Source organism: Lynx canadensis, chromosome B3 (assembly GCF_007474595.2).
Source record: "Lynx canadensis isolate LIC74 chromosome B3, mLynCan4.pri.v2, whole genome shotgun sequence".
Lineage (NCBI taxonomy): Eukaryota > Metazoa > Chordata > Mammalia > Carnivora > Felidae > Lynx > Lynx canadensis.
Window position 1 is genome coordinate 171499 of NC_044308.2, and position 71514 is coordinate 243012.

Consider the following 71514-nt stretch of genomic DNA (forward strand, 5'->3'; position numbering starts at 1 on the left):
CAGGCCCTGTGCTGACAGCTCAGAGCCTGGAGCCTGCTTCAGATTCTGTGTCTCCCTCTCTCTCTCTGCCCCTCCCTCACTTGTGCTCTCTATCTTAAAAAAAAAAAAAAAAAAAATCAAAACTAAACAAAAATTCTTAAAATAAGATAAAACCGCAAATCTTACCTCCAGTGTCTTATCCAATTTGCCAGCTAGCCTTCCAATTTCATACAGTAGCTGGGGGCTGATGGGGATCTCAGCTATAGGCCTTCCTGGGAGGTAAGTCAGGAGCCTCACCAAGTAGCTTGCGATTTCGGAGCCACTATCTAGATGGATGGAAGGTTATATCCTGTCAATTATTCTCCAGAAAATGGACTTTCTGGCTTTGTAATTATTATCATAGAGAATAACAGAAATCACAGAAGAAGAGAAATGCATGAGCTAACCTAAAACCAGCCAGCAGGATTTATGAAGCAGGACTGAGCAGATCGGCGCAGACAGAACAGACAAACCTCACAGCCCCGGAACCAGGCACTTACACACCAGCAGTGCTCCAGCCCCAGCTTTGCCGGCCTTAGCACTAAACATAAATTGCCTGGTCTGGCAAATGGACCTAAAACACGTTTTCATAAGTTTATAATTGAGGAAAGTGTGATATAGAGAAATGACAGTTTCAGAGGCTTCTTCAGGGGCAAACGGGGGGGAAAGCCTGTGTGTTGGGGCCTGGATGGGGCCTCACTTGTTTGGAGCCATGCAGATTATGACAGAATGGGTGATCGTATAAGAGGGAAATAATGGTCAAGATTTAACCTTTAACAAATTCCAGGGCTGAGCTGATTTCAGGCTGCTGCTTAGAGAACTCTACAGGTTCAGCTTAGAATTTTGGCAAAATTAGAGGGAAATGGGCCAGAGTCTCACAGACGAGGACTCCAGTCTTAGGAATATGAAGCAGTGGGTCCCAGGTTACCATACACAGAAATGACAGAGCTGGGATCTAAAACCCCTGATTTCTAGTCCTGTGTTCTTTCTTCCACACCACAGCACCAAGATACACAGCCGGTCTGATGAATAAAAATGTTCATTATTTTCTGTTAAAAAAAATTTCCCCTAACTCCACGTGTCCTTAGTGCCTCATCCATCAAGACCTTCCTAAGGGGAGGAGTTACACCAGATCCCAGCTCTAACCACTTCGGAATCAGAGCCCCTGATCTGCACTTGGGTGATGCTGTGGCCTCCCCCAGCCACTGAACAAATAACCACATCCACGCTGGGAGCTATAAACCTGTTCTTGATATTCCCACCTGTAGCCAAAATGCAGTAATGTACATGCACAGGCGATGACGAGTGACGTGGTAATTTCTTACCTGTGGACACAAGAGAGGTTAGGTTGTCTCCTTTAGTGCGACACACAGAGGCTGTTGGGAACCCAGCGGCTCTCAGAAACATGATGATGTGACTCTGAACTTCAATCAGCTCTGGAGTTTTGCTCGACTCAGTGTTGCTTATTTTGAGGACATACTCAGTCGGGCCATCTGTAATGTCTTTGGTTCTTGAAATGCATACGTGAAAGTTTTGGTCATCGTAGCTAGGAAGTGGCTGGATCTTGGAAACTTTTAACCCAAATACCGATTCCACTAATGCAGAGGCTTGGGTTTCACTGAAAGCGGGCTTGGTGAGAGCCTGTGACTGAAGATCATCTCCACGTGACATTATGTCTAGAGAAAACAAAAAAACTAGAAAGAGACATATAATGAATATATTTAATGAAGTGATGTTTCTTAAGACAGACCAATAATGTTGCTCAATATTGATTCTATAGTTCTTACTATTTAAAAAATTTTATTTTGATGTTTATTTATTTTTGAGAGAGAGAGAAACAGAGTGTGAGCAGGGGAGGGGCAGAGAGACAGGGAGACACAGAATCCGAAGCAGGCTCCAGGCTCCGAGCTGTCAGCACAGAGCCCGACGCGGGGCTTGAACCCACAAACCGTGAGATCATGACCTGAGCCAAAGTCGGACGCTTAACCGACTGAGCCACCCAGGCGCCCCAATATAGTTCTTATTATTAATTTTCACTCATAAAGTTAAAAAATCACATCAGCAAATGAGATAAACAAGTGGGTGTTTTGGCAGGTGAGTAAATTTCCTTGCACCACAAATTACTTTTAAACTCACCTTGCAAATAGAAGGTATGTTTCCAGAGACAGAATACAGATGAGGAAAGCGCCTGGTATCACCTCATCCAATTCCTGCTCTGCTCCCCGCTTTATTTATGGGCAGATTTGGGTCCTGGGAGGTGAGAGGCCTCACCCAAAGTGACATACGATGTAACAGTAAGGACTCGGCTCTTGACACTCCTAAGCCAGGGTTTGGTCCCTTTGACTACGTTACCATCAGTTCGGGGCTAAAATATAAACTGAAACACGGTGGTCTTACTCTCCTAGCCCCACTTGGAATTCTAAGGCTCACCCTCCAGCTTACCACGCATGCTCCCGGTACGCCAGTGTGGGCTGGCGCGCAGAGCATCATGGGAGGCACAGGTGGCGATGTGAAAGCGCGCCTAGCGGGCTCTGTAACCCCAGAAAAGTTAACTCTGGCTTACAAATATCCGAACAATAAAAAACTTAAGAGCTATTCAAAACAACAAGTCATAAGGCAGTAAGTAATAAACGAAGGGTGCCAAAGAAACCCTGGGTTAAGTACAAACCTGACGTGTCTGAATTAACACTGAATGACTCCATTTACCTTAACTCGTAAAGAATACATTTTCTCCGGCTAAGAGGAATAAGGGCTTGAAATAAAAATGTTACGTGGGGCACCCGGCTGGCTCTGTCAGTGGTGCGTGTGATTCTTGATCTCGGGGTTATAGGTTTGAGCCCCACGTTGAGGGGGGAGGTGAGTAGAGACCACTTAAAAAAAATCTAGAGTGGGGGCGCCTGGGTGGCTCAGTAGGTTAAGCGTCTGACTTCAGCTCAGGTCGTGCGTGATCTCACGGCTGGTGGTTTTGAGCCCCGCGTCGGGCTCTGTGCTGACAGCTCAGAGCCTGGAGCCTGTTTCGGATTCTGTGTCTCCCCTCTCTCTGTGACCCTCCCCCGTTCATGCTCTGTCTCTCTGTCTCAAAAATCAATAAACGTTAAAAAAAATTTTTTTTAAAAATAATAAAAAAAAAAAGAATCTCATGAACAGTTAGCTCTTATTGATAGAAATAAGAAGGTGTTGCTTCTGGCAGGGAGGTGGCAGGAGAAAACTTTCGGGAGGAAAATGTCTATATTTTTACTGTGCTTTGGTTACATAGGTGTATACATTTGTCAAAACTTAGCTTAAAACTTAAGTGAGCGTAAGATCTGTGAATCTCACCAAATGTAAATTTACATTTAAAAAAAAAAAAGCCTGTGTGAGAAACTGGCTAGGAAGAGGGTTGAAGGGGCGTCTAAGAGCTTTCTCAGAGTCCCCAAATCACCATATGCCTGTTAGTGTGCAATCACTTCAGATCTATGAAACCCAAAGCCCAGCCCACCGCGGTGAGGACAGCGAGGTAAAATTCAGGGAGGCACACACAGGATGTGACCCCTTCCTGCCTCAGCCCAACACTGTTGCCTGATGACTCCAGCGATAACAGGAATATTCGTCTAACCACGCCATTCCCCTCCGCGTCCCCGCCTTCCTCGACGCTCTTTCCCGCACTGATTTCTCCCACCTCCAAGCCTGCCCCAGCTGCTCAGTTTCCACCACCTGTTATAGTTCCTACGGTCTTGCTAATCACTTCTCATGTTTACTTTCTGACCAGAATATTTGCTTTCAGATTGTGTTCACTAAAGATGTTGTAAAAACGCCTGAATGGGGTTTCGAAACTTAATCTTTGCACCTGAAACCTCCGGGCACCAATATATCCTACCACACTGCGTTTGAGCTTTAAAACTACATGAGATTTTGAAATTCCGGACGAAACAGGGGAGTTATTCTGCATTTTCCCTCCTCTCCAGACGTTACCCCAGCGCGCCCTGCACACACCCCCTCCGATTCCTTCTGCGCTGTCCTCGCGCCAGGCCCCGTGCAGGTCTGCACCCCAGCACCCAGCCCAGCCCCACAGCGCGCCGCCGGGGATTCCGGTGGTCTTCCCGCTGCGGCAGGGGACTGGTGGGGGTCGCCGGGGCCGCGGAGGGGACGAGGAGGAGGGGGCTGCAGCCCCGGACCCCGCCCCTCCGCCAGGGGGCCCCCGGAGCCCCCAGTGCACCCCCAGGCCGGTGCCTCGGCCCAGACCCCTGCTCTCCCCGGTCGGCTCACCCGCAGCGACCCGGGTCCCGAGAGGACACAGCTGACCCGCACCCCGCGGTCCTGAGGCGGCCCTGGCCAGCGCGAGCCTGCAAGCCCCAACTTCTGATTGGCGCCTCGCCACCCCTCCGCCAGTCAGTACACAGTGCTGGGGGGCGGGTCCGCCACGCCCCGGCCCGCGAGATCCGGCTTCTGATTGGCCCCTCGCGATCCCCCTCCGCCAGTCAGCGCAGAGTGCTGGGGGGCGAGGCTCGGCCGCCGTCCGCACCGCCCCGGCCCGCGAGATTCGGCTTCTGGATTGGCTCTCCGCAGCTCTGTCCCGCCTTCCCTCGGTGGTGACCCCACTCAGAATCCGTCTACCTCTCACAGAACGGCATCTCTTGTTTCTGATTGGCTTTTGTGGGTTCTGCCCCGCCCCCTTTCTGCGCCGGAAGAGCACCTCGCAGTTGGGTCGAGTCCCTCCACGGCTCAGAGCGCCGTTTCCACCAGACTTCGGGGTAGTCTGCTTTCCCTTGCCTCGGCCTCCGTCCAGCTGCCGCCGGAGTCCGTTCCCGCGCGGCCCGAAGTTACCTCCCTAGTGCCGCGGGCCCACGCGCCCCTCCGCCGCGCGCCGACCCCACCACCGGCTGGACTCGGGCCGCGGCTCCAACTTGCACTCGCTCCCAGGCCCGCGGGCCGAGCAGCAGATGGAGGGGGCGAGAGGGCGGCCCCCGGCTTCCCGCGGCTGGGCCCAGGTCGGGCCTGAAAACCCTGCAGGAAACCGCCGTGTGCCCGCGGAGTGGGGATCCCGGTGGTCGGGGGCGCCAGGCAGGACTTCTCGGTGGGTCGGAGCTCTGGCCTGCTGCGCGGCCTCGGTGGTTCTATGCCCCCTCTTGCCCCCTGCGGGTACCGCACCCCTCTCCGTGCGGGTACAGCATCATCCCCCCTCCCCCGTGTAGGTACTGCACCCCCACTTTGGGTACAGCACCCCTCCTCTGTGCGCCTACAGCATCCCCCGTGCAGGTAATGCACCGCTCCCCTGTGCGGGTACAGCACCCCGCCCCCACCCCGTGTGGGATGAGGGATGGGGATGACTGAACCGCCAGAAAATGGGGACAGATGAAGAGTCAGGGCTGCTAGCTCCACAGTGGCCTCCTTTCCACCCACAGTGTCTTCTTTAGAAACACTGTATTTTGTCATTTGCCCTTTCATTTTGGGGCTTGAACTCACAACCCCAGGATCAAAAGTTGCATGCTCTAGGGACTGAGCCAGGCAGGTGCCCCCGCCCTTTCATTTTAAATGAGCATCTTGTCTTTAATAAATCCTCATACATAAATGTTTGTGCATTTCCATTTATGTCCTTAAAATACCCTGCTCGGTCCTATCATTGGGTCTAAGAGAATGAACATTTCTAAGGCTTTTCATATGTGCTGCCAAGTCATGTTTGTCCTCAAAATGCCAGTACTGGGTATCATAATGTAAAAATCTCCACCAGTCTAATAAATGCCATGTCAATATTGGATGAACAATGTTTTTCGTCTCCACCTGGCCACCTGGGACACTTAAGTAGTGGCTCTTGGAGTTCAGTGATCAAAACTTGGAAGGAACAGAATGAACAATCTGTAGGCTGAGATTGCAGGCACGATTTTGTATCATAAGATGTCCTGTCACACATAATAGCCGTTTATGAAACTTTCTTTACAGTATATTGCAGGTTGTTAAAAATGTTCAAACTCTGTGACCACACAATCGTCACCACACAGTCACATTTTGTGGGGATTACGTAATACAGCTGCTTTTGCAATACATGTTCCAATTTTGAAGTACACTGAACACAAGCCTAACGGTTTGGTATTTTGAAAAATTATCAAACAACTCACATGAAACCAAAACAAATAGGCTGGAGCTACACTAATTTATCATTTAAAACTTGGACTGGCACCAAGTGGAAACTGGCAACAGAGGCACGTTGTGAGACTCCCTTTGTGCTCTAGTATCCAAACCACCAGCCTGTGCCTGTGTGGGATGAGCCTTTGTAATGCAAACTTCACAGAACGCTGAAATGGAATCTTCAGAACATCTCCAATCGTGCCAATCTTGGTTCCTGAATACCAGATCTTAATAAACTTGACTCACTCACTTGGGTTGCTATTAAGAGTGGTAGCAAGGGCAGGTATTTTTATTTTTATTTTTTTTCATTTTTTAAAATTTACATCCAAATTAGTTAGCATCTAGTGCAGCAATGATTTCAGGAGTAGATTCCTTAATGCCCCTTCACCATTTAGTCCATCCCCCCTCCCACCACCCCTCCAGCAACCCTGAGTTTATTCTCCATATTTGAGTCTCTTCTGTTTTGTCCCCCTCCCTGTTTTTAATTATTTTTGCTTCCCTTCCCTTATGTTCATCTGTTCTGTCTTAAAGTCCTCATATGAGTGAAGTCATATTTGTCTTTCTCCGACTAATTGCTTAGCACAATACCCTCCAGTTCCATCCCGTGGTTGCAAATAGCAAGATTTCATTCTTTTGACTGCCGAGAGTAATCCATGGTATATTATATATACCACATCTTCTTTATCCGTTCATCCCTCGATGGATATTTGGGCTCTTTCCATACTTCGGCTATTGTCGATAGTGTTGCTATAAACATGGGGGTGTTGGGGCGCCTGGGTGGCGCAGTCGGTTGGGCGTCCGACTTCAACCAGGTCGCGATCTTGCGGTCCGTGGGTTCGAGCCCCGCGTCGGGCTCTGGGCTGATGGCTCGGAGCCTGGAGCCTGTTTCCGATTCTGTGTCTCCCTCTCTCTCTGCCCCTCCCCCGTTCATGCTCTGTCCTCTCTGTCCCAAAAATAAATAAACGTTGGAAAAAAAAAAATTTAAAAAAAAAAACAAACAAAAAAACAAACCATGGGGGTGCATGTGTAAGGGCAGGTATTTTTAGACCAGTGGGCAGCTGACCATATTTACAAAACATCGCTCCGGGACAGAGGCCCACGGCCCTGGCTCCCAGCTCTGGATGACCTGATTCACGGGTCAACGAGTGGCCAGCAGAGAAGGAAGAGGTGTCTCACTGTCGTGACCCTAACATAGAAGCCGATGCATCAAGAGAAAGCCTGCATCAAGAGAAAGCCATTTCTGGGGCACCTGGGTGGTTCAGTCTGTTAAGGGCCTGACTTTGGCTCAGGTCACGATCTCACAGTTCGTGGGTTTGAGCCCCGCGGCGGGCTCTGTGCTGACAGCTCAGAGCCTGGAACCTGCTTCAGATTCTCTGTCCCCCTTCCTCTCTGCCCCTGCCCTGCTTGCACTCTCTGAAAAATAAACATTCAAAAAAAAAAAGCCATTTCTTCCTATAATAGTTTATAGCATGAGACCACCAATTCAGTCCTAAGCATTCACTTTAACATAAAATACCTCCATAATGAAAGATGTATAGCATGAAAGTTATGTGCTCAGGTCCGACTCCTTCACTACTATGTATTTAATGTTTACTTTATACATAAAGTGCTTTACGAGGCATAGACGAATCAGGGAGAACCAGAATCGGTAGGTGTAAGTTACATTTTCAGCTTGATATCAAGACTCAGTCAACAGGACAGGGTTGCTTAGCACAGCGGACAGTCTCCACCTCATGAATGTTCAAGAACAGGTTGCCCAGCTGGCTGTCACTTGTAGAAGGGATCCTGCTGCCACTCAGTGCAGGCTTCTCAAGTATAAAATGTGATTCCATGAACTTGTGTACCTGTTGAACAACCCCCAGATCGAGGTCAACTTCACCGATTGTTCCCACTGGCGGGCTATGCCCACCGCACACTGTCACCTTTTCATTCTCCTTGGCCCCGGACTAGAAAGGAAGGCTGGACAGAGGGACGAGGACGACCGTGGCTCACGCTCTGGCAGCCACACTGGGAATGACCAACATTTAGGGAACATCCTCAAAGAGGAATTTCTGGATGCCATCCTATTTAAGTTACGGTGTTTTAGTTCTAATCCCCACAAAACATTTTATAACAAGAGATGTGATAATACAATTTTCTTTATTAAAATAATTTACAGCATCAATAACATATACACAATTGTCATCAACTGAACTTTGCCTCCAAATATTTTTATACAATACTTAACATTATTGAACTTAAAACTGTTACACTGTTTTGTTGGCTTTAAATAATAGACAATGATTTATAGTTACTTGAGATACGTGGTTTCATAGCCATATATGTAAAATTGATAGAAACATCGGCACTATCACACTTCAGGGGAAAAAGCCACTAACGGAGCCTAAATCTCTCCCCCTCTTTTTTACTCCAAGTCAAACTAAGACAGAGTCAACACCCAGGATCTCAGTACCTTCTCCTAAACCTAAAGGCAAAAGACAGGTGTCTTTTAAAACCACAGTAAGACGTCAGGTCCTAGCGTCGCGTCATCCTGTCACCCACCACCGGGAAGGCGGATGCACGCGACACGGTCACCATGTGCCGGCACCCTCTGCTCTGGCTTCCTCTTAGCTACGTGCACTCTGCCTTTGGAGCCAGGAGGTCAGCTGCCCAGCAAACACTGAGTCGCCAAGGCGACTGGCATCCCTCTCATTCAAGTGTCAGCCTAGAGGCAAAAGAGGTAACAGCAACCACCGTCACCTTGGAACCTTTCCAGCTGTGATAATGGCCAACTCCATGGCTGGACGGGAACCCCCACACACTTTGCTGCACAGGAACAACGACCCCTGAAGGCAGGAAGTATGGCAATGGCAGGTGGCGTCATTTTTTTAAAGATGAAAACAATGCTGCTATTGGCAATACCTTTGACAACTGTACTTTAACTTACAACACTAATTTGCTGCTCTCGTGTGCCTATTATACTTCCTTTCCACAACACTGTGCATTTTTTTTAACAAAATTACTTAGAGATAGTCAACAAAGGAGGTAAATGAAACAACAAAAGCCAATAGATGTCACATCTTCGCCAACAGAGGATGCGGCCAGAGGCAGGACACGGGGCGCACAGCCGGACTCTGCGCCGAGGGTGGCCGCACTCCAGAGCCTTCTGCCCGCCGCACGCTGGCGCGGGGCTGAGAGCCCGGACAAGGCGGGCTGGAAAGTGAGCGCTCGGTTCACAGTGACCACCTGTGTCATCGTGACCTTGTGTCTCGGCTGCCGCCGATGACATCCAGGCCTCTGCCCACAGCTACGTGATACGTGTATGTGTACGTGATACACAGCACGGCTGAAAAATGACACAGAGGTGTCTCCACGGTCTGGAGTCACCACTTCGTCCAAGCATGTAACAGGTACTTTAACATTCGATGTGTAAACCCTCCCTTCCTAATTCATGTTTTCAGGTAAATTAAAAACACATGCACCGACAGATACACAGGCATAATAAAATATCACGAACACAGTATGAAAGTACCAAAGAAAAAGTTATAAAAATTTAAATAAAGAAGAAAAATCATTCTGTCGGACTCCAGTCCATGTAATTGTCTACAGACAATCTGCAGAATATTTTGAAAAGATTACGACTGTGTGATTGTTCGTGTGCAAAACTCTCCACGGTCACACCCGGCCTGGCGGTTTCGGCCCCTATTGACACGGCTCCTCCCGTGTGACAGGAGCCGCCCCGAGCCCCAGCGGCCACACTGGGTCAGAAGAAGAGCCCCATGTAAAAAAACACCTCTACAATTAAACTTTCGCCTGCTAGGTTCAGTTTCTTAATTTAAAAAAAGGCATAGGACTTTCTAGAATTAATTACCCAACCTTTTTCTGAAAAGTGGCCAAATGTCTTGTTGACAGAACACTTGCTGTGGCGAACAGACACGTACAGAGAGAAAACGGGATATTCAGACAGCAACAATTTAAGTGTTTTATCCTGATAGTCAGCTTTGGTTAAAACAAAAACATAATTAATAGAATCATGCATCCCAGATAAAATAAGGATTCAAAAAGACATAAAACCAATTTAAATAATTAAGAAATAACCAACATTTAAAATATTCTTAAGAGTTGAGCAACCATATAATTTAGGGTGGATAATTTAAAAGTCTAGAGGAAATAATTTCAGCATTTAACGATTAAGTAAAGTTCTCTTTAACAACTACAAGAGTGTGGAATTTTGGTTAATGATACCTAAAATAATAGGTTATAGGAAGTAACAGTATCACATAAAGTGAGCAAAACAATCTAATCCAATTAATATAATACCATCTGAGGCCGGCCAGAGGGTCACAGGAGCAAATTACTGAACGGTATGTGATCTGAATTTTCGCCGGTAACACGTGATGCTATACAACCAGCTCCGTCTTCGGGCCTGGAGGAACCCTTGGTAACACCGGACAGGGTGATCTGGTCAGGGACAGGTTCTGTCCCTTGTGGTTTGACTGGGACTAGGATAACCCTGGCTTATAGTACAAACATGAATGCCAACTATGTCCAGTTCAATTCTGAAAAGGAATTAATGTATCTGAAAGTCCATTTATGATCAGATTCCAATTTCCACAATTTTAGAGTCTAATCTGGCTTCTTACATTTCAACCCGCTGGTCTTAAACCAACAAACAGTAGTACACAGTTTTGTAGGTGCAAAACTAAACAAACAACTTCAGGAAGGTTATTCATATAAGAATCTCCAACACAAATTCAAATTCTGCCTTTATTTACAAAATGGTCTGATAAAATACCCCCGTACTTACAGCCTCTCCCACAGCACACCTCACACGTTGATTTTAGCAATGTTAATAGCACCATTCGTATATTATTTAAAATCAGAAAGATTTCATTTCAGTCACTATGTTGATTCATAATCATTTACACCCACGGTGAGATCGGGGAGCGCACGGGACCGTCTGCGGCTCCACACCAGGATTCCTGGATCCAGCACAAAAGGCTTTTTGTATTTGCAGTTACCAGTTCGGAAAGGTATCTGTGTTGAGTAGATACTATGAGAATTTTCGTGCCACAAAGTTTAATAATCCTCCATGTTTGTATAATGTTACTTCCACATCATTTCAAACGAAGCAATCACGCCGAATACTTTTCCAGTGCTTGTCTTTAAACAAACAGAAACATCTCGTATGAGCGGTGAAACCTTCCACGTGTCCCTCAGACCAGCTGTCCTCACATTCAATGACTATACCTGCCAGACTCTGTCTGAGAAACCTCCTGCCTGGGAAAGACCTGACATATCTAGCCACGGGCTTCATGGCCAAGTAGAAAATCAGGTCATCTTACCCATATTTCTAAATGACAGTTACCGTATCATCCAGAACACCCAAATGACATAGATTTTGACTTATAACTCGAGAAATGTTACTGTTTATTTTATTTTTGAGAGAGAGACAGAAACAGAATGTGAGCAGGGGAGGGGCAGAGAGAGAGGGAGACACAGAACCCGAAGCAGGCTCCAGGCTCCGAGCTGTCAGCACAGAGCCCGACGTGGGGCTCGAACTCACGAACCTCGAGATCGTGACTTGAGTGGCCACTTAACTGACTGAGCCCCCCAGGTGCCCCATTCATCGACATTTTATATTAATATTCGTTGCATGTTACATGGGCCACTTTTCTTTTTTTCTTACTTGTAAGGTCTGTGTTTCTCTAACCCTGAACACTCAACTCTGGCTTCTCCTGCAGCCACGTATAAGCCTGGATTAAAAGCAGATCAGGACAGGGGCGCCTGGGTGGCTCAGTTAAGCGTCTGACTCTTGACTTTGGCTCAGGTCATGATCTCACGGTTCATGAGTTCAAGCCCCGTGTCAGGCTCTGCTCTGAGGAGCCTGCTTGGGATTCTCTTTCCTTCTCTCTCTGCCCATCCCCATTCACACACTCTCTCTCAAAATAAATAAATAAACTTGAAAACAATTAAAAAAACAGATCCGGACAGAAAGAGCGGACAACCAAGAAAAGGGAGCGGGCACATATAACTGGAAGCCCATGTGTCTCCTTTTTTTCTGGACCGTCTAGGGCTTTCTACTTTCCTCATAGAATATCAACTACATTAACGTGGGTCTGAATAAACAGGAAACAGTCATCTTAAGCTACAATTTACGCTGACATTAGTATTCAATACACAATGATTGTTTTATTCAATTTACAACCATCTAGTTAGGTATACACCATGTAATCACGTACTTGAGGATCTTAGAGATACCTTTATATTTAACGTAACTCCAGGAGATAGTTCTTCAGGAAACGTTAAAGAAAATGTTTCTCTGCCAGAGAGGCCCAAGGAATCTGCATTTTCTCCCGGAAGGAACTGAAGCGGAGCTATGCCAACTCCAATCAAGTGGTCTTTGTGAATTTTTTCATAACTTTCAGCCAAAACAGCTTTCACCCTGTAACAAATGTGCTTTTATTTCTTCCAATCATCTCTTGAACATTGCCTTCTTGGAGCATTTTAAAGGGAAAAAAATTCTACCTGTAGCCTATGAAACTTTTTTAACTGAACACTGCATACTAAAGGCCAGTAACGTATGAAAGTATTTACAGATTTTATGTATCTTTAAGTAGCTCCTTAACTTCTACCCACCCCTCTGCCTTTCCAGGGCTGAGCTCGGCCAGCATTGACCAGAGCGAGAGCCCTGCAGTGGGGCGGCTGCTGGGACTCCGACAGGGCTCAGGAGGGTCTGTTTGATCCTGGCAGACCCCACGTGCACTCTCCCCAGCACTGGCTCTTAAACGGCCCCTAGAACACAGGGGTACACAAGGACGTCCCCACAGCAACAAGGAAACGGGGTGCGTGAATTCTGAACATGCTTAGAAGTTACAGGTAAGTGACTCGTTGAAACCACAGAAATCATCAAGTGTAACATTTAGAGAGTGACACTGATAAGGCTCAAGTCCATTCTCAACAACTAAAAACCTATTCTCTGGAGAAAATAAGCCGGAGAGGCTCTAGCTCCAAGTTGCCCAACTTTTCCACCGCTGTCCTCCTAAGGAGCTCCTCACGGACGCCCACCCCCAGCCATGACCTCCTCCTCGCCGCCCTTCCCAAACTTGAATGCCACAATCACAGCCCGTGGATCCGTTTAAGAACCATATGTACACCGGGGCTTTCCACACAGGAGGAGTACAGTTCCCACCCCTCTGTGGCTGCTGTCACCCTGTGGAGAACAGGTGTCCTGGACTGAGGGGCACCGGGCACCGGGGCGGGGGTGAGAACAGCATCAGAAACGGGAATTAGCTGGAAGTCTGTGCCCGGAGTGCTGCTACTTCTTCGGGAAAACTGGCCTCAGAGAGAACACCTGCAGGCACGGACATACGGGGCTCTCCCAAGGAATCCAACCATCTATGCCAAGGCCCGACAACTGACAACACCCAGCCCGCGCCCCCAGCTTGTAATCGGTGTTTCAATGTCTGACCGAAGAGACAGCCTAGGATCAAATACGAGGAAAGCCTCCAACAAAGAAAACGATGACAAAAGACTTCTGAAAAAAGGGAACCTGTACTTATAATTAATATTTATTAGTTATAATTAGTATCTCAGAAAGATAAGACAATTGGGCTCATTCCTACAACTATGAGTATTCACATTTTTAGGGGGGAAATTAAAGATTCAAGAAGAATGAAGTGCGTGTGACCATGACAGCTATGAGGGCTGTCCTGACCGCCTCTGTGCATGAGAGCCGGGCAGAAAGCACCTGTCCGGACCATCCTCTCCAGCGGACCCCCATCTGTGCTTCGGCAAAGACACAGGTGCACGAGAAATGGCCTCCTGGCAGGCAGCCAGGTGCCATCATCTCCTACTAGTAAAACCGGGCCGCTTGGCCCACTGTCTGAGTCTGTAAATGGAAAGGGGGCCCGTAAACTAGCAGTGGGCACACGTAATCCGTTACAGAGCACCCACCAGTTTCAGACCGGATCCTTTCCCTCAGACCGGATCTCCTTTCCCTCTACCACAACGACTTCTTCAGGAAGCTTGATACAGGAGTATGACAATGCACCCAGGTTGAGTACAAAATGATTACTTAAAAAACCCCACGAATATGAGATCCAAATAAGCATGAGAAATCCAAATGAGCAAAATATACTTTGATAGTATGTTGCTGATAAAAGGGAACATCTGAAACTCAAGTTTAAGAAAATAAAACTTAAGGGGCGCCTGGGTGGCTCAGTCGGTCAAGCGTCCAACTTCAGCGCAGGTCATGATCTCACGGTTCGTTCGTTCGAGCCCCGCATCAGGCTCTGTGCTGACAGCTCAGAGCCTGCTTGGGATTCTCCCACCCTCCGTCCCTCCCCCGCTTGCACTCGGTCTTCAAAAAAAATAAATAAACTTAAAAAGAAAAAAAAGAAAAGTTAAGAATCAATACCAGCAAATATGGTCCTTTGGCAGCCCAGTCTCTTGAATTTCCTGAACCATATTTCTTTCCTGCTAAAATAATCAGCGGGACACCTTCTTTCTGGTACAGCTCTGCCGCCTCAAACACATCTAGCTGTTTAGAACAAACACAAAAATCTGTAACACAAATTCGGATCTAGTAGCAAGCAGTTGCCTAAATGCTTTGTAAACGTCCTTACCGTCTGTCCCGATGGAAAATGAACTGTTTTGGGAGCCGGTTTCCCAATGAACTTATTGAACAGCTTGATGTTTGCAAAAGTGCCTCTCGTCATGACCGCGTCATTGCCCCTCCGGGCTCCATAGGAGTTGAACTCACGAGGAGTAAGGCTACAAGAGAGTCGTGAAGTGGGTTTCATTCCGGATGGGAAATAATCACGTTACTGATTTTTAAAACTTACTCAAAAACACTTCTTTTATGATGGAAAATTTCTTTTTTTTTTTTTAATTTTTTTTTTCAACGTTTATTTTTTTTGGGACAGAGAGAGACAGAGCATTTACGGGGGAGGGGCAGAGAGAGAGGGAGACACAGAATCGGAAACAGGCTCCAGGCTCTGAGCCATCAGCCCAGAGCCCGACGCGGGGCTCGAACTCACGGACCGCAAGATCGTGACCTGGCTGAAGTCGGACGCTTAACCGACTGCGCCACCCAGGCGCCCCTATGATGGAAAATTTCAAGCATGTGCACAAGTAGAGAAAACAGCACGGTGAATGCCCAGCTGCCCATCATCAAACTATAGCAACCAACCCACTCTCTCCGTCTCCTCTGTGATCATCCCCTATTAGACTATTTTGAAGCAAATTCATGTAACGTATATTAACACTATATACCTCACTTTTTTCTTTGAAATATATGAACGCTCAAAAAATATTACTCAATACCGGGGCGCCTGGGTGGCGCAGTCGGTTAAGCGTCCGACTTCAGCCAGGTCACGATCTCGCGGTCCGGGAGTTCGAGCCCCGCGTCGGGCTCTGGGCTGATGGCTCAGAGCCTGGAGCCTGTTTCCGATTCTGTGTCTCCCTCTCTCTCTGCCCCTCCCCCGTTCATGCTCTGCCTCTCTCTGTCCCAAAAATAAATAAACGTTGAAAAAAAAAATTAAAAAAAAAAAATATTACTCAATACCAAAAAAAATAGCACAATTTCTTAATATCAATCAAACAGCCAGTCAATATTCCAAATGCCTCCAAATCAGGAATCAACCATTTCTCCAAAAAACGGTGGCTTGTATTGGCTTCCCTGCTGAGAACAGAGCACTCCTATGAAACCTCGCCTAAGTGGAAATGGCATAAAGGAAGACTATCCACCTCCTTCCAGAAATTCACATTGTGCTGCTCTGCTTTTACCAAAGACCTACATGATATGTGGGTGATAACGGCCTTTCCCCATAAAAGCAAAAACCTTTAGATTTCTTTCAGTTAGAGAAAACCGGTACTACCATCGGTCCTTCATACAAGCGAAGTGCAACGCCAGCTTGCAGACAGCGGGGACAGCGACACTAGGAAGCAGCAGACACCGTAACCTGGTCGCTATGGGTTTTCATTGCTGCTGGACTGGTCACAACACACGTGACCTTCTAGGCACAAGAAACGACTCAGTATAAGGAACAACCAGCAACCGACTTTTAGGAGTCTCTAACCTGGTTTCTTATGTAAAGGCAATACATTTTGTAAACCTGTACATTTAAATTTCTTACTTCAAAACAGAGATGATGAGAGTTTCGAAGGATCTTAAAACAACTCTAACTGATGAGAACTACTGGATTAAATGCACTGACAAACTCATACCAGAAACTAAAAAACACGTAAAAGTTATGTATCTGAGAAGAGTGGGGACTTTCTTTTGGTGGATGCTATGTCACAATTGTGACCAAGAGAGAAATGACAACCAAAAAATATTTAAAAACTTATATTTCACACCACTATAAATAAAAGCCATGTGTGTAACAAATGGATTCACCTTGATCAAGTTATATCAAATGGACTTAACAACTCCTACCAAAAAGTGGCTTTTTAAAAACATTATTTTTATTTTTTTTTATTGGGAGGGGCAGAGGGACAGGGAGACAGAGAGAATCCCAAGCAGGCTCCATACTCAGTGCAGAACCCAACACGGGGGCTTGATCTCACGACTGTGAGATCATGACCTGAGCCGAAATCAAGAGCCAGATGCTCAACTGAGGCACCCAGGCGCCCCACAAAATGCATTTTAATTCATACCAAACTTAGTTAATCAGAAAAAATTTGAACACAAAAATATTTAAACACAAATTTCAAAATAGCACTGGTGAGATTAGAGTAGGAGCTTTGCAGCATCACTACATGTGCAACCAAGCTATACGGCACTGACGTTTACACGATACTTTGACAAAAAGCTGGCTCTTGAACAGCTCAAGCATCTAAAGCTAATCAGGCACCAGTACAGAAAATTCTGCCCTTACCAAAACTTTGTCTCTGGTGTCTGAACGGTTCTGGATAAGAGCAACACTGTGTTATTAATCATGTAGAAATGAAAAAATTTTTCTAGGTTTAGATTTCTATCTCCTCTATCAGTGATGTTTACATCCACTTTTAGTAAAATATAAGCTCAAGGAGCAGAAATTCATTGTCTTTTGATCTGACACAGACCAAGCCTAGCTTCACGCACGCAGGTTTCAGAATCCACAAAACACAAAAAATTCTGCACTCCGGCAACGGGAGGGTGTTCCAACCAAACCATCAGGCTTCGTGTGGTGGGTCAAACCAAGCTGACTGTCTGGCAAAGTAGTACTGAAAAGACAATTCTTGCTTCCAATCAGGTGTTAATTTAGACTACAAGGGCTTAACTTAAAACAGCAATTTCCATTCCTAAAGTTAAAAGCAAGAACAGGCCAGTTACTGCTGAAGTCAGATACAGCGACAAGACACGTCTGTGGTGATGCCTGTGCAGCTGAGCCCTGGACAACAGGGGGGCTGGGGAACCGACCCTGCACAAAGTCAAAAGTCTGACTCCCCAAAACTTAACACCCTTCTGTGGACCGGAAACCTTACCCGTAAGAGAGTCGATGAACACCTTTTCTGGGTTTGATGCTTTCTCTCCACATTCTTACAAGGCAGCTAGAGAACAGGAAGTGCTACTCAGAGCATCACAAGCAAGAAAAGAGACTTACGGTGCTGAACCATGTTTATCAAAACAAATCGGAGCTGTTCAAGGGTCAACTGTGTCTACCGGGCAAAGGAACGGGCCCAGTACGTAAACGCTCTTTGTCAGCGAGGCGGCTGAGTGCACGCCCGCGGCCACACACCTACCCTCTGTGGGTCAAGTACTTGGCCGCCGAGCTGCTCCTGGCGATGCTGCCCGCGGGTGAGATGTGATCTGTTGTCACGGAGTCTCCCAGATACAGGAGGACGTGGGCATTTTCAATAGGCTGGAGGGCAGCTGGCTCTTTGGTCTAAAAGGTGAAAACAGTTCAAGGCATTTACGCCTGATGAGGTCTTTTAGTTCGTAACAACCCTGAAAAGATCAAATAGTAAAATCGTACTCACAAGCTTGTCGAAAAATGAAGGACATCTGATATAAGTAGACTTCGAGTCCCACGGGAACAGAGTGGAATCCGGTGCCTCTAAGCAGTTCCACCGCTTGTTTCCCACCTGTGAACGTGGTTTGGCGGGTGAACAAAGAGCAGAGAGAAAATGGAGTCACAGAAAAGAGGTTTATGAAAATGACTGGAGAATTAAAAGGTACTTACGTTAGAATGACCAAAAAAAGGCCTTATTCATTTGGAAAGGAAGCTAAGATAGGGCATTCTATAAAATTAAGACATTTTCGGACAGAATGAATGAAAATTTGCTCAATGGATTCCAGCACTCTGGATTTTCATGAGTACCTGAAGACTAAGTTTTAATATAAACTGGACATTGTTTATAGAATCCAAACAAAGGTAGAGGATTTAGAAAGAGTCCTATGTGCAGCTAAAGAGAGACTGTGGTGTTAAAAAAAATAAATAAAAAAAAAAAAGGGGGGGGCGCCTGGGTGGCGCAGTCGGTTAAGCGTCCGACTTCAGCCAGGTCACAATCTCGCGGTCCGTGAGTTCGAGCCCCGCGTCAGGCTCTGGGCTGATGGCTCGGAGCCTGGAGCCTGTTTCCAATTCTGTGTCTCCCTCTCTCTCTGCCCCTCCCCCGTTCATGCTCTGTCTCTCTCTGTCCCAAAAATAAAAATAAACATTGAAAAAAAAATATTTAAAAAAAAAAAAAAAGAGAGACTGTGGTGGGCACACTGCTGGTCTTTAAGAACATCATCACGCGAGGGCCTAGGGGGGCTCAGTCCGTGAAGGGTCCAACTTCAGCTCAGGTCATGATCTCGCAGTTCGTGTGCTGGAGCCCCGAGTGGGGTTCTGTGCTGACAGTATGGAGCCTGCTTGGGATTCCCTCCACCCCCCAACCTCTCTCTCTCTCTGCCCCTTCCCCATTCTCACATGTTCTCTCTCTCCAAAATTAACAATGAAAACTGTATGTTCAAAATCATGTGATTTTAATTTTTTTAAAATATTTGAGAGAGAAAGCACAGTGAGTGAACGAACAGGAATACAGGGAGGGGCAGGGGCAGAGAGAGAGAGGGAGGGAGAGACAGAGAGGGGAGAGGGGAGAGGGGGAGGGGAGAGGAGGGAGAGAGAGAAGGAGGGAGGGAGGGAATCCCAAGCAGGCTACGTGCTGACGGTGTGGAGCCCAATGCAGGGCTCGAATCCACGAATGTAAAATCATGACCTGAGGAGAAACTAAGAGTTGGATGCTCAACCAACTGAGCCACCCAGGCACCTCATAATTTGAGTTTTTATTACATTCAGAAAGACACATGAAATAAAGAAATACTGCCATTTATTAAACTATTTAAGAAATAGATGAGCCTCTTACCTCTATTTTCTCTTTCAATGTTTTAAACATGGGCAATATAACACGCTCTTCCTCCATCTGATGAACTTCCTCTCGACTGGGCCAAATATCCTGCAGGTAAATGTTCCTGCCGGTAGCGTCAGTCCCTGGTGAAAAAATTGTAATACGAAATTTGGTATAAAAAGCAATTCCCGGGGCGCCTGGGTGGCGCAGTCAGTTAAGCGTCCGACTTCAGCCAGGTCACGATCTCGCGGTCCGGAGTTCGAGCCCCGCGTCAGGCTCTGGGCTGATGGCTCGGAGCCTGGAGCCTGTTTCCGATTCTGTGTCTCCCTCTCTCTCTGCCCCTCCCCCGTTCATGCTCTGTCTCTCTCTGTCCCAAAAAAATAAACGTTGAAAAAAAAAAAAAGCAATTCCCTCGGGGTGCCTGGGTGCCTCAGTGGGTTGGGTGTCTGACTTCAACTCAGGTCACGATCTCGCGGTTCATGGGATTGAGCCCCGCATCGGGCTCTGTGCTGACAGCTCAGAGCGTGGAGCCTGCTTCGGATTCTGTCTCTCTCTCTCTCTCTCTCTCTCTCAGCCCCTCCCCTGCTTGCGCTCTGTCTCTCAAAAATAAACAAACATTGAAAAAATTAAAAAAAAAAACAAAAAGCAATTCCCTCAAGGTGTTCACATCTTCTCACCAATCTATCATAGAAACCAAGTAAATTATTCAACACCAGAGTGAGTGCTTCAGACATAAGCAGCTAAAAAAACTAATTACTTGCACATTTTATTATTTATTTATTTTTTTAAAAAGTAAGCTCCACGCCCAATGTGGGGCTTGAACCCATGACTCTGAGATCAAGAGTGGCACACTCGACCCACTGAGCCAGCCAGGCACCCCTACTTCCACATTTTGTATTCTTCATGAGTACAGAAATGAAGAGTTGCATGATAAGATTTCCTGAAATAATTCAGAGTGGACGGTCTAAGAAGCATTTCAGAAATACAACGTGTGGAGGAAAGTGTGCGCAGGTATGTACGTAAAGGCAAAAAGATACCTAAGGGCTCCGTCTGGAAATCTATATTCACCGTGCCGGCGATGGCGTATGCCACCACTAGGGGTGGGGAGGCGAGGTAATTGGCACGCACACAATCACAAAGCCGACCTTCGAAATGTCTGTTTCCAGATAAAACTCCGCAAGTGACCAGATCACCCTGAAAAAGAAATGTATGTAAACAAATATATATTCAACTCAAGACATGGTAATCTATGTTTTGGATGATCTATGTATAGAAGCAATCGAAATATTGTACGTGTGAGGGCAAGATAACCAAAAGCGTATTACCACAACTGTTATGTACGGAACTACCGAATCCTGTAACTGAACTAAAATAATTGCTTACATTACTAAGGGATTATTTCAAGGACCTAAAAATGATTTTTTCAATCATTTTAAGATGGACTCTTCCCAAGAGGTGCAAAGACTACAGAAATACAAATACATCAATATATACGTTTTATAATTTAATAATAAAAGACAGTTATGAAACCCCTCTCCATGTCTTACTGATCCATGGATAATTTTACCTGTTTTATTGCATTTAAAACTGCTTCTGATAAGGGTGCTGTATTCCCCACACATGTTGAACATCCATAGCCAACTATTTCAAATCTGCATTTCAAAAAATAGATGTTATTGAAGAGAACATTCCAACACTTGTACTGAAAGCACAGGTCTTCATCTCCATCACTGTAATGAGATCACCTGAGAGAACGTTCCTGACCCTCGGATTACCCCGTGTCTACCTCTGTTTCACGGCTTCTGAGCAATCCAACCTGACCCTCAGGCATGCCACCTGTACTGGACGCCCAAACCCCGATATTTAGAACATTCCCGAGATCTGGTGACCTAAATCCGCCACAAAACCTGCACCCTGCACAAGACAATTACCCAAATATCACCATCAGGGCTCTAAGTTGACCGTTTAAAAACTGATACTGTACTTCTATCCAAAGTCCTAAGAGGGACTGGTGGGAGGAGTGCAGCAAGGCCTCGGAAGGGACACCGTGACGGAAACCCCAAACAGTAAACCGCTTGATTCTCAACCAACCAAACTCAAAGAAAGTCTCTGACAAAAATCCCAAAATGACAGAACTAAAAACTTACAAGCAAAACCCTCAAAATTACTCTCAGCCGCTCTTCTAAAAGCACAATTTTTAAATTTATCACTCTTGCAAAGGAATTGATCTCTGTAAGTTAACAGGTTCCAAAATACACCCTGAAAACAGAGGAGGCCTCCGTTATTTTTTTTTTTTTTCAATTTAAGAGTATGTAAGAAATGAACGAGTTCTCCATGAAGTTCAGGGACAGACGAACCTGTGCTTCACAGGGCCAATAACCTCACAAAACGCCAACTAAGACAACTTGCCCCAGTAATAATGCAGCTGGTATATTTCACTCTTTCCGAAACTGACCTGCCCCTCGCAGAAACTATGCACACTCGGTGCCATTCCTCAAACCACCCGTTACTTGGTCTCACGTTTGTCTTCCCACCCTTCAAGGAGCTAGAGACCACGCCTCCGACCTCTTGGCAGCCGACACGCTGCCTTGTTCCTAGAGTCTGCCCAGCAAATTTCTGCCGAGGGAGAAGGCATCAAAGACTGTGTGGGATCGGCAAGGTAACAGGTAGAACAAAGCGTATTTTTTCTATCTTCTCTTTGCCTACGAAAGGTTCTAACAAGTGGCTCCGATCACTGCTGAACACAAGGTCGATATAAATAGCAGACCGTCACTTACCCAAGCTTACTGAGATATGGTAATACTCCGCTCGAACTGAGGTAATGTGTGACCATCCCACTGCCTGGAGATAAACTTGTTCTTATGTAAGGGTTAACACGCAGACCAGCATCTACGGCCTTTTTAGCCAGAAGACCTGCACAGTAAACAATGGCGTATCAGGGCAGCACCCACAACCTCCAATTCGGGTGAGGGTAAAAGTCCGAATTCATCAATTCGCTGTCATTATTTTGCCCATCCTATTATGTTAATTTGTTTCATTTAAAACAAATAAGGGGCGCCTGGGTGGCGCAGTCGGTTAAGCGTCCGACTTCAGCCAGGTCACAATCTCGCGGTCCGGGAGTTCGAGCCCCGTGTCGGGCTCTGGGCTGATGGCTCAGAGCCTGGAGCCTGTTTCCGATTCTGTGTCTCCTCTCTCTCTGCCCCTCCCCCGTTCATGCTCTATCTCTCTCTGTCCCAAAAATAAAAAATAAACGTTGAAAAAAAAATTAAAAAAAAAAATAATAAAACAAATAAAAAAACCTTAACACTGTAAATTATTAAGGTACAGCCTGATATCATGGCATCCTACACACACATACACACACACACACGGAAAAACAGGATACATAATTAATATGACACACACAGGTAATACCTATCACTAGCTGTACCATTTGTTTACTTTCTACTAAATGAACCATTTTAAATTCCCCCGTAAGAAATTAAAATTTCACATTTATTATACAGGAGTCTGTACAATTAATGAATTGTTTTATGAACATACAACTAATTTCATTTACAATCCTTGTCAATAATCTTTTACTTCCTTTACATTCTCAGTGGAATCTAGCACAGTGCTACGGTAAACTTCTAGTAGATTATCAAGAGATCTGTCAATTAGCTATACTTCTAAATTAACAGGAGAAGCAGATACAACCTAAAACTAACAGACATGTAAGTAAAAATAAAAGAATTTACCTTCTGTGTAATAAAACTAATAGCATAAGTCAAAGTCAGTCTCTCTCTTTTTTTTTTAATATGAAATTTATTGTCAAATTGGTTTCCATAAGGTCAGGCTCCTTAAGACCCAATTAAAATCTCAAAAAGTCGGTTGAGTGTCCTACTTGGGCTCAGGTCATGATCTCAGGGTTCACGAGTTCGAGCCCCAAGTCGGGCTCTGTGCTGAGAGCTTGGAGCCTGGAGCTGCTTCAGATTCTGTGTCTCCCTCTCTCCCTGCCCCTCCCCTGCTCACACTGTCTCTCAAAAATAAATGTTAAAAAAAAAATTTTTTTTAATCTCAGAAAACCTCTCAATATCAAACACAGACAATGATATACATGCATAATCTACGACACAAACCATCACAGGAAAGGAACAAATGGCCGTAAGCGACGGCCTACCTGCAGCGAGCATGACGGACGGGTTGCAGTTATTGGTGCAACTGATGACCGCAGCAACGACCACAGACCCATGGCACAGCCTGAACTCGCTTCCTTCGTACTGAATACACACAGTATCGTTCTGCTTTTCAGCTGCAATCTGGAAGCCTTTAAATCCGACCTACACAAATGTGCACATAAATACAAATACTCTGGGTATGTATAGAAAAAAAAAAAACTGGTAGAAACTACAACAGATTCTTGACAAATGACATTTAACACTTTAAGTTCTGACTATGCGTGAGTGGTGTTGAAGCTGACATTCAGTAGTTGTAATTCAGCTGAAGCATGAATGTGACAGTCATGATGGAAGTCTGCTGGCACTCGTAACCACCCGGGATCCAGCTGTTTTTCTCTACCTTCCCACTTACGATAATCCTCAAGAGATGATGCAAGGTCTCTGTTAAAATGGCCCTGACAACTGGATTCAACGTGATCCTCTGGGTGTGAATGTGTGTGGAATGGATGAGACAAGACTGCCTATGACTTGGTAACTATTGAAGCAGGTATGTAGGAATCCGTTAGACTACTTTATTCCTGCACAAGTATGACATTTTCCGCAATAAAACAACAACAACAATTTAAGAAATTATAAAAAGAGGGGCACCTGGGGGGCTCAGTCGGTTAAGCATCTGACTCGATTTAGGCTCAGGTCATGATCTCAGTTTGTGGGTTCAAGCTCCGCGTTGGGCTCTGTGCTGACATTGAGCCTGCTTGGGATTCCCTCTCTCCCTCTCTCTCTCTCTGCCCTCTCCCCATTCGCTTTTCAGACAGAAAGTACAAACCCAGAAAGTCAAAGAGGTCACGTGCCATTCAGTTACATTTACCAGATTTTATGAGAATAACTACACAGTTCAGAAGTCGAGAACAGTGTGTCCAACAGAACTTTCTGTGAGGACGGACACACTCACGATCTGAGCTAACACTAGAGCACCATGACCATAGGTGGCTAATCAGCGCTTGAAGTGAGGCGACCAAGAAACTCCATCCTTAACTTGAAATAACAGAATCAGGGTCTGATCGGCACAGCAGGCCTGGGACTGGGCTAATCAAATGACCAACTCGCACATGGGACGCCAGGAAACCGAGGGGACTGCCAGTGCCAACATGCGAAAGCACAGTGGCCGACGGTGGTTCCGGGCCACCGGGTGGATCTTTACCCCTGAGCACAAGAGGCACAGACAAAGACAGCGGCGAGGAGACCTGCCTTTTCATTCAAGCAAGCCTGGAAGTCACGTTTCATATCCGCCACGGCAACTCTGTCCTGAGGTCTCTTTGGACCGCTGACGGACGGAACTATTGAATTCAGATTAATCTGGATCACCCTAGGGAGAGAGAGAAGAGGAAGAAGAGGAATTAGAATCTGTTCAGTACAGACTGCAATTCAGCACTACTTTCTGAAGCGCAACAAGTCCGTTCGGTTTGCTGTAACAGGACACACTCCAGAAATAAAGATTTGAAAACAACCCAATTTATGAAACTGAACATACAAGCATCTGCTAAAAGCAAGAGTAGCAGAGTCGGTACGCAAACCACCCCAACACGAATCAGCCGGTCTACACAGACTACGGCGTCCCTCCCCATCTCTCTCCTCTGTCATCCAGATGCCTGATGATTAAGACAAGCCTGTGCCAGCCACTGATCTGCTGCCTCCAAGCTCACATGCACCTTCCTTGCTCTGTGACGATGAAGGTGGCTCAGGAAACACTGCTCCTTCCTCAACGTGCTCAACACAGGCTGCTGGAGGGACACAGCGGGACTTCTCTCTTCCTGGTCCCAAGTATCTAGCTGGCAGGCTCCGTGAGACCACGCTTTTATTGCTTGGGTTAAAAAATGGTATTTTCTGGGCGCCTGGTGGCGCAGTCGGTTAAGTGTCCGACTTCAGCCAGGTCACGATCTCGCGGTCGGGAGTTCGAGCCCCGCGTCAGGCTCTGGGCTGATGGCTCAGAGCTGGAGCCTGTTTCCGATTCTGCGTCTCCCTCTCTCTCTGCCCCTCCTCGTTCATGCTCTGTCTCTCTCTGTCCCAAAATAAATAAAACGTTGAAAAAAAATTAAAAAAAAAAAAATGGTATTTCTTAAAACCAACCTCCCAACTAGGTTCCTATGCGTTCTTCTGGCATTTCTACCATTTTCCTCTGTCCGTTTGGGTCTTATCAGTTTAAATGAAGTTTCCTACACTATGCCTTCACCAAGATTTAACCGCCTGCTTACCCTAATCAATCATAACTGCTCCGCCGCTTTGCTTGTACATCACTTCATGGATCCAGTGATTCTATCTTTACATACTCAGCAAGTTTACCTTGAAATCAACATGCTAAGGGGTTTTAGTTTTATTTTTTTAATTAATTTATTTTTTAGTTTACATCTAAGTTAGTTAGCATACAGTGCAACAATGATTTCAGTAGTTTCCTAATGCCTTTACCCATTTAGCCCACCCCCCTCCCACAAACCCCTCCAGTAACTCTCAGTTTGTTCTCCATATTTAAGAGTCTTTGTTGTCCCCCTCCCTGCCTTTATATATTTTGTTTCCCTTCCCTTATGTTCATCTGTTTTGTTTCTTTAAGTCCTCATATGAGCGAAGTCACATGAAGTTCTCAGACTAATTTCACTTCGCATAACACCATCTAGTTGCATCCACGTAGTGGCAAATGGCAAGATTTCGTTCTTTTTGATCGCAGAGTAATACTCCATTGTACATATATCTACCACATCTTTATCCATTCATCCATCGATGGACACTTGGGCTCTTTCCATACTTTGGCTATTGTCGATAGTCGGGGGTGCATGTGTCCCTTCGAAACAGCACACCTGTATCCGTGGAAAATGCCTAGTAGTGCGACTGCTGGGTCGTAGGGTAGTTCTATTTTTAGTTATTTGAGGAACCTCCATACTGTTTTCCAGAGTGGCGGCACCAGCTTGCACTCCCACCAACAATGCAAAAGGAATTCTCTTTCTCCGCATCCTCGCCAACATCTGTGTTGCCTGAGTTGTTAATGTTAGCCATTTGACAGGTGTGAGGTGGTATCTCATTGTGGTTTTGATTTGTATTTATTTCCCTGATGATGAGTGATGTTGAGCATTTTGCATGTGTCGGTTGGCCATCTGGATGTCTTCCTTGGAGAAGTGTCTATTGTTCATGTCTTTTGCCCATTTCTTCACTGGATTATTTGTTTTTTGGTGGTTGGGTTTGATAAGTTCTTTGTAAATTTTGGATACTAACCCTTTATCTGATATGTCGTTTGCAAATATCTTCTCCCATTCTGTCGGTTGCCTTTTAGTTTTGCTGATTGTCTCCTTTGCTGTGACAGAAGCTTTTTATTTTTTTTTATTTATTATTTTTTTTAATGAATTTTTTTTTCAACGTTTATTTATTTTTGGGACAGAGAGAGACAGAGCATGAACGGGGGAGGGGCAGAGAGAGAGGGAGACACAGAATCGGAAACAGGCTCCAGGCTCTGAGCCATCAGCCCAGAGCCTGACGCGGGGCTCGAACTCCCGGAGCGAGATCGTGACCTGGCTGAAGTCGGACTCTTAACCGACTGCGCCACCCAGGCACCCAGAAGCTTTTTATTTTGATGAGGTCCCAGTAGCTCCTTTTTGCTTTTGTTTCCCTTGCCTCCGGAGACGTGTTGAGTAAGAAGTTGCTGCGGCCAAGGTCAAAGAGGTTTTTCTGCTTTCTCCTCGAGGATTTTGATGGTTTCCTGTCTTACATTTAGTCTTTCATCCATTTTGAGTTTATTTTTGCGTATGGTGTAAGAAAGTGGTCCAGGGGCGCCTGGGTGGCTCAGTCATTAAGTGTCTGACTTCGGCTCAGGTCATGATCTCACGGTCCGTGGGTTCGAGCCCCGCATCGGGCTCTGTGCTGACAAGCTCAGAGCCTGGAGCCTGTTTCAGATTCTGTGTCTCCCTCTTTCTCTGACCTTCCCCTGTTATGCTCTCTCTCTCGTCTCAAAAATAAATAAATGTAAAAAAAAATAATAAAAAATAAAGTAAAACCCTCAAAAAAAAAAAAAAAAAAAAAAAGTGGTCCAGGTTCACTTGTTCTGCCTGTCGCTGTCCAGTTTTCCCAGTGCCATTGCTGAGGAGACTGTCTTTATTCCACGGATATTCTTTCCTGCTTTGTCAAAGATGAGTTGGCCATACGTTTGGGGATCTATTTCTGGGTTCTCTATCTGTTCCATTGATCTGAGTGTTGTTTTTGTGCCAAGTTTTATTTTAAATTTGGTCAAGTCTTTAATAGGTCAAATTATTCTTTTTTCTTATCAATGCAAGGTTTTTCATTTAATTTTTCTTAATCTTCCCTTTAGGTCTTTAAAAAAAAAACAAAAACACATGGCCTACAATAAACAGAGCTGAAAGGGACCAGAAAACGAGGAGCTCACACAAGTGCGCTCCCTATGATCTGCTCTGGCCCTCCACACACCTAGGTGGGCTCACATATGCACCCAACAGTCAGCACTGTGCCAGGCGCACCAGGGCAGAGGGCACGGCACCACACAAAACTGAGCGTGCCTCTCCTCTTACTGGCATCCTGGCAGGGGAGACAGGCAGACACGTACAGAAATTAATACATTTCAGGCAAGGACACATGCTATGAAGAAAAATACAGCTGGGTTGAGAAAGTGGATAACCAGACCTATGACAACACCAAGTGCTTTTAGATGCTTACCACGCTCCTAGAAAATGAATTGTATTAAAATTCAGACTTCCCTGAAAGTGAATTTTACTTACTTCAATATAAATTTCCAAAAGGTAAGAAATATTGGCTTAGATTCATTATAAAATATCTTTAACATGTAAGACCATATAACTGTATACCCCTTTCATAACATATTTTTATAAATACAGACATTAACCAGATGCAGGCCTCATCAGAATTGGTATTTTCAGAGGATATCTGACTCTTTTCATAAAGTAGAAAAAAAATTAGGTTTGATAAAATGTTGTAAAACTACTGAGTAAAATCTAAGCAGGGTCATAAATAACATTTACTCGTTAATGTTAAATAACGATAGCTGACACTGAGCACTTTCTGGGTCCCTAAAACCATTCGAATACATTTCTATTTAATCCCTTAAGAATACCTTCCTATTTTAGAGGTGAGGAAGCTGAGGCAGAAAGGCTAGATAACATGCCCGCAGCCGTCCTGCCGGTAAGTCCCAGAGCTGGTACTCAAACCCGGTGGCTAAGCTGCAGAACACACACCCTGACGGCGACAAGGGGCCCCTCTGCACACCCTGGGAGTACTCAGGTTCTCCTGAGTTCTTCTGGTCATTTCGAAACAACTTCACAGCTTTAAGGTATGTTTCCATCGACTCGAGTTTGGCTTTGTCAAAACCTAAAATGAAGATTAAGAACAACAAAAATACAGTAAGAGAAATCTTTGGAGGTGCTCAATTCCAATGATGAGCAAGAAACAGACATTACACATTACTACTCAGAACAGATTTCTTTACAAACTACCACTTGATGTTGTTCTCAAGAGCAGTAAAAATTTTGCCCTTGGTGAAAACTCTGCTTTATAAACACACACCAGTCCCCCTTTAAAAGTTACTCAGAGACAAGATGAGAAATACGGAGCCAATTCTAGAAAACTCACAAAAAAACAGTTTGCAGAAGATAAATCGATAACTACGCTGAATATAACAAATGATCACCCACCACGAAGGACACTCATTACTTTTCCTAAAAAAAAAATACGAATAATCAAAATGAAAAAATAATGTTAAGAAAGGGTTCACAGAGCAGTGAGAGAGATCTAACAGGATCTTCCAGAAATCAAAACCATCAGATGGTTAGCAATAAGAGCTCCAGTTAAGTATTTGGGCAGCTCTCAGCCAGCATGACTAGCAGTAACCGTGGCCAGCTGCATTTCCAACGACTGATGCAACAGCACACACCCAAACTGTGTGCTCACAACGTGCCAATGACAGCCCTCCATCAAGAGGCAGAGATCGGCCCTTGAAACTGAGCCACGGGACTCTCGACCGGCTGGCAAACACTCTCTCCCAGGTGAGCCGCCCTTGGAAAGCCACCATGTGAGTGGGCCAGGTTACATGGAGAGAGCACACATGGAAGCTGTGACAGTCCCCGCTAAGCACCCGCTGATGGCCAGCATTCAGTGCCAGACAGGCGAGCTCGCAGCTGTCAGGACTGCAGGCCTGAGCCGCCAAGTTTTGCGTCTGACACCCTAGACCCCACGGAGCAGAGACAGGCGGCCTCTCCGTCTAAACCGCGGACTTGCTGAAACCACGCGGCCACACGTGATTATTGCCGGTTTGAGCCACTAAGCTTCAGCATAATTTCTTACGGAGCAACACATCATTACTATACAACTCATATTAACATGTAGGAAGGAGGCATCTCAACCATCTCACTTTCAAATGTTCTAACAAACCCAGTTTAGAGAAAGCTCTGCATTCGGTAAGAATCGTTCCCTCCAACGTTCCAAGTGACCAAGTGTCCATTTTGCCATTTGACTTACGAATTTATAAAATCTTCCCCCCAACTGAAGAATACTAGACTTCACCCCCCAAATACCCTTCTGACGAGAGATTAGTTCAGCAATGGCCTCTTAAAAAGGGAAGTGGACCACATAAAAAGGAGAGCCGGGGTCTTAAGAAACATGAGCACATCCTGGTCTTACAGGTATTTCTACATTAAACCGTCAATAGAAGACGGTCAAACGTCTTGCTAATCAAGCTACAAAAAGATTTGGAGCCTGTAATCCTAGGCTGCTTTTCACAAGATTATGTGCTTAGTCTTCAGACAGGGCACCGGTCCCCAGCCTTTGTGTGGTGGCTCCTCTGTTCCTGTTAAGGGGACAGCTGCACACATGCGCCAGCCTGACTTCCACTAAACTGCAGCCTTTGTCCCTAAGAAGGGTGTGGTAGCCGTCATTCCTGGAACAAGTGAGGTAAGGATCTGCAGTTTGAGTAATTCCTTTAAAATACTGTAGACGGGCCACAGGGGACCAGGTTTTGAGAACACAATACTCTTTCAAGAATGTGAGGCAGTTTATTTGAAAGCCAGTTTCAACATCATAATTTCCTAAATATTCAATAACCTGCACAAGGTAGTTGTTTATTACAAGTTATTTCAGACAAACACACTGGAGACAGTAACACGCTTACCCTACCGATCTGTCATCTTACCTGTATGTTCTAAATGTTTTAATGTCACATTGTCAACAGGGAAAAAGCTGAGGGTAGCACCGTACTCTGGACACATGTTTGCTATTGTAGTCCGATCCACTATAGATAACTGTGAAACTCCACTTCCAAAAAACTCAACAAACTTTCCAGCCACTCCTACTTGCCTGAGGTGCTATGTAAAGGGATACACAGAAACGCACACAAAATTAGTAATGAGAAGATTGGCAAGGATTCTCTGAAAACTGCAAAATCTAATGTTTAACTCCTACCAGTGACAGTGAATGAAAGAGGTTCTCTGTTGTTCTTACCAAACATCAACTCGTTCTGGGTCTGCAGGTATTTTAAGCAAAAAGTCAACAGAAGAGTGGCCCAGTGTCACTGTCAGGCAGGGTCAAAAGGTCTTACAGGCTGAAAATGGCTAAGATCCACACGTGCACGTCCCTGAAACGGAGGTGCACTCTGGACTCGGTGCGGCTGTTAGCTTGGCAGCCCTCTTTCTTTCACAGCAGCACGTAAAACCGTGGTGCTTCTAAGTGCGGATGGCATCTCGCATTTAACGGAACACTAACACACTGATAAAACTGTGTATTTAAATACAAAATATGGGGGCGCCTGGGTGGCTCAGTCGGTTAAGCGTCCAACTTCAGCTCAGGTCGTGATCTCGCGGTCCGTGAGTTCGAGCCCCGAGTCGGGCTCTGTGCTGGCAGCTCAGAGCCTGGAGCCTGTTTCAGATTCTGTGTCTCCCTCTCTCTGCCCCTCCCCTGTTCATGCTCTGTCTCTCCCTGTCTCAAAAAAATAAACGTTAAAAAATTAAATTAAATACAAAAATGTACTGGCTATAAAAATTCTTCAAATTCTAACCTTGGTCCAAATATTTACAGCTTCATTAATTATTGGTAAGTTTCATTCTGACAGGACGTCACATGTGGCTTCAAACTTCGTTCCTTGTCAAGCCATGTTTGTGAGTTATCACCAAACAGCAGCCTCAGCCTGGACGAGGACAGCGCCCAGGGCGGGAACCGGGGACAACCTTTAACCCGTGAGTGATACTCAGTCCTAACGGTCTAGAGGTGCTGGGGGCCACTGAATCCAGACTCTTTCATAAAAGGCTAAGATGCTTCTTTACGTTGCTGGCTACAGTTGTGAGGATCCGAGCAACACAGGGAAGATACACCAAGGCAACCGCTATGTCACCAAGTCAATGAGGCACAACAGGGGCGCCTGGGTGGCGCAGTCGGTTAAGCGTCCGACTTCAGCCAGGTCACGATCTCGCGGTCCGTGAGTTCGAGCCCCGCGTCAGGCTCTGGGCTGATGGCTCGGAGCCTGGAGCCTGTTTCCCATTCTGTGTCTCCCTCTCTCTGACCCTCCCCCGTTCATGCTCTGTCTCTCTCTGTCTGAAAATAAATAAACGTTGAAAAAAAAAAATTTAAAAAAAAAAAATGAGGCACAACAATATACATGTGGAAAACAATACACGACTCATCCTATAAAAATCACGAATAGAACAGAACCTCAAAAGAGAATAAAGTATTTAATAAATGAAACATACATGAAAGATTTAATTCTTGTATCAATATACCCAAATTTAAAACATATATACTGTTACAAGGAACAAAGCCAGGGGCGCCTGGGTGGCTCAGTCGGTAAAGTATCCAACTTTGGCTCGGGTCATGATCTCATGGTTTGTGGGTTTGAGCCCCGTGTTGGGCTCTGTGCTGACAGCTCAGAGCCTGGAGCCTGTTTCAGATTCTGTGTTTCCCTCTCTCTCTTCCCCTCCCCCACTCATGCTCTGTCTCTCTCAAAAATAAACATTAAATTAAAAAAAACAAAAACAAAGCCAGAGGGGTCTAAAAAGTGGCATTAATTTTCAGGATCCAGAGGAGAGTGTGGATTTCTCTAAATCCATAACGAGATATTCCTTTTCCTTTAGAAATGACCCTGCAATTCTCAATTTAGCTTCTTGATCTTCTGGGGCCATACACTGAATCAATCATTTCTGCAAGGCGTCAGATTTTTCCTAATTAGGGAAGAAGGATCAACACTAAATGCTAAGAAGGAAGCAGGACCATCTTCTTCCTCTGCAGAGAATCTCGAAAGCCTTCAGACCAACAATCTAACCAGACAAGTGGAGGCTCCAGGATCTGAATTGGAGCCATAGGTGGGATATTTCCCATGTGCATTTATTTAACAGAATGGACTTAATCATTAAAATAGAATTAGTCAAGGGGCATCTGGGTGGCTCAGTCAGTTCAGCGTCCCACCTCGGCTCCCGTCATGATCTCACAGTTCATGGGTTCGAGCCCCTATCAGACTCTGTGCTGACAGCTCAGCCTGGCGCCTGCTTCTCATTCTGTGTCTCCTGTCTCTCTGCCTCTCCCCTGTTCACACTGTCTCACTCTCAAAAATAAGCGTTGAAGAAACAATTTTTTAATAAATAAAATGTAACTAGTCAAAACCGAAGTCTAGGGGGCACTGCCCGGGTGGCTCAGTTGGTCGAGTGTCCGACTTTAGCTCAGGTCATGATCTCACAGTTCACGAGTTTGAGCCCTGCGTCTGGCTCTGTACTGACAGCTCAGAGCCTGGCGCCTGCTTCTCATTCTGTGTCTCCCTGTCTCTCTGCCTCTCCCCTGTTCACACTTTGTCCCTAAACGTTAAAAAAAAAAAAAAAATTTGTTTTCAAAATCAGAGATTTAGGATGGACAGTTTACAAATTGCTGTTCACTAGGAAACTCTAGAGTACATGTACTAAATGCACGCAGCCAATATTTTTAAAATTCAGATGAAGTGTTTATAAAATCCTTCTAAAGTGTTTAAACAGCCAAGAGAAAATCTTGACCCTCCCACACTTCTACAGTCCGTATGATCCAGTAGAATAGTTTCTCAAGGGCAAATGATTCATTCAAGTATTAAAAGAGATGCGGGGGGCACCTGGGTGGCTCAGTCGGTTGGGCGTCCTACTGCAGCACAGGTGATGATCTCACAGTTCATGAGTTCAAGCCCTGCACTGGGCTCTCTGATGTCAGCACAGAGCCTACTTGGGAGTCTCCGTATGCCTCTCTCCCTGCCCCTTCCCCGCTCACACACGTGCGCTCTGTCACTCTCTCTCAACCATTAAGAAATAAATAAAATTTTTAAAAGCAGCATTCAAGGAGATGCAATTATTTTCCTAAATACGATTTTCTAATCCAGAGGCAACAAGCGCTTACTGAGGCAACATGGCTGAGAGCCCAGGGCCGAGGGCCTGGCCGGCCTGGTAGGGGCCTTGCTCCACCTCCCACTGCTCGGCCCAGTGTCCCTTCCGCGAGTCACTGAGCCCAAGGGTATGTCCATTTTCTCAGAATGGAAATGGGGACAGTCCTAGGACCGACGCCACAGGCTTGTAATGAGGAACCCGCGAGTCACGTGTCACGTGAACGATGGTCCAACACCCTAGACAAAGCGAGGGTTCCCGACCGCTGCCGTGATTGTGAGGACAGCTGCGAGGCCACGGCCAGGGAGGCCAGAGCCCTGAGGATGGGGCAGCAACTGCAACCCTGCTCTCGAGGGGTCCCTGTGCTTCACGCCCACTGAGTCACACAGGTGCCACAATTACCTTCGTGATGCCAAGAACAACATCTATGGACGTAACAAAAGGGTTTGACGAGCCAGTTAGCTCACATCCCACCACCTCCGGTAACGTAAGAGAAACGGGCAGGCCAAGCATAACTGCTTCTGTCTCGATGCCTCCGACCCCTGAAGTGACAAAGACAACGTTAGCGCGGCACAGTTCAACTGTGGTTCTCTGGGCACCGAGCGCTCTGAGTGCTTGAGGAGCTGGTCTGACCACACTCGCTCTTACTGTGCACGGGGACCCAAGTCCTAAGGAATGACTCCACTCACGTGGTTGAAAAAAATTGGTGCTCACCTTCCTATTAATTCAGTAAACAGTCTTTATCACGCTAAGTACCCGCGCTAGGCTCAAGGCACAGATATGAACGGAACCCAGAACCGCCAACCTCAAGAGGCTCCGTCCAATGACAAAGACTTCTCGACCCGGCAAGGAGGCATGCGCCCTGCCAGAGGGACAGCCTGGGCAAAGCCACGAGGCGTCCAGTAAAAGCACAGCCCACGCTGGGCAGTAAACACTCGTGTGCAAGACACGCGTGCACGAACGGCCGGGAGCAGTCACACGGGCCTAGAGCACAGGCCTAGGCCGCATCGCCTTCACAGACAACGCTCCACCACGGCTGCTCCACAACAGCAGTGCCCGGCCGCGCCGCACACCGTGTTCATAAACCCTCCCTGACGCCACACTGTCCGCAAAGGCTAACACTCGTTTTTGTTGCTCTGACAGATGAAGAACAGCCTCGAAGAGGCCACAGAGCCCGCCGACCTGCTACGTATGCTCTTTTGCAGTGTTCCTGAATCATCTCCCCCCACCCCCAAATTAAATATTTAGTCATCTACTTACCCCACCCCAGAATCCCCAATCCATTCACCATGGTTATATGAGAGTCTGTGCCGACGACGCTGTCCGGGAAGAGGAGGTCTTTTTCTTCGAAAACCACTCTTGACAAATACTCTAAGTTAACTTGATGAGCCATCCCAGTTCCGGGAGGGATTACAGCCACATTCTTAAAAACTCTTGAACTCCACTATATTATGTTTGCATTTTAAAAAATCCAAGCGTTAGTACATCACCTTGTGCTCACAATCAAAATGCAACATTGACACAAAAAATACTTTACCGACGTTCAATATGGTCAAAGTTGATAGCATCACGTAAAACAATATGCAAATACTAACCCTAAACATATTCATTTTGCAGATTATTAAATCAAAATTAGGTCAAAGAAAAATGATCTAGTAAGTCCAGATAAATGGTAGTTTTCTGTGTCCTAGGAACCACAGTGAATTACAGTCACTTAGTTTTCATCTTGTTTTCTACACTGGGGTTTCCAACAAGATCTTATTTGAAGGAGGAAAAGGGATCCACTGCTACAAAGCATTTAAGAACTACTAAAGGACATAAACACCGTACTCATCACTATTTTATAAATTTAAATATAAAAATTTCCTCAAATCATGTGTACCTTGAAAAATTGAAGCCTCTCTCGATTTCTGCCAAATTCTACTTCTTGGTTTTTTAACACTGTTTCGGGTCTAAAAGGAAGAAAAGCCAGCATTACACGTATGTATTACACAGAAGACTTACCTTGTTTCTAAGAATTCATTCTCACGAGCACACACACCTTAAAAACTCCTGGAACAGCAATTTACCAGAGAGACTTCTCAGAATCAGCTGCTTTCTCGCAACACAGAAGTTCTGTTTTAAACACCACACCAGAAAGCTATTCCATCCCAGTGTCCCGAACCGTACTGACTCACTGTGTGAGCTGGCTCAACGTATCAAAAAGAACAGAGCAACCTTTGCTGGATTCCCCTCAGCAGGAAGAGGGAGGGCAGTGGTGTGGCCTGCACCCAGCACGTGCACTTCCCTTCCCCCCGCTGGGCCCCGGTGCCAGCACGGCCGGGCGGCGTGGACTAGTGTGGCACAGCGGTGACCACGGTGCGACGCCACTTCGCGCCTAAGAAACTTTCAGCAAAAACCTTGTATTCAACTCACCCAAATTGGAAAGTTCTATCTTATGTAGAAGTATATGGACTATAAACGTATCTTACGTGAATTATTTAAACTAAGAGATAAAAAACAATCCACCTCCAAACAGTAAACACTGTGCCACTTTTAGAAAGCTATTTTTATCTAACGGACATTTAAAAATGATCTCTAGGGGCGCCTGGGCGGCTCAGTCGGTTGAGCGTCCGACTTCCGCTCAGGTCATGATCTCACGGTTCGTGGGCTTGAGCCCCGCGTCAGGCTCTGTGCTGACAGCTCAGAGCCTGGGGCCTGCTTCTGCTTCTGTGTCTCCCTCTCTCTCTGCCCCTAACCTACTCACATTCTGTCTCTGCCTCTCTCAGAAATAAACATTAAAAAAAAAAAAATTTTTTTTAAATGATTTCTAGCAGTGTTAAGGTACTTCACCTGCCAGCTGGCGATTGTTAACTAGAGTATCAATACGACTTAAATTATACACGTTCTCCAGGGTCCAGAAAATTACAGTTGTTTGTCAACTTAAAAAACAACACAAAAAGAAACAGGGCTCCTGAGTGGCTCAGTCAGTTGGGTGTCCAACTGCGGCTCAGGTCATGATCTCATGGTTCATGGGTTCGAACCCCACGTCGGGCTCTGTGCTGGCAGCTCAGAGCCTGGAGCCTGCTTCGGATTCTGTGTATCCCTCCTCTCTGCCCCCTCCCTGCTCACACTCTGTCTCTCTCAAAAATAAACAAACTTTAAAAAAAATTTTTAATAAAAAAATGAGTAAACATTAAAACCAAAAAAAACAGACAGGCGCCTGGTGGCTCAGTCCGTTCAGCGTTCGACTCTTGATCTCGGCTCAGGTCACGGTCTTGCAGTTCATGAGATCGAGCTCTGCGCTGGGCTCTGTGCTGACACTGCGGAGCCTGCTCAGGATTCTCTCTCTCTCTGACTCTCCTCTGCCCACAGTCTCTCAAAATAAACATTTTAAATTAATAAAAGTAAACAAAAAGTAAAACAAAACAAAGGTCATGTTGCTACATGGTCACTCGAAGCCACAGTGCATGTCTATGTGCTTCTTCTCAGGGCTCAGGGCACAGCTCAGTTCCCACAGCGAGCAAGGCTCCAGAGCACCCCCCTCGTTAGCTCAGAGCCGGACTTCGAGTTAGGCGGCAGTTTCAAGGGCCAAGTGTACACTCTCAGCTCTCTGGCTGGGCCTGTGAGAAACACCTCCCTGGGACACCGACGTGCACAGAAGAGCCACTATGTTCATACGGCCAGGACCACAGTCAGCCCATCCGAATGCTGTATAATCTGGACTCAAAATTGAGGGGAAATGTTACAACAGATTGGATTTTTAATTAAAACAGACCATCTCAGCACTTTGTACTGTGCCAATTACAAAAAGGCAGTCCAAAAAAATCAATGGTGTTTGAATCAGGAAGTCTTCCTTTTCAGGAAACTGATTTCTGTGTAAGAAGATGTTAATCTCAAAAGTCAACCTGTATCTCACCATCAGGACAACTAGGTAGCAGGAACAAGGACTGATTACATAAAACGTCATAACCTGATGGCAAAGGACCCACAGATCATCCTGAATTCTTAGCAAGGAAGAGGTCACTATTGACTGGAGGCCTCATTAAATATTGAGCGCCAACTTGTACAACTACCAAGAATTTGAAAGATCCAATTTAACGTATTAGTGGTGCTTAGGATAAAGTATGTGTGGATATTTTCTTAGCTATTCTAAATCTTAAATGTGTTAAAATTTTTAAAATTTGAAAAAGTATGTCATTTTTTTAACTAAACTAAAAAAAAAAAAAATTTTTTTTCAAGTAGGCTTCAAGCCCAGTGCGGAGCCCAACGCAGAGCTTGAACTCACGACCCTGAGATGAAGACCTGAGCTGAGATCAAGAGTCAGACACTTAACCAACTGAGCTACCCAGGTGCCCCATAAATTAAAAAAATTTTGACAGTCTCTTGACAATGGGGTAAACAACTCTTAAAAGTAAGAGTTAAACTTTGAAAATTTCATAGCATATAAAAACTGAGGTACAGTTTTTTAAAAAATTACCTATTAGGAAATTTTATCAACTCCTAAGAACAGAATTCTTTCCTGGGCAGGTCCACTACTTCCCATGGCACCATATAGGCGATTATTTACCTCAGAAGGCTCATTAAGTTTGTAATCCAACAATCATAATATCTTACACTGAGCTCTTTATGCGATTGGAAAAAGCAAGAAGTCTGAAACTATAAATAGGGAATTCACAAAAGAAACATGAACGTATAGTGAGCACCACGAATGGTACAAATTCACTAAAATAAGAATTCAAAGTTTAAGATGAATCCCATTCTTTCTGCCTACATTACTCACAAAATTAAATATATTACAGAAAAACCTTCAAAAGGTTCTGTTCTTCCTAAGGAGAAGTAGGTACTGGTCTTCAGAGACTACCATTTTAATTAACTTTGCTTCTCTCAGCACAACAGGAAACACACGTATGGAAGTGAGGCTACATAACAGGGACAGAAGGGAAGGAGACTGGTGAGATTTCCTTAACTAAAACATAACCTGGCTCGGATCAGTATGTTTAGAAAATCCCATACTCAGGCACTGGTTGCAAATGAAAAGGACATAGGATGGGTGTGTTCTCAATCTGCGAAGAAAATTTTCCTGAGCTCCGGCCTGGTTCTCCAGAATCACAGGATCCTCGGCAGGCGGTCTGGCCTCTGCAGGGAGCCTTCTTAGGCTGCGCTTTGAGTGGAGAGAGCTTTCCTGCTTTCTGCGGCTCACCACCTCCAGGATTTGGAGCATTCTGTATTGCACTAGCATTCCAAAAGAGGAAACAGAATAAAACCATCGGAAAGTGACACAAATGTAGCTTTTCAAAACGCACACAGTTTGGCAATGGTATGTGGAATTAACTAAATGTTGTTCAATGTTAATACAGCATTTAATTCAGCTTTCAAAAGCAAATCTCAGATTGCAAAAATATAATAATAATAAAATAAAACAAAACAAAAAACTCAAATAGGTCATTTAAGTTTACGGAGATGACAGCACAACTCTGCATGCCCAATAAAATCATTTCACACACTTCCGTAATAATCGAGCTTCTAGCAAACACCTAACTAGGTCCTTTTCCCATCTATTAACTCAAGAGCACACAGAGCCACAGTGCTAATCTCAAGGGCGAGAGCACTCAGGGGCTGGGACAATCCCGTCTCGCTACCAGGTTCCAGGGGGTGAGAAAGCAAAAGCCAGCACATCGCAACACAATCAGGTCTTCTCCAGTTTGACCTTGGTCACAGGGACCTTTCACACAGAACATATGTATTTCAGGGGAAGGAAACAGAGTTTTAGCAAGCTCTGTGATTTTAATCACCAATTACCTAAAGACATTCATGGTTCACATCTTTAGATTCTCTCTCGAAGGCCAAGTAGGTTAAAAAACAAAGAAAATGAAGATGAATTCAGATGGGCACTCCACAAAGCAGGTTCTAGGCTCAAACGTTTCTATCAAAAATGGCAGAATTCTACAAACATGAGTATCATTTGAAATTCAGACTGAGTTAAAAAAATTCACCAGTACGTACACTTCACCAGCTTTTCCTTTCATACATGAGTGGATACTACCTCGCGCCCCGTACTCAGGCTTAACTGTCTCTACTCCCCTTCGTCTCACCACACAGCCCCACCGGGCTGGCTGTCGATTAACTCGCACGGCTGTCTGCACAAGTATCTGCTCTTACCATTTATTGAAGTCAATCTGTAAAGAATGGTCAACTGTGAGATCTGTTGGACGGGCAGGGTGGACTTTCTTAGGGTCGCCTCCAAGAACTTTCACTGCCTCCCTCATAGCAGCAAAGTCCACCATTGCTGGTATTCCACTACAAAGTAAAGAAATGAAAATTATGGCTCACGCTCTTCTTTCATATGCTCAAATAATACACATCTATTCACTTTTACATTTGAAAGTATCCCTTTCTGGTTTGCATTCGTGTTAGATCGTGTACTTGTTACCCAAAGTTAGACGTATCCTGTTTAACGAGAATTAAACATTACCTGAGAACTTGAGTGCTTGGGGGCAGACACACCAAAAATAACGAGACATGATTTTTAGAGACATAAGGCAATTTCGAGAACTGTCTACGGAATTCTGTCTTAAATTCTGACACCCCGCTCCCTCCCTTCGCCCTGGCCCCATGCCCTTCCTCTCAGTGCCTGTCTACTACTCCAAAGCTCTCCACGAGACATACGTATCTCCGGCTGACCACACAACAAGCATTCACCACATGCCTTCAGTGTGCCAGACACCAATGACACAGGCTGGTCAGAGACAGCGCCTCCTCTCAGGAGTCCGCACAACAGTAACACAAGGACTAATACGGCAGCAAACAGAGGGTACGAAGCAGTGGCACACGAACCAGACTTGGGTGGGGGTGAAGGAGATGTTCTTAATTATCTAGCTAACTTCTATACCTCCCTTGAAACTCAGTTGAAGGTTAACTCTTCCAATTACTAATCCCTGGACACCCAGATCACAAAGTCTTTCAAGCCGGGGTCAAACGTTTTCGCTTGAATTCTAAGTGTGACGGAAACCCACTAGTATATGGGGGCATGACGCGACCCTAGTTAACATTTTTAATTAAATCACAATATGCTGTGCAAAGACAACTACCGACTCGGAAGTGTGCAAGCAGGGACACAGGCTAGAGACTGTAACAGCTGTAGTCCAGGTAAGAGAGAACGGGGCCAGGACCAGGATAGTGGTGGAAATGGTAAGAGGACACGTCTGAAAGGTAGAGTCCGTGGAACTTGTGGACAGCGTGGATTACACACAGTGGGAAGAGAGGGGTCAAGGTCAACCCCTGGATCTCTGCCCTACATGCATGGAGGCTATAGGGCATTTCCTGTGACAGAAGAGACCTGGAAAGGGACAGGTGTGGCTGCTGGGCAATCAGTCTCTGGATGTGCAAAGTCTGACAAGCCACTCACTAGCTAAAGACAAGCAGGCAGTTCAGCAAAAAGAGTTTTTCGACAGAGTGTGTAAGAAACAAGTGCCTACTTTTTAATGAATTTATTTAGTTTAGAAAAGACAATTCTTTAAATTTATAGACTGATCTTCAGAATTAAAAACTGCAGAGCCAACCATCACGGAGTTTGAATTTTAAGAAGGAAATGTTCAGAAGGCCTGGATGGCTCAGTCGGTTGAGCGTCCAACTCTTGATTTCAGCTCACATCCTGATCTCATGGTTCATGGGCTCGAGCCCCATATCAGGCTCTGCACTGTCAGCTCAGAATCTGCTTGGGATTCTCTGTCTCTCTCTCCCCCTCCAACCCCCCTCCCAGTGCATGCTCTCTCTCTCCCTTTAAATAAATACTTTTTATTTTTTTTTTTTTTAATTTTTTTTCAACGTTTATTTATTTTTCAGACAGAGAGACAGAGCATGAACGGGGAGGGGCAGAGAGAGAGGGAGACACAGAATCGGAAACAGGCTCCAGGCTCTGAGCCATCAGCCCAGAGCCTGACGCGGGGCTCGAACTCCCGGACCGCGAGATCGTGACCTGGCTGAAGTCGGACGCTTAACCGACTGCGCCACCCAGGCGCCCCTAAATAAATACTTTTTAAATAAATAAAAAGGAAATGCTCTACCACTCACGTAAAATCTTGAAGAAGAACACGGGCTGGGAAAAAGGGCACTTCAACATTGCGTTGTTTGGTTTTCCAGTCTAAGATGTTCATGACATCCTGTTCTTTCATCAGAAAGCCGTCACAGTTCCGCACAGCAGCTTCCAACAGGACCCGTATTGAGTAAGGCAGGACATCTGATTCAGGAGAGAAGATCACTATTAACAAGGGAACAGTCTTACCTACGTACTGTAAAAATCACAACAGCAAAAAGTAAAAGACAGGGATGCGCTGTTTTCTCAATTAAAAAAACTGAGTAAACACGGAGGAAAACACTGTTCACGTTAATACCAGGCTTTCTATAAATTCAACTTTCCTATATGTAAGCCAAGGTTCTGAAGAAACTCTTCATACAAGAGTTGCACTGATTTGGGTACACGAGCCAGACAAGTATCTAATATTCAGGGAAGACCAAGAAAAACTGAAAAGCACAGAAAATCAGAATTAAATACAATAATTAAAACATCCCTAAACTGTGTAAAAGTCTTTAACAAATTTTTAAAAATTCCCATTGAGGGGCACCAGGGTGGCTCAGTTGGTTAAGTATCTGACTTTTTTTTTTTAATTTTTTTTTAACGTTTATTTATTTTTGAGACAGAGAGAGACAGAGCATGAACGGGGGGGGGGCAGAGAGAGAGGGAGACACAGAATCGGAAGCAGGCTCCAGGCTCTGAGCCATCAGCCCAGAGCCCGACGCGGGGCTCGAACTCACGGACCGCGAGATCGTGACCTGAGCTGAAGTCAGACGCTTAACTGACTGAGCCACCCAGGCGCCCCTCTGACTCTTATCTTGACTCAGGTTGTGATCTCACAGTTCTTGAGCCCCAGGGCAGGCTCTGTGCTGACAGTGTGGAACCTGCTTGAGATTCTCTCTCTCGCTCTCAAAATAAATACACATTTAAAAAAATAATGTAGGGGCGCCTGGCGCAGTCGGTTAAGCGTCCGACTTCAGCCAGGTCACGATCTCGCGGTCCGTGAGTTTGAGCCCCGCGTCGGGCTCTGGGCTGATGGCTCAGAGCCTGGAGCCTGTTTCCGATGCTGTGTCTCCCTCTCTCTCTGCCCCTCCCCCGTTCATGCTCTGTCTCTCTCTGTCCCAAAAATAAATAAACGTTGAAAAAAAAATTTTTTTTAAAAAAAAAAAATAATGTAGAAAGTACTTTTGTTACTATGGTTAGAAACCAAAATTTTCAAGAGTAATGATACAGAAGTATAAAATCAGAGTAGCTAAGTTAAAAAAAAAAAAAAAAACCTTACATTTCAATTGGAATCACAGATATAAACTCATCTTTTTCTCTTTCTAGAAAAATATGTATTTCCTAGCTCTGCTCAGTGCAAATGCCCCCAACAACGATGATCCATAGTAATGCACCCCCCAACCATTCAGCCTGCTGTATACTAAATGCTATTTTCCCAACTAGAAGAAGACACCCGAGTTCCTTGGAGAAACGGTCAGTCCCACGTTTGGGAAAGGGCACGGACAACGCGGGCCCAGGACGTCCTGTGTCAGAACCAAAGGAAGCAAAGGAAACTGATGAGTCAGTTTGATAATCAAAATGAACAATGACAGAAACTGCATCAAATACAAAAACAGCCCTTAGTTCATAATGACTCTTCAGCCATGCAAGCTGCTAGAGAAGTCATTACCCTGAAAACTCACAAAAGGGAGAAAATCACTCATTAAGCTCGTCCTTCCTGATTTCAAGTAACCAAATAGTTCATGAAGACCAAGTCCCTCCAGGCAGAAGTAAAGCTAATAAAACAGAAGGGGAGTGACAGACTTCGACAACGCCTAACGAGCAATCTGGACAAGGCTCCGGGGCTCGGGGATATGTGAGCGGAACTCACAAGGGACCAAGCAAGTGGATGTCAACTATGACTGCTTAGCATCACTGAAAGCAGGACGTTAGAGAGAGACATCACCTGCCTCCTGATGAGAAAACACAAGCCCCAAGTGACAAGGGTTCTCGCAAAAATGCATACGTACACAAGCCTGATCCAATCAGCCAGCCAGCCCTCACTTCCAGTCAACGGGAGACACAGCGGTGGCGCCAAAGTGAAGTGAAACCATGGAGAAGCCATCAGCCAAATCCAGAACGCAGTCCCTTCTACAGAGGAACAAACATGGTTTCTTCCACATAAAGATGGCGTGGAAAAAGGAAAGAGGAAAATTATAGACCAAAGGAGATTTAAGAGATGTAATAACCAAATGCTATATGTGGCTCCGATTTGGACACCATGTGAACAAATCAACTGTAGAAGTTTATTTTTGAGATAATCAGGAAAACCTGAATACGGACGAGGTTTTACGTCATATTAAGAAATTTCTGTTAATTTTGTTAGGTATAATGAAGGCGCTGAGTGTTATTTAAAAAAAATTAATATTTATTTTTGAGAGAGAGAGAGATGCAGTGTGAGCAGGGGAGGAATAGAGAGAGAGGGAGACACAGAATCCGAAGCAGGCTCCAGGCTCTGAGCTGTCCACATAGAGGCTGACATGGGGCTCGAACTCATGAATCATGAGATCATGACCTAAGCTGACGTCAGACGTTTAACCAACTGAGTCACCCAGGAACCCTACTGAGAGTATTACCTTTTAAGGTCCTTTTCAAAGGTCAGAGATATAGGTTACACAATAGTGAAATATTTTAAACAAAAGATCGGCAAAATGTCAATAGGGAGCTGACAAATACATACTGGGTTACTGTTTTCTCCCTACTTTTAGGATTGAGATTTTAACTCCACAAGTTAGAGATAAAGAAGTTGTAAGGGAAGAGACAAGGGCCACACAGCCAGAAACACAAGACTGAGAGCCAGTATCCGCTCTTACTATAGGTCTGACCTGAGGACAGGGACTTGAGCGGATTCGTGTTCTGCCTGACAAGAGAACACCAGACACCTAACAGAGATGTGGGCATCAGGCTCACGTGCAGCCCTCAACCCTACAACAAAGAGTAGTTCTGGAGAAATGTTAGTTCTCATCCTACCTCAGTCAGAAACAGAACAAAGTCCCCCAAATCAAGAGGAACTGCAGGGGAGAAAATTTTCTATTAGAACATTTGGAAATAATGAGAAGGGAAACATCACAAAAGCAAATACACAAGATCAGTCTTGGATACGGCTAATTATTCTGGAAAAACAGTATCAGGAATATTTTTGTTTGAAGATCTTCATAGAAAGCATTTAATCACATTTGTAACAACATATGACAAACTCCAGCGAAGTATCTCCATTTCCCTTGAAACCCACTGAGATAATAATAAAGAGATAAAATTATGAACAAACAAAAAGAGAAGCAGAACCGAACACATTTACGAAGACAGCGCAGGGACGATGGACAGACCCAGAGGAGGGGCAAGGTGAGCACTGGGCCGCAGGCAGCCCGGGCCTTCCCAGGGGCAGCAGGCGTGCAGGGGCTCAGAGGACAGAGCTTTCCGAGCTCCCAGTGAGGATGGTCTCCGACCTAGAGCTCTCTGCGCAGGCCAGCCCTCAATCAAGTGTGCAGGCGGCAGACGCCGTCCTCCCCAGGGGAACGCAAAAGCACACAGTCCGGGACGTGGGTCTGTAGCAACAGGTAAGAATGGGGACCCTTCCAGGCCAGGCTGTGGCCGTGCAAGTCACTTGACTTGCGGTCAGTGTCCGTGGGGCAAAGAGCAAGGCCGGGGGGCGGGGGGGACGCTGCCAAGAGGAGGGGAAAACTGGGGAGTGGGTGGTTCAGTCGGTGAAGTGTCCGACTTCAGCTCAGACCATGATCTCGCAGTTTGTGGGCTTGAGCCCCACATCAGGCTCCGTGCCTGTTTCAGATTCTGTGTCTCTCTGTCTCTCTGTCCCTACCTACCCTGCTCATGCTTTCTCTCTCTCTCAAAAATAAAAAAAAATATAATAAAAAATTTAAAAAACAAGAGAGAGAGAAGGGGAAAAATTAATTGCCAGACCACCTAAGGGTAGGGTAGAGGGTAGAGTTCTTCTGGAAGTTGTGGAGAGGAATTACTGACAAAGACTCAGAAAACTCAGTGAACAAAAAAAGACCATCATTACTTCCAGGAAAAAATACAAAGTCGCAAGAGACAAGACTCAGTCATCACCTGCTACGTGGCCTGGCCGGAACATTTACAGCCGTGATAACCTAAGTGTGGACTCAGACTTGGCCAAAAATTGTAACTGTAATAACTAAGAAGTACATGGGATATATGGAAAGAAAAGTGCCAACAGAAAGTTAGTGAAGTCTAAAACTGGAAAATCAAAAAACAGGGGCACCTGGTGGCTCAGTTGGTAGAGTGACTCTCGATCGCACGCTTGGGAGTTTGAGCCCCACGTCGGGTGTAGAAATTACTTAAAAAAAAAAAAAAAACTTTAGAAAAAAAAGAAAAGAAAACAGCTATATAAGCAAGGCGATTTAGTAACGCGGAGGAGATCATCGTAAGAAATAACCATGGGAACGAAAGATCTCTGCAAAGCAGAAATGGAGGGCGGCGCAAGGGGCTACTGTTTAGTCATAATCTTAGCGACCTCCAGGTTTTTGATTCATCGTTCATCATTTGAACGTTAACATTAAATTTAAAAGCAGCTGTCAAATAAGAGTGCTTTAAAAACAAAAGGAGTCACAAACATCAACTGGCCAATTGTCACTAACAAGCACTAACTTGCAAATCTGCCCGAATCTGTGGTAAGTACCAGCGGCCGACTGTGAGAAAGACAGACGCATCCGACCCGTCCCTCCGACAGAAACAACTGCTCATTTCTCCCCGGCCTCACTTCCAGCTGGTCCCCAAGACGGTACTAGGATCTCCCCCCCCCGCCACCCCTGCCGGCATCCACTGTCGCGCCACCTTCCACACCGGAGACCGGCTGTTGTGCGAGCGGCAGAGCGTGGCGGAGGCGACAGCACGGACTTCAAAGGCCACCTACGAAAGCGCTCCAGCCTCGGCCTTGCTCTCCCGGACTCACCCGGGGGGAAGCCAAAGCCCGTTCCGAGGGCAATCCCGGCAGCGAGGAGAGGCCCGGGGCCAGCGAGTGGGGCTGCACTGCCCCGGGGGCAAACCCTCCGGCCCCAACCTCCTGAGAGGCCCCGGCCGCAACCATTCAACCGAGCCACCCTCAGGTCCTGACCCACAGGAGCCAGGAGAGGTTGACGCGTGTTTACACACGTTGTCCTTTAGGCACAACGCTTTCGGGCTGTTAGGCAGTAAAAGGTCCTACAATTCTCTTCCTCAACTACTCTCACAATGTCACATGCAGTTACTTATTTAGGACCCACCAAGGAGAGGTTGAGGCGCTCTGCCTACGTCATCTCGTTCAATCCTCAAAGCGAGCCTCTAGGTAGACAGCCCAGAGCCAGAGCCACAGCCACAGCCACAGCGGGTAGCCTAGCTGGTGTGGAGACCCGGGTGCAGACGCTCTAGTTAACCCCACACCCCCTCTGAAGCAGGTGCAAAGTTCAGGAAGGCCCCCAGGGTCTCCTTCCCTTTCTCCCTACGCCCTCCACGCGCACACTCCTGCTCCGACCAAACCATCTTTTAAAGTCCGCGCACCTCAGGGCCTTTCCGATCCCCACTCACCCGGGCGGTTCTGCAACACGGTGGAACTTCACCTTCTCTGTCCCCCGCGCCGCCCACCCACGGACCCCCTCACCTTCGCACTTCAGGCCCTACTCGCTTCCCAGACCCCCACTCACTCGCCCCTTCGTTCTTTCATCCTAGCGGCCGCCAAAATACCAACGTGTCCTTCGGGCAGCGAACCCCACACCACTTTCCTAAGAACTCTTCTTTCTGTTTCAAAAATAACATCACCGTTGGGGCGCCTGGGTGGTTCGTCCAGACGGTTGAGCGTCCTACGCTTGATCTCGCCTCAGGTCATGATCTCAGAGTTTGTGAGTTCGAGCCCCGTATGGGGCTCTGCGCTGACAGCGCAGGCTGTTTGGGATTCTCTCTTTCTCCCCTCGGCCCCTCCCCTGCTCACACTCTCTCAAAATAAACTTAAAAAAAAAAATGTTACTGAGGCATATTTTGCCCATCGTGAAAATCACCCTCTCCAAGCACACAATTCAATCCTAGATTTACTGAGTTGTACAATCAGCACCTGTTCTAGAACATTTCATCACTCCATCCGCCCCTCCCACCCATTGGCAGTCCCTGTCCTCTCCTCTCCCACCTCAGGAAACCACACAGCCACTTCTGTCTCTAGCTCTGTTGTCTCTGGCTCATTTCATACTGACAGAATCATACAATCAGGTCTCTTAGGGTGTCCGCTTCCTTCACTGAGCGTGCTCCCCGAGCGCGTCCACGCAGTAGCACGTATCTGGAGACAATTTCTTTTAACTGCTGAAGAGTATTCAAGGTGTACATGCCAAATTTTATCCATCCGTTCACGCACTGAAGGACAGTTACGTCGTTTGCAATTTTTAGCCATCGTGAATAACGCCACTCGGATCATTTGCAGATCTTTGTGTGGATAACTGTTTTTTCTCTTGAGAAGATTCCTAAGAATAGAATTGCTCGGTCATATGGTAAATGTATGTTTAACATTTTAAGAAACTGCCAAGCGGTTTTCCAAAGGGGCTGCACCACTGTACGTTCCAGCAACGTACGAAGGTCCTTCATCTATTTTTTATGGAATACCCATTCCAGGGGGTGTCAAACGGCTCGATGGGGTTTTAATGGCGGTGACATGCGAAGGAGGGAGAGAAAAAGAAACCCACAGTAACGGGATAAACTGGAAGCAGCGTGAATACGTGCTGCAGCCTCGGCTGGGTCCTCCCTGTTCACCCAGAGGTTCTGCCGCGTCTCTCGTGCCTGTCTCCCCGACCTCCCCGATAATCCGCACGTCGTCCACTCTCCTCGTCCAAGACCCAGCCCCACACCCCACCGCAACCCGTCCCGCTACACCCACCACGCACGGCCACCTCGGGGTTATTCCTGCCCCAAGAAGACGGCTGCGCAGCTCCCACTAAGTGCCAACCTCTCTGGAGGAGCTCTGCCTCCCGTCCCTGTGGGCACACCTCAGCACCCTGAGTCGTCCGTCACCCTGTCTCCTTCGCCTGCGATCTGGCCCTTTCTTTCGGGTTCTTCCAATGAACAGCCTCTAGCTCCAGGTCACACACACACACACGGCCTCCAAGTACTTCCTTCTTCAAACTCTCAGTGAAGCTTTCTGAGAGTCACTTAGATTCCCAACGTCCACTTGTCTAGACTTCCACACACTGTTCAGCCCACGCCAATCCGATTCCTATCCTCAAACGCCGACAAAACAGCCCCTCTCAGCAACACTCAACAGGGCTACTCATCCCTCCCTCCTGAAACTCCCCCCGACTAGTTCAACACCATCCCGCTCCTCTGTGTCTCCCGCCTCACATTTCAGCATGACTCTCGAGCACATGCAGTAATAGTTCCAGACTATTCTTTAAACAACAGTGAAACAGTGAATAGCCCTGGAAGACAGACAGCGCCTCCTTCTGGAGCAAAGGGCAGGCACGCCTACTCTCCATTACAACAGACCTGGGTTCCCTAAGTCCGAGCTCCCTTTTTGTAACACCACCATTCCGCGTGCGCGCATCACCTGGCCCTCTTCAGGGTCACCTGTAAGAACGGGGGCCTGCATGCTGGTGCTATGGATCTCGCTTTGCTGTGGGTAATAAGCCACCCGTTGTCTCTGAGAGTCTCGTGTCTTCCGTCAGCATCTATGAAAGTACGTCAGGCTAACTTGTTCACTTGAAAGGAGGGTAAATTTTAGATCCTTTCCAGTCCTTAACACCTTCTGGCAGGACTGTGTTTCCTGGCCAGACTCTACTCCTCTGCCTGATAAATATATATATATATATATATATATATATATATATATATATGTATACACAATATATATATATATACATAACATTTATTTACGTATGTATGTATGTATGTATGTATGTAAAGCAAGCTCTGGGTACCAACATGGAGCTCAAACTCACAACCCTGAGAACAAGAGTCACATGCCTGGGGCGCCTGGGGGGCTCAGTCGGGTAAGCGTCCAACTCGTGATCTCGGCTCAGGTCGTGATCTCATGATTCACAGGATCGAGACCCGTGTCAGGCTCTGCGCTGACAGAGGGATTCTCTCTCTCTCTCTCTCTGAATAAGCAAATAAACTTTAAAAGAGTCACACGCTCTATTCGCTGAGCCAGCCAGGCCCCAGTACTTTAGACTGCAGTCCAGACTGAGAAAGAGGGCTAAGGGGGGAGAACCCACTGGAGTAGCTAGGGGGTGGACCTAAAAACCCTGGTCAAGGCCAGAGGCCTGGACCAGTTCTACGAAGTCTTGTAACCCCCTCAGATCTGGCAACAGGATTAAGTCCTATCTGTCTCTGATTAGAGTCAAGGTATCGTTTCTGTCTCTAACTAGTACTAGGCGGGACAGATTTCCAATAAAGAAGTGTGACCTTTAAAACGCACGCGCACACTACTGCCATGAATGAAATTTAAGAAGGCAGAGAGAAGATTCCTGCTTCTTCAAGACTATTTTCGCCCACTAACTGACAAGGTGGAGAAAATAAGAAAAGCAGCACCTACTATGGAGGAAAGCGCACACACGTGCACTGTCCTCAGGCACCCCTGGCAGGCACACAACCCGGCACCAGCTGCTAACCCAACAGACACGCTCTGTGACACTGTGCAAACCGCCCACCCGTGGTGCAGACGGCCCTCTGTGTCCCAGGACCTCCCTGGCTGCCGCGCGCGAGCGAGAGCCAGGGCCGGACAGGTCAGTGACCTACAGCCTGAGGAGAAAAAAATACCCTAGGACAATGATGTCCCTGTCCCAGGATTTGCAATCAGGACACAGAGTGACCCAAACGGTGTTAAGAGCTAACCTAGAGACTGAGGCTGCCATTTGGGGCCACATCTAAAGTTAGCGGGCAAAGGACGCTGGGTTGCAATGAAGCAGGGGGGGGGGCAGAAGATTTGAGGGGGGCAGAAATCTGAAGCCCTGAGAGGAAAAATAAAGAACTTCCTCAATTCTGGCCCATGTGCATTTTCTTCAGATACAGCCACCTTTCACCGGCCAGGGAGCTCTGCACTATTACGATAAATCTTTCTTCGCTTGAGGTAGCAGGGGTCTGTTCTGTGCCACCCAAAAGGCCAAATCTAGAACACAAAACGTCAACGAAAGCAAAGTTAAAATCAACAGGCCCTTGGACAAAATGTGGAGGGGGAGTGAATATGCAGCTGTACCTGAACAACAGTCGGTACAAAAGTCATAACAAAAGTCACGTTAGGTAAAAGTAACCCTCAGAAAGTTCTGCACCGTGTGTAAACTTTACAAGCAAACTATTTTGCTGCTAAGCCAACTCACAGCCCTTTCCAGAGTCCAGTGCAGACACAAGATCAGAAAACACGGACTTGTGTCCCTTCTAGCAAGAGAACTACTCCAGCAACAGACAGACCTGTGACAAGCCAGCCAAACTAGGTTAAAACCATAGGCGGAAAAAGTCAGCCACGGTACAGTCTTAACTGGCTGGTAAAACAATCATAATGTAACGACCAGCAGCGGCTACAGTGGGCATCACATGAAATGAGTAAGTGGGCTACAGAGACAGACGACTAGAGGGTAGTAGACATTCAAAAAGAAACACAGATAAAAAGACTGGCAGCCTTCAAGTGACAAGAACAGCCTCTGGCTTTAGAAATCCTGGTTCCCATGAGGACTGACGGCTTTCTTCCTTCGTCTTTGGATGTGTGGAAACCGCATCTTTCCTTGAGTTTTTGTTCCTTAAATCAAGGGTAAGCCTGGAACACGCAGTACACAGTGAAAAAGAAAAATGCTGATGAAGGTGGAGGGAATGGCACGCTTTCAAACCAATGAAGCTAATGACAAGCTTACGTCAAAATTTAAGTATCTCTCCTCACACACACACACACACACACACACACACACACACAGCAGCTTTATTTAAATAGGGAAGAGCTGGGAGAAGCTCACCGAACTATTTGGCATTCACACAGGCAGTACGGTGCAGCCGCCGAGGCTGCTGAAGAGTATAGGTATCCTTGCTACCTGAACTCACGCTCCCAGACTCAGAAACCAGAGGATCAGATAGCAAGGGATACTCGTATTCCAAGGCATGGAAAGATGCTCATGATACAGCAAGTAAACAAACAAAAAGAGGTTACGAAACCACACACCCGTATTTCTCTTAAAAGTGGCACATTTACATGTATCTGTACCCACAGGTTAAAATGACAGTTTCTGCACTGCCTGAAGTGTTGCCTTCTTGCGTTTCTCATACCCAGTCTAATTTCTCATAAACAATAAAAACTCTCCTAAAAAATAGGCTTTTTCAGAGGCTAGGTTAGGATGTGGAAAAGTAAGCCTCGGCTCTACTACAGGACGGTAGTGAAGCAGTCAGGAAGGGAAAGAGGGCGAATGAGCTGGCCTGAAATAAAGAAGGGGCCCGGGGCTCTACTCCAGCCGAACACCCCGTGCTCAGCGACAGCCGCTCTGAAACGCTCACCACCGCCAGGCCAGTCTTTGCACTGTCCTCCCCCTTCCTCAACACTTCCCCTTCCGTTTGTTCTACTAATGCTGACCGTTCTCACTCCCTATGTGCTGACTGTCCTGCATGACCCGTCTGTTCAGTATTAACTCAAGTCCTAGTTCCTTCAGAAAGCAGTCCGACTGTCCCAGGGAACAGTGATTTCTCCCCTCCTTGGAAACATCCAGAGATCTATGTACAGAGTTACTCAAAATCTCGAAGGCTGTAGTCTGTGCATCGGAGCGCCTGAGAGGCAGCTCCCGATCACTAAAAAGGCGATTTGCCAAGGAACTTATAGAAGATCGAAGTGAAATCAATGTGCAGGATGTGTCCACTTCCATAAAGACACATGAGTATAAACCTGGGAAGCAAAAAGATCAAACGGCAATAAAACAAAAAAAACCCCACAGAAGTGAAGTCATTTATGTTGTGCTCTATGGAAAGACAGACGGAGTAAGGAAGAATCCAGGCTGGCTCACTCCCCAACCACTTCAACCCTTTCTCCCTTGCCGCATCTACTGTAAAAGCTGGAAAGCCACCTATTCTGACCTTCAGCCTCCCCGAAGTGGACAGGGGCCACCGACCTGGCCAAGGAGATACAGGCAAAAGCAGAGGGCTTTTCTCCCTCTGCTGCCCTTCAAGCTGCCGAGGACATGGACAATGTCTGGAGGTGCAGCGGCTCTTTGTGACCAAAACAACGAAGGCAAAACAGAAAAAAAAAGAAGCCTGGATCCTTGCTGGCACTGGTGCCATAAGGTCCCCGTCTGCCCAAATCTCGAGTTCCTGTTACACGGGAGAAACCACCTGTTTGCTGAAGTCACTGTACAGCAGGTTCTCAGCTCGACGCAGGCATTCCTGACACAGCACGCAGGGAGATCAGGAGAGGGGCTCGCAAGAGTTAAGTCATTACAGCTGTCATGCTCCACCTGGCAGGCATCAGAATGAGGGACAGGAGCAGAGAAGACCATGGTCCCAAACCCCGTGACTACAAAGCGGGGTCCCCTAAGCACATCTCTGGAAGGCCATCCAACATGGTCCCTCCAGAAGTGCAACAAAGACTCTTTGTTCTGATGATAAACAAGCAAAACAACCCTCCACTGAAGCGACTCCTCTCTTCCCAAGTCACTTCTTTTCCGATTTTATTCCCCCAAGTGAGGACTAAGAAGGTACTAATTATTAATAAACCTTTCCTATACCACTCCATGAATAAACAGAGCTTTAATCCCATGGAAATAAAAACCAAATTTCTGTTTGAAGGCATTTGTATTTACAGTGTTTTATTATTTTTTTTCATGGTTATAAACACCTCGGTGTTCTGGAACTCAGTTATCCGGATGGCCACGAAAACTTATCTTCCAGAGAGAAATTTAGCTTTTGTGTTATTAAGCATTCTCTTTCAAAACATTTTAGTTATTTTTGATAGTTCCCTATGTTTGTCTGCATTTTGGAAATACAGGCCGTTTTCAAATGGGCACATTCCCACAAATTATCCACAGAGAGAATTCATACTTAATTTTTAAAATATCCGCACATATGTTCTTTCAATCATTAAGCTATAAAAATATGGGTTAAGAAACTTCTAGGCCAGAATCACTAGATATTTGAAAGTAAAGGGAATAGAAGATCTTTCTTACACATAAGCACTGTTAGCTGTTCCCTATTCAAGATTTACAAATTCACCATCACATGAAGAATAAAAGAAATGTGAATTAAAGACATACGACACTAAGAAAACCACCAGCCTCTCCTAATACAAACCACCGCACCCAAAGATGTAAGGTAAGGGTACTGCTCCCATTTTGGAGAACCTTTTATTTTTAAAAGGCAACCTGGTTCTAAGACAGGGTTTCTTCTCCAAAAATTGAAATATTCTCATGATGTACACGAAAAACTGCCAGTGGCAGTCTACAATATTTAGACACATCAAAATCTACAGGAAAAATCACAAAAGCAATCTTCTTAAAGACTATAAGAAGAAAAGATTAAAAGAAAAGCTCCTCCAAAATGCACTGCAATAGATTTCGCATTTATCTTTTCAGTAGTTTTTCACTGAAAAAATCCAAACAAACAAAAAACACTATTCCAAACAGGTCTTTCTTCATTGGCTGGTTCAGTTTTCAATTGTCCATAGAGTCAAGACTTCCATCAGATACCCTAGGGTTGAGGCAAATTCAGTCTTCTGAGCTCTCAGTGAAGGGTTTGACCGTGGTCAGGCACCTGCAAAGGTCTGGCAACGGTGCTGGTGCACAGGCCAGGGCAAGCCATGCCCTGGAGAACAACTCACATCAGCGGGCCCTGTTGACGGTTCCGATTCAAGTACAGCAGGTAAAGTAATGGTGGGCACTGTTCACGTGAAAAACTAAAGCATGGGTATGATAGGTATAGAATATCATCAGTCCAGGGTTTTGTGTTTTTTTTTTTTAAATAGTTCTCTGCGGAAAAAAAACCCACTGCTAAATGAACTTACATTTTTAAATGAGAAGTTAAGGTATGGACTTATACCCTCCCTCAAACAAAAGTCCCAACAGGAGATTTAAAATGTTACAGGTATGTGTAGGCTTACCTGTTACAACATGGTGGAAGTAAATTTAAAATTTCTTCAGCTGAGCTTAACAAATGCAGTTTTATTATTGGAAAACTAAATCCCTCCCCCCCACCCCGAAAATTTAAGCAACATTACCATACTTGGTGCCTCCAAGTCTAGGTACATTGAAGAACTTCTTACATGAGCTGTCATTTAATGTTTCGATAAGGTACTCAAAGGCATATCCTGAAAAAAAATTATAGTTTCATGAAACCACAGCTACTAAGTACCTTAATACAAAGTGAAAACAAACAGAAACCAGCTTTGTCCATTAAAATCTTCTGCAATGGTGGAAACGTTCCATATTGCAGTGTCCAATAAGGGAGCCAATCAGCCACATGGGCTACCTGAAATGCAGCCATAGCCATGGAGGAATGAATTTTAAAACTTAATTTTATTAATTTCAACCTAAATAATCACGCCACAGCTAGGGTCCACTGTATTGGACAACAAAGTTCAAAGCATGATTCTTATCACATAAAAACAGCTGAAGTAACGAACTCCCTGAAAGGTGGCAACAAAGAATACCTACCCAGAGAGAAGAAATAAGAATGATTTAAATGATGTACAGGCGTTTGTTTGGGGGAGGGCCCTGTCCTGAAAAATGCTAAGTACAGATAGAAACACTCTGAGAACGCCACAATGACAAGCGTTGGGGTTTTTTTGGTTTTTGTTTTTTGTTTTCAATAATCGAAAGAGATTTTTACAGAGTGTTGGGCAACATGGATAAATCAAAACCACACGAAAACAAAAACTTGTCCGGTAAGACCCTGCCAGGTCTGCAGACCCAAAGTACAAACGAACAACAGATTTCCCCCTAAAAGAGAGGAAGCGAACCAAGAAGTCAGAGACCCGGGGGTCTCCGCGGAGCGTTCCAGCTCGCAGCGTTTCCCGGGAGCAGAGCCTGCGGATCTTTTGTGCAGACTCATCGCGGTGGGTGGGCAGGACCCTCGGCGTTAGCACCCCGGCCCACTGTGGGAGCGGGAGCGCGTCCTCCCCCGTGGAGGACGAAGACGGGGGGTTGTGGGGGGGGGGGAACCCCGCGCCGCAGTGGGTGCTCCGGGACCGGCCGACCGGAGCCCGGCTTGACCGCTTCCCCCTCCCCCCACCACCACTCCGGGCCGGAGCCCGCGGCACAGGGAGGGGCTCAGCCGAGCGGCGGGGTCCACCCGCGGAGGCGCGAGCCCCCGGCAGGGAGACCCCGCCCCCACCCCGGCTACCGCGGACGGGGGCGGCCGGAAGGCAGGCGGCCCCTCCCGACCCCGGAGCCGCCGAGCAGCGGCCTCGGGCAAGCGGCGGGCCCCGCGCAGGCCGGCCGGCCGGGGCGAAGGCAGCGGGCCCGGGGCGCGCGGCCCGCCGGCCAGGCCCGGGCGAGCGGAGCGGGGAAGCGCGGCCGCGGGCGGAAACTGACCTGCAGCTGGGGCGTCCATCGCCGGAGACCATAGTATCCCTGCGGGGAGGGGGCCCGCGGGGGAAGGCGGGGGAGGACCGGGCGGGGAGAGGAGGAAAGGCGGGCGGGCCGGCGGGGGAGCAGGAAAGGGGCAGTCTCGCGCAAACACCGCGAGAGCCGCAGCGCCGGGCCGGCCAGCGCTCGCGGGATTTGCCGCCCAACTGTCGCGAGATCTTCGGACGAGGAAACAAAGAAAGACAAGGGGGCGGGGCTCCCGGAAGGCGTTTCTCCTGGCCCCGGAGCTAGAGTTACAGGGTTGTGGCCGCCTCGGGTGTCCTACTGGGCTTGTGGGGTCGAGCGGCATGCGGGTTCCCGTGGGGAATCCCGGGAAACCCCGGGACACCAGGCGCAGGAAAGCCGCCTTGCCCTGCACACTGGCCTGGCTTCACCTGGGCGCTCAGGTGGAGCCCGCGCGCCTTCCAGGAGCCCCGGCCCGGCCGACTGCGGAGCGAGGTCTCTCCCTGCGTCCCTCCGCCTCCGCTCCTCGGGCTCTTGGCCCCCTCGGCCGCCGTACCAGCCTGTGGCAGCCAGGGCCCCGGAAAGGGCTGCATGGGCTCGTCCTGCCTCCCTCGCCCCCCTCCCCACCCCGCTACGGCCCCCACCCCCGGAACTGCCGGGTCCAGGTCGCGTGGCTGCACGTGCTGACCTCGGTTCTCCAGCCTTCCTGTCCTGAGGGGTGCCCTTTCTCTGCCCAGCTACTGAACGCGGGGAATAAACAGACCCCAGGGCCCTGCTCTTGCGCCCCTTCTCTGAGCTCCCTGACCTACCTCACCGTTTCCCTTCCATGCTGATGCTTCCCAGTCCACCTCTAACCCAAACACAACCCCTAAGCCCAGAGGTGTGTATACTAGTACCTACTGGACTCGTCCACAGACACCCCAGACAAAATCTCCAAAACTAAACTCCTCATTTCCCCCTAAAACCCACTATTGTTTTGTACTGCCTGTCTCACTAAACGTACCACCATCCACCCAGTTGCCCAAGCCAGAAACCCGCCTGTCATCCTTGACCTCTGTACCTTTGATCCATGACCCAAGACCTGGCCATGAGTTTATTCACCTCTCCAACCATACTCCCCTGCTACCACTGGGGGCTAGATTTGAACGTTTCCTGTCTGGATGACTGTGACAATCTTCTCAAAAAGAACCCAGGACATGAGTGCTATTGTAATCTCCCTTTTCATGATGATAAACTCAGAGTTAAGTAACTTACCCAACATTATCCAGCCCGCCAAGTGCCTCAGGACTTGGACTCAGTTCAAATGGAGGAACAAGTCTACATGTTTAACTTAGTCCTTCATGATCTGGTTGGTATCTCATACCTATTGTTCATACCCTTTTTCAGGGAGCTGATTTAGGCAGAATCGCTTCTCTGTCAGTGCAATAATTCAGTGTACATTAAAACTATACCCAAATTACTTTTATTTGTAAATGGGGTTAACTTTTAGGCTCAGATAATTGTAGCAAATGTGTTATTATTTGTGTGTGTGTGTGTGTGACCCATCCTAAACATCTGGGGAGTGTGTTCAGTGGGGGAGGTTGTCTGATTCTTGTGCAATTCTGTCCTGTGGAGCGCAGGTAATCTAACATTCATTAATGCCAAAAGTGTGCCTCCACCATGGTAAACAACCAGAACACACTCCCATTTTCTGAATGTCTTGCTGAGAAGACTAACTTAGATCAATCACCATGTGTTTGTGGCTGGACACACTGCCTTTCTTAAAAAAAAAAAAAAAAAAAAATTATTGAGATTCAATTCACCCATTTAAAACCTTTGTGATAATTGTAGATTTAAATGCAGTTGTAAGAAGTAATAGAGACCCGCATAGTCTTCACCCAGTCTTCCCCAATGTAACAGTACAAAATCAAAATAGGAAATTGACATTGATACATTCCTTTGGCCTCATTCAGATCTCAGCAGTCTTACATCGTCCACTCCTTTGCCAGGTGTACGTGATTTTATCACCTGTGTAGACTTGTATGACCATGGCCATACTGAAGATACAGAATGCTTCCAAGGATCTCTCTTGTTGCCCTTTTAGAATCATAGGGGCGCCTGGGTGGCTCGGTCGGTTAAGCATCCGACTTCGGCTCAGGTCATGATCTCACGTCCGTGAGTTCGAACCCCGCGTCGGGCTCTGTGCTGACAGAGCCTGGAGCCTGTTTCAGATTCTGTGTCTCCCTCTCTCTCTGCCCCTCCCCTGTTCATGCTCTGTCTCTCTCTGTCTCAAAAATAAATAAACGTTAGAATCACACCCATTTTCCATCTAGGCTGCACTCCGTCATTCCTGAGCCCCTGCTCAACCACGAATCTGTTCTCCATTTCTATAATTTTGACATTTCAAGAATGTTATACTAATGGAACCGTACTGTATATAACCTTTTGGGATTGACTTTTTTTTTTAAGTGTATTTATTTGAGAGAGAGACAATGCAAACGGGGGAGGGGCAGAGACAAAGAAGGAAACAGAGAATCCCAAGCAGCCTCCATGCTGTCGGTGCAGAGCCCGACGAAGGGCTTGAACTCACGAACTGTGAGATCATGACCTGAGCGGAAATCAAGAGTTGGATGCTCAACCAACTGAGCCACCCAGGCACCCTAGGCTTTTTTTTTTTCTTCCACTCAGCATCATTCCCTAGAGGTCCATCCAGGTTGTTGTATCATTAACTTGTTCCTTTTTATCGCTGAGTAGTATTCCCTCGTACGACTGTTCCACAATTTATCCATCCCTCGTTGAGAAACATTTGGGCTGTCTCCCATTGGGGCTATTATGAATAAAGCTGCCGTGAGCACCTACGTGCAAGTTTTTGTATAAACGTACATTTCTATTTCTCTGTAATAAATGCCTAAGAATACAACTGTGGAGTTGTAATTGCATATTTTGTGTTTAAAGAAACTGCCAAACTTTCCTGAAGTGACTGTACCATTTTACATTCCTACCAGCAACATATGAGTGATCCACTTCTACATTCTTGCCAGTGTTTGGTGATGTCGCTATTTTTTATTTTAGCCATTCTGATAGGTGTGAAGTGATAGCTCACGTGCCTTTAATCGGTATTGCCCTAAGGTCTAGTGAAACTGAATACCTTTTCATGTGCTTATTTGACATCTCTGTATCCTCTTTGGTGAAATGTCTGTTCATGTCTTTTGCCCACTTTGTAAGTAGAGTGATTTTTTTCTTTTTTTTTTCTATTGACTTTTGAGAGTTCTTTATACATTCTAAATGTAAAGTCAAAATGTGGTCTTTTGTCAGACATGTGGTTTGAAAATATTTTCTCCCAATCCGTAGTAATGTTCGTTGCTTTTTCTCCCTCACACACTGCTTTTTGGACAGAATTGGAGTTTCATTAGCAAGGAAGAAGAGGAATAACTGTAAGACTGGGAACCCCCAGTGTCCGCCACATAGCACTAGCCTATACCCTCCACGAGGGCACATGCCTTATCCGTGTTATTTCTTGCTACGTCCCCAGCATCTAAAATAGTGCCTGGCACAGAGTAGGTACCAGATAAATGTTTGTGGAATGAATGAAATGACTTGTTCAAGGTTGTACAACGGGCAGTACCAGATTAAAAGAAAAGCTAGTAATTTGGTTCTTCTTTCAACATTTAGAAAATATGTATTCAGTTTTTATTTAGAAGAGAGATGAAGAAGTTGACAGGGAAAGAGAAGAGGGCCTCCCCTAACAGGCCAAACGCTGACAGGAACTGTCCATTGATCCTTCAGCCGGCCCGTAGGAACCTCACCTCTCTGCATCAGTCCAAGCGTTTTTTCCAACCACATCCATATTCTTCAAAGACAATTTTGCACAACACATTTTTTTCAAGTTTCCGTTCTACGAAGATGTCTGGCGCTACATTGGTGTCCTGGGCAGGATCATCCGTTTTTTCTTTAATTAAACTTTTTATTTGGGAAAAAATAATTCAAGGACACAGGAGTTATGAGAAAGTTACAATAGACTTTCTTACACACGTCACCTAGATTTGTTAACATTTGTTAACATTTGTTACGTTCGCTCTACCTCTCTCTATGTATTTATATATTGCACAGTAAGATCCCCAATATTTGGGGCACTTGTTTATTTTCAGCTTGAGGTGTAGTTGACGTATAACACTGTGAAAATGTAAGGTGTACGACGCGACGATTTGATACACATATATATTTGGAAATGATCACTACTGTAAAGTTCATTAACACATCCATCACTTCACATAGTTAGCTTTTTTGTGTGAGAACTTTTAAGATCTATTCTCTTAGCAACTTTCAAGTAACAATAGAGTATTGCTAAGTATAGTCACCCGCCCTCGTGATTTCTTATTCTCATTCTTCCTGAACCACCCGAGAGTAAATTACACAGATGACAAGCCCTCAGCCCTAAAAACTGCACCGTGTATCTCCTAAAAGCAAGGAAGTCTCTTACGCAGCTACAGAGACATGATCACCTTCGGGCAAGTTAACATTTTATAACGCTATTCTCTAACTGATAAACACATATTCAAAATTTGCCAGCTGTCCCAATATTGTCCTTTCTAGAAACTTCTTTTAATAATCCAGGATCCAATCCAAGATCAAGCATTGCATTTCGATGTCACATCTCTTTTGTCTCCTGTAATCTGGAACTTTCCCTCTGTTTCACTTTCCTTTACGGCACCGACACAGTTAACAGTAACGGCCCCCCGTGGGCTCGCCCAGCTGTTTCTTCAGGATTAAATGTCGCCCATGCGCCTTTGGCAGGAAGGCTGCATGAGTGAGGTGTCCATTTTACCGCATCATATCAGAAGGCACCTGATTTCATTTAGTTCCCATTTAGTAACCAAGCCATCTCTTATCTAAAACCAGGTCAGCTATCAAGTGTGAGTCTGTGAGGTTCTAGAGCCCAGGTTTTTACCCATCGGCAGCTTTGTGGCTTGGCACAGTTTCACTTATTGTGAGGGGGGAGTGGAGGCCCCCACGCCTTTCTGAATCTTCTCAGGATGGCCTCTCAGTCGCTGAGGTCCTGAGTCCTGCTTGCTCTTCCAATCTGCGTTTAATTCTACACAGGGCGAGGCTCTTCGGTTCTCCAGAGTTCCAAAACAAATGCCGTATCTTGAGAAACCAAAGCCATGATGCGCAAGAACACCTGTCACCCGTGGCTCACCTTGGAAGCCAGTGCTGAGTCTGACTGCCGGCCGCAGTCAGAGATCAGAAGGGGCCGTTGTACACGGGGGCCGGTCCTGCGTGTTCTGCCCATGTGGCCAAGCGGGATGCAGTGAAGGTCTTCTCCCCTTAGCCGCTAAGGTTAGACCACACATTAAAACGTTTTAGAAACTCACAAAAGCCCCCGTCTATTGCCAGTATGTGGTAAAGACTGTCAGTGAAGTCTTGCAGAACACTATTCCTTGCAGCTGTGATAAGGTATAAAATAAATAGGAAAGGTGACTCTTTCTCCTAAAGGAAAAGACAGAATTACCATCAGTAAAATGAGGAGGAGCATGACCCTCAAAAATACTGTTATGGGTTAAATCGCGTCCCTCCCAAGTGCATACGTTGAGGTCCCAGCCCCCGGTGCCTCAGAATGCGAACTTATGGGGAACGGAGTCCCTGCGGGTGGAATTATCTAAGAAGAGATCCCATCAGAGTAGGGTGCGCCCTAGTCCGATGGCTGGGGTCCTAAGGAGAGAACGCAGGCACACGGACACACAGAGGCAGGCGGCCACGTGAAAAAGCGGGGCTCACACACCGAGAACACCGCGCGCGCGTGAAGGCGGGATTGGGGTGGTGCATCGACACACCCAGGAGACCGGGGGCAGGAGCAGGCTGTCCCTCCCAGCCCCCCGGAGGACGCAGCCCTGCCCACCCCTTGGAGTCCGATGTCCGGCCTCCGGGAAGCACCCCCCCCCCGCCCTGTGGTGCTCTGTTTTGGGGCCACATCAGGGAACTGGTAGAAACCTTCTTGGAGTGTCCACAGTGTGGTGAAGATGATGCGGCCCAGTGGTCAACCCAGCCAGCCCCAAACTCACCGTGTCGCCGTCCCCAAAGGACTGACTCCACCAGGCTCAGCTGCGGATTTACGGTTGAAGGAAATCTTCTCGTTCCAAAATTCACCTCATACCTGTTCCTGCTTCAGGCACAGGCTCTGCTCTTTCCTCTGTCATCAAAGAAACCATAAGGTCCTACTGCGTCAGAATTCCTAAATACCTCCTTTACTGCTGCCTCCGCTTGGGCTGGGGTCATCTCTCACCCGGACCAAATTGATGACATTTGGCCATGTTCTGACCTAAACAAAAAGGGTTTTATATGGTTCGACCCAGTAGTCATTTCCTAGTGGGTCTTCTTGCCCTGCTGCCCTGATCACCCTTTACAGCCCTCAGAATATTCTTCTGAAAGGCAAGTCTGATCACGTCGGCTGAAAATCCTTCAAAGTCCCCCCCAGTACCTGCGAGATAAAAATCTGAATCTCCTCCACGGCAGTTGAGGTCCTTCTGGACCTGACCCTCCCCCACTCTGCAGTCTTATCTCCTGACGCGAGTCCTGTCCTCACAACACCGTCCCCACACAGAACGAGCTGCCCTGGGTTTCCCTGGAAACAAGCTGCACTGACCTGGATCCGTGCACGTTGACCGGCTGACATCTGGCCGGCCTTTCGGAGCAGTAGAGGCTCCTGTTTGTGAAGCATTCACTGCTCGCATCTGCGTCCTGCTCCCAGCCTTGGGCTCCTGCCTTCGTGCCCTCCTAGCCCTAGGGCTTGCCCCTCAGAGCACTCAGCTCACCGGGCTGTAATTCCGGGTTTACTGTCTGTTCACTCGCTGCACTGTGACTCCCTGAACACAAGGACCAGGTTTTCACTCTCCCTCCCTTTCTCCCGGCACAGGGCCTGGCACATGGCGGCAGCTCCAGAAAGTCCCATGGGGTAAGCAAATGGATGCGTGAATGAATGAAAGAAACCCGATCGTGCATCTGTAACGCTTCCCAAACTTGTGCAACAGGCAAGTTAGACATAAATGAGTCCAATTGCGAAAGGATTACTCTTTAAAAAATAACTTTCGGGGCGCCTGGGTGGCTCAGTCGGTTGAGTGTCCGACTTCGGCTCAGGTCACGATCTCACGGTCCGTGAGTTTGAGCCCCGCGTCGGGCTCTGGGCTGACGGCCCAGAGCCTGGAGCCTGCTTCCGATTGTGTGTCTCCCTCTCTCTCTGCTCCTCCCCCCTTCATGCTGTCTCTCTCTGTCTCAAAAATAAATAAACGCTAAAAAAAAAAAAAATTTTTTTTTTAAATAAAAAATAACTGGGGCGCCTGGGTGGCGCAGTCGGTTAAGCGTCCGACTTCAGCCAGGTCACGATCTCGCGGTCCGTGAGTTCGAGCCCCGCGTCGGGCTCTGGGCTGATGGCTCGGAGCCTGGAGCCTGTTTCCGATTCTGTGTCTCCCTCTCTCTCTGCCCCTCCCCCGTTCATGCTCTGTCTCTCTCTGTCCCAAAAATAAATAAACGTTGAAAAAAAAAATTTTTTTAAATAAAAATAACTTTCTAGGGGCGCCTGGGTGGCTCGGTCGGTTGAGCGTCCGACTTCGGCTCAGGTCACGATCTCACGGTCCGTGAGTTCGAGCCCCGCGTCGGGCTCTGTGCTGACGGCTCAGAGCCTGGAGCCTGTTTCAGATTCTGTGTCTCCCTCTCTCTGTGACCCTCCCCCATTCTCTCTGTATCAAAAATAAATAAACGTTAAAAAAATTAAATTAAATTAAATAAATAAATAAATTAAAAAAATAACTTTCTACAGGAATTCTGTTTTTTTTTTTTTTTTAATGTTTATTTATTTTTGAGACAGAGAGACACAGAGCATGAACGGGGAAGGGGCAGAGAGAGAGGGAGACACAGAATCGGAAGCAGGCTCCAGGCTCTGAGCCATAAGCCCAGAGCCTGACGCGGGGCTCGAACTCACAGACCGCAAGATCGTGACCTGAGCTGAAGTCGGACGCCCAACCGACTGCGCCACCCAGGCGCCCCACTACAGGAATTCTGTAAGCAGCAAGCTATCCTAGTGAATTGCAAAAGATGACTTGAATTTAAAAATTCAATTGATAGAAACTTGACTCTTGGATGGTTGGTACCTCGGACACTTCAGTTCGGTTCAACCACCATTTATTTTTTTATTTTTTTTTTCAACTTTTTTTTAATTTATTTTTGGGACAGAGAGACACAGAGCATGAACGGGCGAGGGGCAGAGAGAGAGGGAGACACAGAATCGGAAACAGGCTCCAGGCTCCGAGCCATCAGCCCAGAGCCCGACGCGGGGCTCGAGCTCACGGACCGCGAGATCGTGACCTGGCTGAAGTCGGACGCTTAACCGACTGCGCCACCCAGGCGCCCCTCAACCACCATTTAAATATCATCTGTCACATTCCAGAATAGCGAAGCGGAAAGTACCCGCATTTGAGGAGCTCATAAATAGATGTGCTAATACAGGTGCCAATAAAAATCATAATGGCTAACACCTGTCCAAACCAGTGAAGCGCTTTACACGCCTTATCTCATTGAGACCTTTGCAGCAGCCCCCTAAGGCACTAGTTAGGGTGTTTCTAGCTACAGGAAATATGCAGCTCAGACTGGCTTTGTGTATTTATTATTTTCTAATGTTTTTATTTATTTTCGAGAGAGAGAGAGAGTTCGTGAGCAGGGGAGGGCAGAGAGAGAGGGAGACACAGAATCTGAAGCAGGATCCAGGTTCTGAGCTGTCAGCACAGAGCTCGACATGGGGCTCAAACTCACCAGCCATGAGATCTTGACCTGAGCCGAAGTCAGGTACTTAATGAAGTACTTATATTTTCTCAGGAGCGTGGGTATCAGGGCAGCTCCTTCCAGAATCAGACGCAGGTACAGCTTGAGTAGTATTGCTGGAAAGAGCAGCCCCAGGACAGCAAACGTTTCTCTGAGGCTGATCTCAGCCTGGCCCCGCGCTGGGGCTGGGCACACAGAGCAGGTTAGGACAGCTCCAGGCTGATCTCTTAGTCTAGACAGGACACAGGCCCTTTGACAATGTGTCCAAAGAGCCAGAAAACAGTGCTACCAGGAGGCAAAAGTGTTTAAAACTCCAAAACCTTGTGGATAGGGTATTTCTCAGCCAGCACCGTGCACATCTGTTATCCATTTTCTGTTCTTCTTCTTCCGCCCCAACTACTATGATTTTCCTTTGGGCAAGTCAATCCTTTCCCACTCTTCATTCACAGACCCACCACTGGACTCATTATCTGGCTCGGGAATCAAAGCAACAAAGCACAACACTTTTGCTGACAAGGGAAGTTTCCTTTTCTCCTCTAGAAGTCGTGGGGAGTAAGGTTGTGACATCTGGAGCTGCTGCAGCCATTTTACCACCATGGTGGTGAGCCCAGAGCCATGGGGGTCCACTGTGCAGAAACTAAGAATGAAAACAAGAGTGTGGAAAACAGAATAGATGGAGAAAAAACTGGGTCCTGCGTGTTAATCCTTTTAGCTTGTGGATCAAGCCTTTCCTGTTCTCCACAAGAACTTCCTCTAAAGTTTTTTTTTTTTTCAGTTATGTGAGCCAATAAACCCCTTTATAGTTTAAGCCAATTGGTGTTTTAATTTGTTTTTGGTAATTTGCGTCAAAAGATCTAACACTACTTACCAGCTGTGCAATTTAGGGCAAATTGCTTAACTTCTCTGAGCTGCACTTTCCTCAATGGTAAAGTCGGAACAGTAACAATGGCAATGTAGATCAATTCGTGCTGTAAAGTGTGTGTGAGGGTTGTGTTAGTTTTCAGCAGTGGCTGTAACAACCACACATTTAGTAGTTTAAGACAACACGATTTCATTATCTTGTAGCTGCGGAGGCCAGAGTTCTGACACAGGCCTCACCGGCTAAAACGGAGGTGTCGGCAGGACTATGTTCGTTTCTGGAGGCGCCAAGGGAGAATCCATTTCCTTGGCTTTTCCAACTTCCAAAGGCCGTTCTTACTTTCTCGGCATGCACCCTCAAGGCCCAGGGGTCCCCGGGGCCTCTGCTTCCAGCCTGACACCTCCTGGATTCCTCCTGCCTCCCTCTCTCACTTAGAAGGAGATTATGATTCAGCCGGGATAATCACCCCTTCTCAAGGTCAGATGATTAGCAACCTTAATCCCCTTGCCCTGAGGTACGCACGGGTCCAGGGATTAGGACACAGACATCTTTGCGGGGGAGTCAGAGGGGACTGTTCTGCACCACAGGAGTCTCCCCCGTGTGGACACATACCCAGTACTCCCTGAATTATTCCCACAGAGTCTGAAGCACAGATGAACCCACTTGGGGGGACAAAGTTTCTGAGGGAAAATGATGCCTAAGTTGGGTCCACTTTAAAATAACGTCTGCCATTGATCAAATATCTCAGACACGGTGCCCGACAGTTTGCATAAAGTCTTTGCAATCTTCAGTAGATTCAAACTGAATTCCAGACACATAAGTGAAGTTAAATACAGTAATATTGGGGCGCCTGGGTGGCGCAATCGGTTAAGCGTCCGACTTCAGCCAGGTCACGATCTCGCGGTCCGCGAGTTCGAGCCCCGCGTCGGGCTCTGGGCTGACCGCTCGGAGCCTGGAGCCTGTTTCCGATTCTGTGTCTCCCTCTCTCTCTGCCCCTCGCCCGTTCATGCTCTGTCTCTCTCTGTCTCAAAAGTAAAATAAACGTTTAAAAAATAAATAAATACAGTAATATTAGCCCTGTTTCTCAGATTGAAACCCTGAGGTTCAGAGATGGGGGCTCTATGATCCCTCTCTGGCTGGCAGGATGGAGAGGATTTGACCAGGGCAAAAGAAAACACGAGGTGGGACGACCGGGGTGGGGGGGGGGGGGGGGGGAGTCAGGAAAGGCCCAGAAGGGGACTGCGGAGGACAGCCCAGGAGAGCTATCTGGGGAGAGTGAGGGGATCTGACGCAGAAACTACACTCCACTTGGGATTTTATCAGCTCTAAACTGTCAGCAAGAAGGGGGCCTGGAACCCCTCCAGCTCCAGTGTTGGGCTTTTTCTCCAGGCCGGCTCGGCTCCGCGGTGAGTTACCCCGCCAGACGGGAGGGCCGGGCCCGCCCACACCCTTCCTCCAACGCAGGCACCGCCAAGTCAGGACAGAACCTTCAGGACCACCCCTCAGTTCTGCCCTAACCCTAACCCCAGCGAGGTTTTTGGGAGGGACGGCGTGGGTGCGATGCGACGCGGAGCCTCTGGGGGGCAGCAGCGGGGCCTCTGTCCCTCCCAGCGACGGAAGCCGAGCCGCAGAGGACGGAGCTCCTGCTGGGCACCGGTGGTTACACAGGAAAGGAAGAGCAAGGCAGTGAGGCTCCCAGTCGTACCCTCTAACATGGTAATAAAAACAGATTTTTTTTTTTTCACTCTTAAGACACCCAAAGGGCCCTTTCAGAGCAGCCGTCCTGCCAGGCATGGGGTCTGCCCAGCTCAGAACACCGCAGCCTGGGCTGCACCAGACGGGTCAGGCTTAGGGGCGAGCGTTTGCTTTGGGAGACGTTCATCTGAGGCTCATACGTTAACCTCTGGCCTTCCCTCCCCAAACCCCAGGCGCCCTGGGCCTTGGCCCCTACAAACTTCCCATGTGTCGCCCTGATCTGCAGTGGCCTCCAGTCTCAAAACACCCTCCCGAGGGATTCTGCTAAGACGGAAGCAAATCCAGGAATTCGGTCCTCAGAGTAGGACGTTCGGAGGGAGGAAGCCGAGCACGTACACGTGGGTTTGCCTCTAACCGGCTATGATTTTGCTCCGAATGCACAACCCAGTTCACCAGTCCTGAAGGTTGGCGTACCTGCCCGGTAGAATCCCTCCCAGGCTAAAAGTCAGTGACTCTGCAGCAAACCCCGTGGACGGGCTCCCGTGATACCTTCCTGAACCACACAGGCTGAACCACTAACGGCCACATTTCCAAGACTCCCTTGCCGGCTGGGATCTGGTCGTGATTTCTATTTTGAAACTCTGACTCGGAGCTGAATTTTGTGGGAAACGGGCATCCGTTTGCTGGCACGGCATGGGAGGGGGGCGGAATGGCTCCGGAGACTTCCAGCGAGGAGAGCCTCGAGACGGCCACATACAGCTGCCTCGGTGGCCCAGCTGTGCGGGGTGGTTGCGTGAACGGTTCCCCAAGTCCCAGCGGTATCGGCCAGGGCGGCAGCGCAGCCCGCGTCCAAGCAGGAGCCCGGCCCCCGGTGGGAGCGACTCCCCAAGGCCCAAGGGGGCTGCCGACCAGGCTGCTGGGGCGCCAGAGGACACCCAGGCTGCCGCCATCCGGAAGCTTCTAGGATTATCCAGCCCTCGCAATGAGGATGCCACCTTGGTCAGAAAACGCAAACCGTGGCTGGCACTCCGGGGCCGCGCGGGGCCTGCTTCGGTGGATGCAGCGGGCGCCAGGTGCCTGGCTCCCCTGCACTCCTGAACCTCGTGGCTGGACGCTGGGACCTCTGCGAGGGCGGCGGACAGACCAGCAGGTGCAGGGAGCCAGGCTCCCCCGCGCCTCACACCCAGCCGCCCTGCTCCCGGGGAGCCCGGGAGACCCCGACGCTAAGCACCGTCCACCGCCCACGCCCTTCCCGCCCAAACCACCTGGGACAGATTCAGGGGTCAGGCGTCTACGACCGAGAACCCTGGCCCACAGCTCCTATCGCTGGTGGCAGGCCGCCTGCCTTGGGCAGGTGCCTGTCCGGCACGGGACAGGCCGACTGGGGCACCTTCGCTTCTCCGTTGAGCTGAAGCTGTGTCCTTGCCGCTCTGCGTTCGGGGACCCGGCAGAACGGCAAGGACTCCCGTGTCCCCCTGCGTGCCCTTCAGGGATCTAGGGACGCTGACGGAGACGCCCCCAGAGCCGTGCTCGGCCGAGTTGCCCCGGCTTCCCCACGGAAACTGCTGAGGACGTGCAGGCTCCGAGGTACAACCGCAGAAGCCGGGGCCGAAGGGGCGACAGGGACCCACCGCCTGCGTCGGGAGGACCGTGTTCGGTGTCTTAGCAAAGGCAACCCCCAGGCGGCTGTGGAAAGCGATCCATTCAAAACGTACTATGAACAGTCCACGAAACTGGTCGCCAGAGGGAGTCGGAGGCAAGAACCGCCAGGACGACAGTGCCTTCCGCCAGCCTTTTCCTCCTCTTCCCCCAGAGCCCAACAGGTCCCTCGTCACCACCCCCCACCGCCTCATTAAGGACAAGTGCCTCAGGAGCCAGCAGGTGGCCCGGCTCGTTATCCCACCTTTCGGAGAAGGGCACCGAGAGGTCAAGTGACTTTGTTTCACATCCCGCTAATTAAAACCCTCTGTGGCTGTTCCCCCCGCAAGTCCATGGGCTCCCGGGAAGCCGAGTCAGTGACTCTAAAAGCCCAACTCGCTCACTGACTGCTGTGACACTGCCATTAAGGAGAGGGGGTCAGAAAAGAGGCAGGTTCCCCGCATTTTTGTTTTGTATGACTGTCAGAGAGTTTGGTCAAAATAGATTAACTGCCTTTGGCAGAATTTATTTATTCATGATACTTCTTGACTTCCTACGTTGGGTAAGTGTTATGGACAATACAGCGACTGAGAGCTTGACCCCAAGAACCAAACAGTCCAGCTGGGCAGGGCCGAACGCGCGGGCCAGAGGAGGAGAGAGCCGTTCTGGAAGGGACAGGAAAAACAAAACCAAGGAGTGGGCATTCATTCCTCACCCTGGGAGCAACCCTGAGGGGCCGGCCCGGAGTCCTGGAGGCCCTGCTCCTTGTGCCGGCTCTGGCTCTGCTCCCCAGCCTCCCCGCAGACTCTGGGGCAGCCCCGTGTCCTTCTGGTAAATTCCACCTTGGCTTAAGCTCACCTGAGTGAGCTCTGGCTGATGAAGAGAACTTTCTGAGTGAGCAAAGTCCCGGAGAAAGACTAGGCCCTTCAGGGAACAATGGAGCAGATTTGCAATGACCAGGTGTGAGCCTCCAAATTTTCCTTTTATACGAGGCCCTTGCCCCGATGGCTACACATTTAAAAAGTGTCCTGCTGCGGTATACGCTGTCGCCCTAGGGGGAAGCTGGGTTGTAACCTCCCCGTATCGTTCCCCAAACTTCTGTACATCTGTAGTTATTCGAAAGCAAAAGTTTTTGGGGCGCCTGAGTGGCTCAGTCGGTTGAGCGTCCGACTTCCGGTCAGGTCGTGATCTCGCGGTTCGTGAGTTCGAGCCCCGCGTCGGGCTCTGTGCTGACGGCTGGGAGCCTGGATCCTGCTTCCGCGTCTCCCTCTGTCTCTCGCGTTGTCTCAAAAATAAATAAACATTAAAAAAAGAAAGCAAAAGTTTTTTGTTTTGTTTTTTAAAAGCTCATTGCGGTTGCTATTACTAAAGGAGGCAGCGTCTGAATTCCCGTCTCCCCTCCTAAGGGGAGTGAGTGGGAAAGGCGGAAGCCAACACCAGACGTGTCAGTTAGACCCGAACCACGGGGGACAGGGGGCCGTGCGGGGAAGTGGGGGAAGTCCGGGGCCGGAGGCAAGAGTCAAGCAGCTTCAGAAGCAGGGGCGAGGAGGGCAGGGCTGGGGTGAGCCTGTGGGTCTCCCGGGCCCTGAGCCGCCAGGAGCCGCACCCCTCCAGCCCCCGTCCCCACAGGTCTAGTCGAAGTGTCCCCGCAAGGTCCCAGAGACGCTCATCGGGCCACCTCACCCATCCTACGCAAGCTGTGAGTGGCGCATCTTGTACCGCGGGCCCCGCCATCCCGGCCCAGCCCGGCCGCTGCTGCCATGTCTGGACCCAGGGGCAGGTGGGTCACTAATTTTGATGAATCCTGCCCAAACGGCCCTCTGCGAGCACACTGGGTGTTCCCACTTCTGCGATCTCGGGGTCGTTTCTAGAAAATCAGATTATCGAGCTGATATAATTTACATAGGACACTAGGGTGGCTTGAGTCACACTTTCCCGTTTAACAAGGGGGGCCCTATTTGATATGTTTTGTTCATTTTTGCTCTTTGTTGTTTTGAGAGCGCGCGCA

At 47.4% G+C, this 71514-nt stretch overlaps 2 protein-coding genes across 3 annotated transcripts in view; both read right to left on the minus strand.

The window, feature by feature from the left end:
* Positions 1-4341, minus strand: part of HYKK (hydroxylysine kinase) — a 14804-nt gene extending 10463 nt beyond the window's left edge. Inside the window, 3 exon segments of the mRNA XM_030317186.1 lie at positions 166-305; positions 1344-1694; positions 4264-4341. Coding sequence (XP_030173046.1) covers positions 166-305; positions 1344-1689 — 486 coding nt within the window. The 5' untranslated portion in view covers positions 1690-1694; positions 4264-4341.
* A 3899-nt stretch (positions 4342-8240) lies between these two features.
* Positions 8241-56659, minus strand: IREB2 (iron responsive element binding protein 2). 2 transcript variants are annotated; one of them, XM_030317187.1, is made up of 22 exons: positions 56531-56659; positions 55216-55305; positions 42008-42173; positions 40097-40234; positions 38951-39169; positions 35838-35907; positions 35216-35399; positions 34358-34497; positions 30766-30937; positions 28848-28949; positions 24819-24934; positions 23573-23732; positions 22191-22326; positions 20981-21065; positions 20451-20607; positions 19432-19556; positions 18067-18171; positions 17830-17972; positions 14727-14874; positions 14518-14641; positions 12361-12545; positions 8241-11262 (listed from the first exon to the last, which is right to left on the minus strand). In XM_030317187.1, the coding sequence occupies exons 1-22, from the start codon at positions 56547-56549 to the stop codon at positions 11206-11208; spliced, it is 2841 nt and encodes a 946-aa protein (XP_030173047.1). In that variant the 5' UTR covers positions 56550-56659; the 3' UTR covers positions 8241-11205. The 2 variants fall into 2 exon arrangements, 1 of the variants encoding a protein (XP_030173047.1); XR_003969239.1 differs by lacking the exons at positions 8241-11262; positions 12361-12545; positions 14518-14641; ... (7 more) ...; positions 23573-23732; positions 30766-30937 and having other exon boundaries at positions 24854-24934; positions 56531-56646.
* Positions 56660-71514: the final 14855 nt, after the last annotated feature.

Bases quoted from the DNA above. Each gene is read 5' to 3' on its own strand.
- IREB2 (XM_030317187.1), bottom strand. The intron at 34,498-35,215 runs GTAAGTAGATGA...TTGTCACTTCAG, and splicing joins ATTGGGGATTCTGGGGTGGG to GGGTCGGAGGCATCGAGACA. The intron at 20,608-20,980 runs GTAAAATTATCC...TTTCTTTTTCAG, and splicing joins TTTTAAATGCAATAAAACAG to GGTGATCTGGTCACTTGCGG.